The 72,089-nt window shown below is 31.9% G+C and overlaps 2 protein-coding genes across 3 annotated transcripts; one reads left to right on the top strand and one right to left on the bottom strand.

The window, feature by feature from the left end:
* Positions 1 to 28,726: 28,726 nt before the first annotated feature.
* LOC127710180 (integumentary mucin B.1-like) lies at positions 28,727 to 34,864 on the top strand. 2 transcript variants are annotated; one of them, XM_052215943.1, is made up of 4 exons: positions 28,727 to 28,872; positions 30,017 to 30,068; positions 32,198 to 32,760; positions 34,576 to 34,864. In XM_052215943.1, the coding sequence occupies exons 1-3, from the start codon at positions 28,870 to 28,872 to the stop codon at positions 32,737 to 32,739; spliced, it is 597 nt and encodes a 198-aa protein (XP_052071903.1). In that variant the 5' UTR covers positions 28,727 to 28,869; the 3' UTR covers positions 32,740 to 32,760; positions 34,576 to 34,864. The 2 variants fall into 2 exon arrangements, with proteins under 2 accessions (XP_052071903.1, XP_052071902.1); XM_052215942.1 differs by having other exon boundaries at positions 28,733 to 28,872; positions 32,198 to 32,650.
* Positions 34,865 to 57,457: 22,593 nt separating this feature from the next.
* On the bottom strand, positions 57,458 to 61,791 carry LOC127710183 (uncharacterized). Its single transcript, XM_052215947.1, has 4 exons — positions 61,737 to 61,791; positions 60,704 to 60,767; positions 59,103 to 59,294; positions 57,458 to 58,457 (listed from the first exon to the last, which is right to left on the bottom strand). Exons 1-4 carry the CDS (start codon positions 61,737 to 61,739, stop codon positions 58,357 to 58,359), a joined length of 360 nt encoding a protein of 119 aa, XP_052071907.1. The 5' UTR covers positions 61,740 to 61,791; the 3' UTR covers positions 57,458 to 58,356.
* Between the last annotated feature and the right edge of the window lie 10,298 nt (positions 61,792 to 72,089).

Raw genomic sequence — 72,089 nt, 5'->3', positions numbered from 1 at the left:
AACATTGTAAAACGTATTCTATTAATTATGGTATATTTCGAACTGAAGTTAACTACCTGGATAAGGAGTAGGGGCAGTAAGGCTTTTATTTGGCCCAAAAATTACTGCAAATTTAAAGTTATCATACACATTTTTAAATTTGTCCTAACTAGACTAAGCTCAGGTACAAGGTATTCAGAAAATAAAATTTTGTAAAATTTCTTGATTTTCTTTGTTTTACGTTAATTTTTAAGTATAACAAAAGAACTACGTCAATTGGACCTGCCTTGATACTATAACTGCCCTTGAATTTTTACTAGATAACATTCTTGTTCGCTAAGGAGATTCCGTATATCGTCAGGTTATCGTAATTCCCATGGGGACTAACTGCACCACGTATTGCGGACCTGTTTCTGTATTGTTATGAGTTACAATTTATGACTAAAATCAGCAAAGACCCATCGAAACAACATCTGATTCAAAAATTTAATAACGCTTTTAGATATTAAGATGCTATATTGGCTCTCAATAATGACGACTTCAGTATGTACACTAAAGAGATTTATCCTGCCGAACTGACTTTGAATAAAGCTAATACTAACAATGAACACTGCCCTTTCCTAAATCTTGATATCTATATCTTTAACAGGAATCTTAATACCAAAATTTATGATAAAAGAGATGATTTTTCATTTCCTATTGTTAATTATCCATTTTTAGATGGTGACGTTCCCTTATCACCATCTTATGGTGTTTATATATCTCAACTTGTTCGATTCGCTTGTGTATGTAACAACATATTTGATTTCAACGAAAGAAAACCCTGTATTACTGAAAAATTATTACACCAGGGTTTTCGATATCACAAACTAGTCAAAACATTAACTAAATTTTATCATCGGTACAAGGACATCATTCGTAAATATAAATCAACATGCAGACATCTTATACGTTCAGGTATTTCACATCCAATATTTTATGGTAATATTCTTTACAAAGCACAAAAATGTCAGTATTCACCTCAAAAGCTAACCAAACCTTTAAACAGACTTATTCGGAAGGGTTATAGTTACGATACTGTTGTCAAGTCATTAAGAATTGCATATTTTGGCATTAATATTGATTCACTCATTGGGTCTTTGCATCGGAAATAAACACATGTATTCTAAAACCAGTTGTTGACATGCTACGGGTTATGTTCTTCTCATATATTTTATGATGGTATGATAGTAAACCCCTAACGGGAGGGATTGTACTTGATTTTCATATGACGAAGACATAATCTTTCAATCAGTTTAATTGAGGTCTGAGCTGGCATGTCAGTAACTGCTAGTAGTCCTTTGTTCATTTATGTATCATTGTCATTTTGCTTAGTTTCTTTTGTTACCTATTCTGACATCGGACTCGGACTTCTTTTTAACTGAGTTTTACTGTGCGTATTGCTATGTGTTTCTTTATTCTACATTGGCTAGAGGTTTAGGGGGAGGGTTGAGATCTCACAAACATGTTTAACCCCGCCGCATTTTTGCGCCTGTCCCAAATCAGGAGACTCTGGCCTTTGTTAATCTTGTATGTTTTTTTTAATTTTAGTTCATTTATATGTTTTGGAGTTTAGTGTGACGTCCATTTTCACTGAACTAGTACACAATTTTATTTAGGGGCCAGCTGAGGACCACCTCCGGGTGCGGGATATTCTTGCTACGTTGAAGACCCATTGGTGGCCTTCGGCTGTTGTCTGCTCTTTGGTCGGGTTGTTGTCTCTTTGACATATTCCCCATTTCCATTCTCAATTTTATTTAGATTGGCAAAGTATGTGTGCACCGAAGAAACAACTCTATTTCTTGTGAGATTATGTCAATAGTTATAATAAAGCATCTATTAAATTATTTTGTTGTTTCTTGGCTGCGCCCGGTGTTTCCACAATGGAAATAACGATGGAAAACTGCATACATTCTGTATTTTTCATTGTTTTCATGAAAACGGTACATATTATGACGTAATTATGACGTCATCAGATAAAAAATCTGATGTTTTTCATTTACATTTCTTGATTTCCAAATATTATGTGCCAATTTGGAATAGTTGTCAAACATTTTATTTTCTTGAGGCAAAACCGGGCCTTAATGCCCCTACTCTTTTATATTTGATTTTATTGATACGGAGATAAATCGTTCGTAGAACTTGTGTATTGTGTCTTATTGTGTGTTTTATATGTTACAGGGTGTTTATTTGAGATGGCCTATTATAAACCATATAGAATCCTAATAAGAGTTATTTACGCCAAAAACTGATGAGTCTACATATTCAAATCATGTCGTTGTCGAAAGAAAAAGGAAGATATAACAGGAATTTTGATTGCCCAATTAAGAAATTAGAATTATGTATATTTTTATCTTATTCCCGTCTTTCCGGTGACGAGATAAATAGTCTTCGGACTGAATATTTTCCTACTACCCGATTTGAAGATATTACTGACATTAAAATAGATAAATTCGTTAACTGGGGGAGACATAAGAAAAATAGTAAGTGTCTTCAGGTTTGAATTATTTATTTTATTCAGATCTTTAAATAAAAAAAAGTCGCATTGGTTAAGAGATAGGAGACAAACTATGCATACACTCTGGTGTGAAATGAAATGCAAAAGTGAATCAGCTACGTCACGGTATTTTTCTTTAACTCCGATACATTCAATTTGATTACGATAAACATATATTTATCAAAACAGAGGCGGATAATACCACATGAATGAAGGGGACATTCAAAACTCATTATAAGTCAAAGAAAAACTGACGGTAACATGGGCGAAAAAACCCAAAACGACGAAAAGATAAACAAGTCAACAAAACGGTATATAGAAAACATAACCAAGCAACACGAACCCCATTCAAACTGGGGGTGAACTTTTGAACAGTTATGTTCTTTTGACCCACTCTTACGGTATTTTTATATATCAACTCGTTTATTATGCCTGTGTCTGACAGACGTTATATATTTTAATGAATGTACAGTAATACATGCAAATGTATCACTTGTAAATATTAAGTCAGGAAGTTACTAGAAACCTTTACTTATTTTTTCATATATACAAAGATTTGGTTAGGACGTTTGGCTGTACGTATTACAAACGACTCGGAGATAGCTTTCCTTCTTTCAATGTGATGTTGATTTTGAGCCCGTAATTTTAGATAATATCTGTGAAAACTAATGGATCATTTAAGAAATCTTAGTCGAACAAGTAATCAATTTAAGACTGTAAACAAATCTTTGATTATTGTTTTATCGGTACCAAAGTTCTTTTTTTATTCATGAATTGAAATATAACTAAAGATTATCGCGAAACAGCTATGCATATTAAGGGTCCGACATTCTGTCCATAATAATATTTTGGCATTGCACAATATCATGCTTTTCTCTGACTGCTAATGGCGTCTTTACACTAAATCTATTAGATGTGTATTGATTGATATATATATATTTTAGTGTAGAATTTTATTTTAGTTGTTATTTGGTTTGAACTAGCTTTCAGTACAATGTAAGTTCGAGTTCAATGATGAGAAAAGTCTTTTTCAACTGATATTTTGTCTCGCCTTGAGGAAGCCTACCTAATTCATTGTGATCGAATCAGAAAAGTTGGAAGGGCTAATCAAGTTGACGAGCATTAAAATCAGAAATTCCGAAAATTTGTACAAAATACGACTAAGGTTACCTATTCCTCAGTTTTATTGAATAATTCTACATTTGATAAACAGTAAATTGACTGAATATGGATACATCGGTGATATCTCATGTCAACACAAAAATGTTGACTGCTGGGCTGGTAAGACCCAGGAATGACACTTCCACCAGTAGTGGAATCGACCCAGTGGTTGTAAAAACTCACCAAAGACACCAAGTTTATAAATTTGTTCAGCGGACGTGTGTTTCGTCTACATAAAAGTGAAAGGAAGCAAGACATTTCTATCTATCGCTGAAAGAAAATCGAAATTTTCTTTTGATGAACTACAAATATAAAAAGAAGATGTGGTATGATTGCCAACGAGACAACTCTCCACAAGAGACTAAATAACAAAGAAATTAACAACTATAGGTCACCGTACGGCCTTCAACAATGAGCAAAACCCATACCGCAGAGTCAGCTATAAAAGGCCCCGAAATGACAAATGTAAAACAATTCAAACGAGATAACTCACGGCCTAATTTATGTACCAAATAATGAACGAAAAACAAATATGAGACACAGAAACACACGACAACCACTGAATAACCTGTTTTTACTGTAAATACTATTTGTACATTTTAATTATTAATAGGAACAAGTCGAAATTCATACGAAATCTTGAATAAAGTTGTTTTTTTTTGTCATTCCAAAAGTATGAAAGTATTACTTAGGATAGATGTAATATTAGTCAATGTTCGTTTCTGCTTGTTTGATGGAAACTTTATGTTTAGTGGCAATTATTTCATGTTAATTGAGGGTAAATATATGTTTATTTGTTATGATTTTACCGTTTTTGTACAAGACAGACTATGATAGTCTGTATGTCAGATTTGTAGCGATCTTGCATACACAATAAGTCCCTAAAAGTAGTTAGCACTACGATATATATTAAAAAATAGAAAAAAAAATATGATTACTTTTGTTCAATCATTAATGAAAGTGAAATAGTGAAATAATTATTCGCTTTTAGCAGCCAGTTTTGTTCAATTTTGTTAAAATAAGATGAGAAACATCAGTGATGAAGTATTCACTTGCAAGTGAATAATTCGACTTCATTGAATCCGTATTCATGTGACCTTCAATTTAATCCTTAGCTAGAGATGGATGACGCATGAATAAAGGGTGTTCAGTTATTAAAAGGAAAAGAATATCAACATTGAAAGCGAAACAAGGGTAAATCATTTGATTGACTGATTCGATCCTCAAAACTCATCTTTGACAGGTGAAAACATATATTTTTAACCTATAATATGAAATCAAACAGACCTAGAAAAATCCAATTGCACGAGTTCGCTATCTATTTATATCTATATTTATGTTTATATCGTGTTATATGACCATCGGCAGTCTTCGGAGGTCACCTCGAATGTTAATTAGATGGTGTCTAGACTTAAATACACACGAAATGCTGACACATATCATCGAGCCCATGCATTATAAATTGTTTATTTTAGACTTCTTACAATTTAGATATACGTTTTAGTATGTTATAAATCAAATATGAGAATTTGAGTCAAATCGGTGACAATGAATTTGACAGCTAATGCTCCTTTAATCGTAAATGTCGCGTGCTTTGCGTGGAAAACGCAAATACACATATGTAACTATATCCTTTTAGTTAAAACACATATTAGAAAAAATACACAGAACATCAGTAATAGCCGAATATCATACATTCGAACAATAAATTCTCAATTACTGAAAGCATATGATTACCGGAATGTGGTTAAATCTCATACAGTGGTTTGTTGATTTGTCTCGTACACTCACATGTACGGTGTAGCTCTCCATGTCCATGTAATTATTCATTTTTACCCCTCAAAAAACGGTTGGCCTAGCGTGTCAAGCGAAGAAACGTCGAAGTACTTAGCTTGATATAGATCAAATATCATCGACGTCGCATTTAGCAACGTTTCTTTAGTTTTGGTACATTTATAAATTTTTATCGTAGCTCAAGTCGCTTCTTGCACATGTTGTACAAGTGTACATGGAGAAAAATACCTGACCACAGTCATAACATACAACTTATATATCTGAACTTAAACCAAAGATTAAAAAAAAAACATTAGCAAAAGCTTTATCTTTTAATTTTCTGATATTTCAACAGACGCAAATTTGCATAAATAACACATACAAATGACCGCACATCTACCTCGGATTGCATCGAAATGATAAGAATAATGTAAAAACATATTGTAATAACATAATCGTATTGAATTTCGTCATTGGCAAATAAAAGCATGTGCATGTGCATTCAACAACTCATATTACAAACATTTATCATAGAATTTCAAATATTAAAAAAAAAAAAAAAACATTCTTGCAATTTTACAAAAAAATCATACAGTATTTCATATTTCCACACTCATGCATGTTGGTAACGTCTTGTTATCGGATCAGAATACCACCCGTAATAACACAGGCAACCAAACTAGCAACTGGTACAATTATACTGGTTGCGCCTGAAAAAAGGAAGAGATACAACAAGATAAATGGCAACATGAACAACACAGTTTATACAAATGATATATTTTACATATGCGTTGACAAGTTTCCTTTAAATGTAATAAAATCAAAGTGACGATTTTGCTTTTAAATATTTTGCATTGAAGACAGTATTTCTCATACTCGATAAGAACAAAACTTTATCATAAATGAGACACAAATATGATAAAATACTAGAAAATAACCTTCCTGTAACGCTTTTATTTCTGTTCTTCATCTTGTTTATTCGGACTACACATTTTCTTAAATAATTTAAAATAAAATTGAATATGCTTTCAATAATTGTTTTATTAAAAGGGCATAAGCTGTCAAATTCATCTTAACCGATTTGACTCAAATTCTTATATTTGATTTATAACATATAAAAACTGATATAAAAATTACAAAAAGTCTGAAATAAACAGTTAACAATGCATGGACTCGATAATATGTATCAACAATTCATGTGTTTTTTTGTCTATTCGTCATCTAATTAACCATCGAGATGACCTCCGAAAACTGCCGACGGTCATATATCCCGATATAAACATAAACTGATAGTGACCACGCGCGAATGGATTGTTCAAGGTCTGTTTGATTTCATATTGAAGGTTTAAATGTATGTTTATCATCGTTTTTACCTGTGTTAAAATGATTTTTTTTTAGGATCGAATCAGTCAACCAAAAAATTCACTTTCAAGGTTGACATTCGTTTCCTTTAAATAGCTGAATACATGCGTAACCCATCTCCAGCTACAGGGTTAAATTAAAGATCACATGAATACGGATTCCAAGAGGTCGAATTATTCAATTGCAAGTGAATAATTCATTAGCGACGTTATGTATCTTATTTTGACAAAATTGAACTAAATTGGCAGCTAAAAGCAAACAAGTATTCCACTATATCACTTTTATATTTTATGTTTTTGTATATCTCGTAGCTAATGCCCCTTTAAAACGTGAGGCTTTGTATGGCCGCTGCATATGTTGCAGTGAGGAAAACCATGTCCCCATCACATATTATAGCATTATAACAACAAGTTAGTCAAACAATCAATTGCAAGACTATATTTCCAGTTAAACTAAAATTAAAATGAATGGCATTAATAAACAGAAAAAGATCAAGAGTGCAACTGTTTTTAAAGAATTATAACATTAAAAGCAAGACAATTAAAAACGGTTACAAGTAAAGTACTTTAATATGAATTAAGAGAACAGAAAAAATAGTTTCTTCCATCATTTCGAACTACCTATATGTAATGACAGAGTTGTAAAGTACTTCCATTGTCTCTTGGAACAAATGAATTATGTTAATATACAGGTACCTATTAGTTTGGATCAATGGAAATTTAGGGTCATATATAATACGTATTTGTAAACAAAATATGCCAAAATGATAAAAAAAGACAAAATCATTGACCATTTTCTTTATGTAATTTTTAAGAAACAATGCTTGTTTTAAGTACTATTTTAATTTATCGTCTTTCCCTTCGTCCTGATCAGTGTCTCCGTAATTCTGGTATCTCGGTTTTAAGATCTGACCATGACTTAGCAGTGACGTCACAACATGCGAGGAGACATTACCAATTTTCGTCTCAGTAGAACTGTATAAGAGAGGAGGAAAAGACCATAAATTGCACAGATTGTCGTTAATTCTGCGTATATAGGTTGTAAAAAATAAACCGCCCGACACAATGTGAAGCTTTATAACTCATGCACTTGCAAAACGTCATGGATATTTAACCTATCTGCATCGTTCAACTTTAAGTAAGATATAATCAGATATGACTTTGTTCTCATCCAAGGAAATTGGAAGTTAGGCGATATCATTTCGCGGTTAGGCCATTGATATACTGCTCAACTGAATGTTTATACTTGTATTTACCATTGGTTGAGTTACTGGTGGTCGTAGTTCCTGGCACTGTTGTCTTCATGTCTGTTTTCATGCTAGATGTCGTTTCATCTTCCGAAGGAGCTGTAAAAATAGCCAAGTAGAATATATGATATGTACGTTGTATGTCATTCTTTATAAGTTGTTTTCAAATGTTGGAGTAGACCATTTAACATTTCAAATGTCATCCTGCTTCTTGTTGATGGCCTGTTGCCTTACTTTCAAATACCATCAGTTGATGTTGTTTTAAATGTACTATTTGATCATATGTTCGTTGTTTAAGCATGTTCGCTCCTCCTCTCTTTCAAAATAACAAGCTTTTTAAAAGACTGTTATAAAATGATAGTATATAAATAACGGAAGTCCGTGTCCTTACTCAGTAAGTAATTGAAAATTTGGCGGGAAATGATTCTCTCAAGATTTTACATTTGTTAAACATTGGAACATTTTTTCTTTCAAGAAATATGAAAACATAACAAGGGTTTTATAAGATTTTCGAGAATTACTTTTTAAACTATATGCAGTGAAATTACGAAAAGAAATGAAAGGGTTAAGGGGGCATTTTTTTAATGCACTAAATGTAGATAAAACCACAGGATTTCGAATATCTGATAAAAAGTACCAAAAAAAAACAAACAATACTAGCGAACATTCCTAATGCCGTACCGATGGTTATTTTTCATGTTTCACACCTCAAATTATTGATGATGGCCTTATTGCGTCTCTACAATCAACAGATGGCTTATTTCTAATCGAATTGTTTTTGTAGCATCTAATTATAGAAGAAGAGAACTAATTTTGAGCTTTCATTTCGAATGGAACTAAAATGTATGCTTTTTTAATGTTTCACAGTAAAAAAAAACAATTAAAAACAATTACATAACACTTCAGGGAGATAACTCTGTAAAATTCAGCTGAACGTTTTAATTACGTTCAATTGTTAAGAAAATATTAAGCTTCTCAATGATCAAAAATAGTGTTTGTCAAGCTGCTATATATCCATTGAAATTTTTCCGATAAAATGTGTGGTTCAAAATTTTTGAAATTTCTATATTTTTCTCAAAGGGTCAACATTAATATTTTGTCAAAATTTTATTAAAATTAAACGAGCAAAATTTGTTTTAGTCAAGGTGTTTGGTACCACCCTAATACTATAATAAAATTGAGCTAAAGTATCAAATAAATAGATAAAGAACTTACTCAATAATTGCATCCTTTTTTAGATGTTCTTCACAATGTTTCAATGCTAGCATGTGCTCGAAAACGTTAAGCAAAAGATGGAAACACGTACAGCAGGGTAACATTTTACATGTTTTATATGATCTTTGGGTTTATTTTTTTCTTTTCATTTTACTAATGTATAGGCCCATGCAGCTGTCATAGCCTTACAAAATGGTTTAAAGTCGGCTACCATCTTGTAGCATATATCAGCATGGCTGTATGCAATGGGTGCTACTATCTTAAATACGGTAAAAACACATTTGTTATCGTAATTGTTCCATTAATATATTTCATTTATAATTTTTTTAGCATAATTATAATTAAATGCATATTTTTTACAATTTTTTTACCGAAATGAATCTGCACATTTTTATGAACAAAAATATTAATACTGCAAATGTATAGACAATACGAAGTCTATCATCAACGAATTAATGAAGAAAAAAACACTACAGAATAGTGGATAGGTCTCTGTTTTATTCAATCTCTATTATTTAAAAAATCCTAAATAAATATACGAAAAAATCCTAAACAATACAACAGTTGTTTACCAGATATACACCAGAGAGAAATTGCAAATGATAAATATCACTAAGTGATTGTCCTTAGTGATGTCTTTTAAATTGACAGGTTAAAAAATGCATAACCTTCTAGATTATCCGCAGTCCAATAAAATGGAAACAAAATACTTACGACAAGTACTATCTGGAGATTGTACACAGGCTGAAATAAAATATCGGTGTTAAGAATCGTTCGGTGATAACACATAAGAGGTATAATTGATGACGGAATAATGTTTCATTTGTAAATAATCTTATTCATGCGTTCATCTAAAATTTTATTGTATCAAGAATAAGATACCAGATAGTATGCAGGTCTAACTGAATCCAATATTTTTTGCACTTGTTGTGCACAGCCTTTTTACATCTGTCTGTTTAACCTCAGGTTTATATAGTTTCATTTATGTTCTTTTATTTGTCCACATATTGGTGGAAAGTACGTTAAAGCAATTAAAAGGAAAATACTTATGTTTAATAATGATATGATGTACACATCATTTAGATATTTTTTGCTAACACACGACGTCACAAATTTATTGTTTATAACTATCTTCCAAAGAAATACACAAAGTAATGAAATTGTGTGCAATAGTCTTATCGATGGTCTTCGAAATCTAAGCACTTTGTTAAACGTTTTAACAAAATGTGTTTTTGTTCTTATTTTGATATATGGATGTTTCAAATCGGTGTTTGATAATGGTAGGACCTTTTGAAATTTTGGGTTATGTCTTGTGCTTGTTAGCTACAGTAAGAGCATATAAAACTTGAGAAACAGTAAAGGGCTGAAATTATTTCTTAACAGCAAATTGAAATCTAATAATATCTGTAGTTTAATGCCTGTACAGAAGTACTGGATACTGGGCTAATGGCACCCTCGGGGACTAACAGTCCACCAGCAGATGTGTCGACACAGTGGTAGTAATAACATAAACGCTACGAATTTTTATGGATCAGATGAGCATTTCAACAAAATAATGTCCGTGATGCTCAAGGAATATCTAAAACCTAATAAAAACGTTGGAAGAGCTGATCAAAACGAAAAGTACCTAAAGTATGGTCAAATGCTGACAAAGAATTAGAGCTTTGCATAAAGGAGATATATTCATTCGTTTGATGTATTTGAGCTGTTGAATTTTGCCATTTGATTAGGGGCTTTCCTTTCTGAATTTTCCTCGGAGTTCAGTATTTTTTTTATTTTACTTTTTTCCATAATTATCCACAGTCCAATGAGATGTAAGCAAAATACTTACGACAAGTGATATCTGGAGATGGTACACAGGGTGAAATAAGATATCGGTGTTAAGTATCGTTATTATGTTAAACGTTTTAAAAAACTGTGTTTTTATTCTTATTTGATATATTGATGTTTCAAATAGGTTTTTGATAATAATAGAACCTTTTGAACGTTTGGGTTATGACTTGTGTTTGTTAGCTACAGTAGAAGCATATAAAACTGGAGGAACAGTTAAGAGCTAATATTAAATAATTTCAAAACAGCAAGTTGAAATCTAACAATATCTATAGTTTAATGCCTGTACCGAAGTACTGGATACTGGGCTAATGGCACCCTCGGGGACTAACAGTCCACCAGCAGATGTGTCGACCCAGTGGTAGTAGTAACATAAACGCTACGAATTTTTATGGACCAGATGCGCATTTCAACAAAATAATGTCTCTGACGTGATGCTCAAGGAAAATCCAAAACCTAATAAAAACGTTGGAAGAACTGATCAAAACGAAAAGTACCTAAAGTATGGTCAAATGCGGACAAAGAATTAGACCTTTGCATGAGGGAGATATATTCCATAATTTAAAGTGATTTCAATAATTTTATAACAGCAAATTTAAATCTAACTATATCTGTATATTCATGACAGTACCGAAGTTCTGGTTACTTGGGACCCTAGCAGTCAACGATCAGAATCATCGACCTTAATTTATATTTATGAATATTGGTTGGCAATGAACTTACAACTTCTAACTGCAATAACGTAGATCACGCAGATCAAGATAATATTGAACAGTGTTGAGTTCTGAAATGAAAAAAAAAACACATTACTCCTTTGATTATTTAAAAAAAACACGTCATGAGGAACATGTGGAGCAGGATCTACTTACCCTTCCATAGCACCGGTTGTTCAGTCTGTAGTTTTCTGTGTTATGGTTTGTGTACTGTTGTTTTTCTTTTGGTCGTTTTCGGCCGTGACATTATCAATGTAATAATAAGATAAGGTATGATTGCTAATGAGAAAAATATTCAACAGAGTTCAAATAAGTGAATATATAAGCAATTATTTTGTTTGTTTTCGACTTATTAATATTTCTTTGGTATCTTTTGTCCGTCTTTAACCATTGTGTTTCTTTTGGCAAAAATTTTGGAAGATGACAAATAGAAAGGTCAAATCGCTACATTTGACCTCATTTCTAGTTTGAAGTTGCACATCATGAATTATTCAAATATGGTTATCATTTATTTCAATATCACAATATCATTTAAATAGTGTATGTATGTTTACACGATTTTGGTTGATAACAAATATAACCAAGTATGAGTTATAATATTATACGATAGAATTACCTTCATTTTAGTATTTTCCAAACTGTCCTTTTTTATATTTTAATTCAAAATATAAGAATTGTCTTTGAAATGATGATTGACCTGCAATAGAAAACATAAGTAGTTTTAGTATCAATTTAGTTACAAAAAAAAGTATTTCAATAAAACAATCGTTTCATTGACTGACCTTTTGCCATGAACATATTTTCTAACGAATTATACGTTTAGAAACATAACACCACCAAATCGACCACCTGATGTGTACTTGCCCATTGTAACTAGCCTGTGTCACTAGTGTAGCAGGAACTGCCCGCCCTTCCGGTACCTGAGGTCATCCTATCTTTGGTTTTTTTGTGGAGAGCACATGCTCAATATTATGTTTTATGTGTAGTGTTATGTGAGACTGTTGTTGAATTGTTCATTTATTCTTATGGCCACCATTGCCACCATGCCCTTGGTGTTGTGTTAAATTTATACAATAAAAGAAGTTTGATTGCCCCATTGATAAATTTCACTCCCTCCGTTTAAGAATAAATGAAGAAAACAAAACGTGTTAAAAACGTCAATGAAATACCAACCAAAATGAGAAACCCTAAGTTAAATGTCAAGTTTCTGTCTGTAAAATATGTTTAAATTGTCTAATATTTAATTGCTGCGAACCTCCAAAAATTGTAATGGAAACTCTAGTTGGCATGGAAAAACTGCAAAATTCAAAAATTAAACAAGTACAATTTGAGACAGCCAATGCACCTCTTTTGGATAAGTTACAACTCGGAATAAGAAGATGTTGTATGATTATAATGAGACCAAAATGACGTCGAAGTTAGCAATTGTTAGTCACTGTACGGCCTTGAAGAATGAGCAAAACCAATAAGCATATACATGCTGTAGTGTTAAATGTGTCTTTTGAGACCCATCAATTCTATCCAAATGAACGTCTATACTAAAAGCACAGACACAATTCATATTGACTATAAATCCTGTGAAAGTGTTTTAGTTGATAAGATATGTCAACACACGATTTATATGTGAAAATTTAGCAAATTGAGCTGTCCTATTAATTTAAAATATACTGCAACAAGTGCATTTGAAGCACAGTTACACGCTTTATTGTCACAATCATGGAATACTTGCTCAGTACTGCATTGTCAACTATCTACAGACATTCTTTAAATATAATGTGTCAAAGACTGTAATGTTCAATTTTGGAAATTTTTGTTGTTTACCTGTTCTGATATTTGATTTAGGATATATCTGATCATTTACGTGTCGATATATATCTGATTCAACTGAAGTTAGAAATTAAAGTGTTGACAATGTTTTTTAAACGTATATTTGTCTTTTTATACCCAAACTATGTATATTTTTTTAATCTTGACCTGAATGCAATAGTGTTTGATTGGGCTTTGGTCTTATACTTTTTTATTGGATTTTGGGTTTTCAAATGGTTTGGAATCGAGCAACATTGAAGAGACATTCGTAGTTGAAATGCGAATATGATGGTTAACGCTTGTTATTTGTAGATTCTGTAATAGGTATAAGGCTAATTTCCCCCATCTTTTGTTCAGATGCAATTATTCCATGTATCAAATATTCTTTAAATCGTTAGTTCAATTCATAGTATCACAGTTCCATGTGTATACTTCGAGGGTCATGTTTGATAATCTTAAGTATTAATTCAAACATGTATAAGAAGAACTCCTGATTTATATAAGCTTTTCAATATTTTTTACCAGAATAAATCTATGGATATCTCGACTACCGCTACAAAACTGGTATGTTTTACTTTGTTCTATAAAAGAACAAAAATATAATAGCAATAGTACCGATCTCAAAGAAAAATTCAACAAAGGGAAGTTAATAAATCCTGATAAAACTAAACGCTCGACTAAATCAACAAACGGGGAACGACTGGGAAAAACTGTCATATTTCTAAATTAGCACAGGCATTTTCCGAAGCAAAATGGTGGTTTAAACCTGGTTTTATAACTAGCTAATATCCCCATTTGTTTGTCAGTTTTTTATAGTTCGTTGTGTTGACAAAATTGGAAATGAACAATTCAAATTTCCTAAATGTCTCTAAGAATACTTTAAACGCGTAAAAAATGACAGAAGAAACAAAAGAGGCAATAGTGATTTGAGGCGACAGTAATTAACCGGTTTTCGAATCCCGTAAATCGACAAGGAAGAGACAAGACAACATTTTAGCCGAATAGAAATACAACGACATGACAGTAAATAAATCGATAGACAAACAATCTTTAATTAGCAACAAGAACTCCACTCGCTCAAAAGGAAAATAATTCATTTACTCCAGGTTGGTAATGAAGAATTCTATGTCGGTCATTTTACGAAGACAAGCTGGTGATAAGTAGCGTTTGTTGATGGTATAATCTTGGAAAAGAAGACGAGAAAGAATGCGTCACTGTACTGTGACGATGATATACAATAAAATCAACGTTATAATAAAATTATAAGAAAAGTACCGATCTTCAAGGTAAATTAAAAAAAGGGAAGTCCATAAAAACTGAAAAATAAAACGTAATCAACCAACGGATTGAGTGGAAAAAACTGTCATATTCCTGACTTGGTACAGGCATTTTCCGAAGATATTCCGTTATACTGAACAAATTGGATGAGCAACCCAAACAGAGATACAATGTACTAGGTTAATTTTACAATAATTGGGATGCAGACATACAACACAACTGACTAAAAAATTCAAACTCACATAAAAATAAATCTTACAAAGACGCCAACAAAAAAGTTTAAGTTGATAGTTAATTTGATAATGACTTCCACAAAACAGTTTTTGTAGTTGATAGTAAATTGACAATCAAGATATCATACATATAACTTTCATGTGACATTTTCTTCTTCAAAATATCAACACTAAAGGCATTTTGTTATAGTTAAACTTCCCTTTTCTTGTAATTCAATTAAATATATGTTTTAAATATCATGCTTGAATAATAGTTGCATACAAAATGAAAATAAACATGTCCGTATTTAGTGAAAATTCGACACAAATCTTAAACAAGTGTTAAAAACATCCTTATTCATATAAATTCTTTTTGTTAATGTCTGTTTATGATACGTATGGTTTACTACTTTGAGATCAATTTCACATAAAAATCTTAAAAGAAAACATACTCGTAAGTCATAAACATTTCAATATAACTTAAGATCAGTTTTATCGTAAAAATTTTTGTGAAAAGAGTCCAGGTTTTAAAAAAATTGAAACGTACATTTTCTGAATATTTAACAAGGCACAAGTAATCGATCTTAAAATGTCATTCAAAGATGTACAATAATATATCGTTTAATCTTGTCTACCTTGGTACCAAGTACCAAAATGTAAAACCAACCGAATACACTTATCTACAAAAATCAGAATTTGTAATGAAATTTTTAAACGCGATGTAGCATTCATTTCACAAAATTTATTCATAATTTAGTAGGTATAAATTAATACAAAAAAAAGTTTTTTTCTTCCATTTTCTATTTTTTAAATCAGTATTCCTAAAATGTGTCCACTCAACTCTATGAATATATATTTTATTTTGAACAAAGTTTCTGTTACGGTCCATTGCGAGGTGTTAATCCTATATTTCTTTTAGTCGGAGGTTTTCAATTAAGTTTGTGAAAAAGTTACGAATACCGATAGTTCATATTCATAATACATGTACACAAGTGAAGAAGTGAGTTTAAGGATGTTCGCTGCTCTTGTTCAAAATAACAAGCTCTTTATAAGACTGTTATAAATTGGTAGTGTATAAAATGAATAAGTAACGGCACGTATAAACCAGAAAAAACCGAAAGGTGCCTGTCCTCGTTTTTTAGATATAAACTATAATATTGTAAATTTGGCAGTAAATGGTTTTCCCAGGTTTTTCATACATTCAACAATGATACCGTTTTTCTTTCAAAAACTATGAAAAATAACAAGGATTTTATGAGATTTTGTAAAATAGCTTTTTAATCTATATGTTATAAAATTATCAAAAGAATAGGATGAGTTGCGAGCAAAAGACCAGCGATAATTCTTCAGTAATTAGCATGAATTACCAAACAATATTGAACGTATATAGAAGAGGGGTAGATGAGGGACGACAGTCTAGATGCCGTGTGCAAAACTTTTTATGTCACGTGGTACAATTTCATTTTAAATATTGTAAAAGATCGATTTGTTCATGTTTCAATATCAACTGTACTCTATTGCATCCATGAAAAATATAGCAAGTTTTCACATAGAAAGATTAATTATTAATCGATAATAATAAAAAAGTTTTTTTTTTTAAATTTTTTTGGTAAATTTTATCATTAAAGAGTTTGTTTTTCTCGTAATGGCGGGAATTTTTATTCGATCACTATAAAATTACATATTTGTTATTATTTCGTTAATTCGCAAGTTTTTTTGTCTTAATTGTGTTGAAATCATATAGAAAAAATAGACACATTGTTAAAGTTATTATAGTGAAAATTGAGACGGACGGTGTTATCTCAATCTGACTCCGAGACGACCAGTTTGTGCCTCTCATTATACATGTTATTGCTGTTTGCTAAGCAGAGAAAGAGCATTCTAATAATTTTGTAATTTTTGGTTTGACTTTGACATTTATCGAACTCGAAGCAAACATCCTATAACCAATTCACCGAGAAGGCGAACTTTATAAATAAATTTAGTAGTTCTTATAGTGAATAAGTGAAAGACGTTTAGTTGAAAATTAGTTGCTGATATACATGTATGAAAAAAAGAAAATTCCTTACCTATCGTAATATTTATTTACCGCATACAAAAGTTTTTGTCAGTTTTCCTATTTCTCGTTAATTCTCAGCTTTTTAGTTGGATATAATGAAAACGAGCACAATCTACAATCTGACCACAAAGGGAAGAATGACACGTTTCATGTGTGTTAAACAATATAATACAAATATTTAAAATGAAACAAAAATTTCCTTGTTGTATGGTAAAAGGAAGTGGTTTTTCTGATTTTTTTTTATATTTAAGACTAAATATTATATAATTATTTGAGTGTACAGTAAAGAACGGTTCTGACAATATTATGCATTTTATAATTTTTTACTCAAATTAAATATACATTTTCAAAATAATGGAATATTTTGCAAGTAGATTATTTGGTAAATTTATTAAATTTTGCAAAAGAAACAAAATTTGGTAAACTTAAGCATAATCCTTTATGAAAGTGAACCAAATATGATTTGGATAGACAACAAACAGACGCTTAACAACAAAATAACACCTTAATTTCATCATTAGTGTCTACATATTATGTCAAACTTTGAATAGTTTTCGAAACTAAAAAAGGTTGTGGATAAATTTGTCAGAGACTTCCTAAATGAAGCTAACTGCAACTTCATTTTAACTGTGGATAGTTGTTTCATTGGCAATCCTACCTTATCTCCTCACTTACTTTTGTACTAACATTTTATAATTTTATATTTCCGAAGCGTTTTTCTGGATTTAACTTCCAGGAACGTCCAAACCAAAACATTGGAAAGCCATGGATGTGTAAATGCTTTGAAACATTTGGAGATATAAGTCAACAGATATAAAATATTCCATTTACCATAATGCCTTAATAATAAATCAAGCAGAAACAATAGATGAAAAAATAAGACGAAAAGGGGGAGGGGACTACACGTCGAACAGACAGTACCATGAACACAAGAAAAGTCTACATGCATGTAAGTGCCGACCTTTTAATCCCACGTTGTGTCAGTGAATAAAGACTTATAGGTTGCAATTCTGTAAATACAGACAATGCAATTTCCCATAGGAACTCCCTTTGCGGCTAAAACTGTGACACTTTTACTATGAAGTTTCGTGAAAAATAATATCCCAGAACGGAAAGTTTATATGCACTACTATTTCATTCAAAGGTCAAAATATAGGGCTGTGCGGCATATTTTCAACATTTATATGCCCTGAACTTCTAAGAGTTTAAACTTATACTAAAATTCTATACTACCCTTACCTCCATTTTTGGACCTCCTAAGAATTAAAATTTAGCCGCTACCATGTTTTTCTATACTGGTTACATTCCCAAGTGATGTCTCCATGAGATGAAACACAGAGATCATCAATGGGAACCAGTACGTTAACAAATTAACATACCTATGAATATTAAATATCTCCCCAAAAGAGGCGTGGTTTGAGAAACAGCTGTATTTACAAAGTGCAACCTATACAAACATTTATTCAAATAGAAAACTCTCTAAAAACACTTTTTCTCACAACAATACTTATTTATCACAATTATAGCCTTAAAGAAATCACTGCATATACTCTAAGTCTCCTTTTACAGTACATTTTATACCCCTACCCCTGTTTCAATTTTTTAAAGATTTTGAAAACAAGACTCTAATTATTGCCAGCTTACCCTATGTGCATGTTTTCTGACATGAACTGTCTAAAACCTGTTTGAAACTATTTTGATAACAAATTGAAAGCATTTTAGAATACTATAAATGTATTGTTTAGTAGTTAAGCATTCCAACATTCAAGATTATACAAAGTATCCAATCCTGCCTGTGTCTCCAGTCCACATCTTACTGTATGCCTATTTGTCAATGAAAGTTCACAATTTCTGCCTCAAATGGTCAGTTTAGAATTCTTGTCACAACAGTATCATCCCTAACCATATATCTAACATAAGTTAGTTAATATATGTCCTAGAAGTGTTTAAACAAAGCCATATTTGCAAAAGTTGTATTTATGAAGATATCAGTCTGGTGCATAAATTCACTAAAAGTTTGATTGAAATGACTGCTTACATCTGATTTTTGCATAACTTCCTAGCACAGTTATTGTTTACTTTATAAAAGACCTTTAAAATAAAAAAATCATAGCATTTACAAGTTAAATTATCTGTTTCATGACTCAGGGGTAGGCATTTTTCTCTGTGTTTTGCCCCTGGGGCCTCACATTTCCTAATTTTTTTCCCTGTTTCTAGCAATGTGGAATATTTACTACATATTTAGGATAGAACACACTATTGTAAGTTTTACTGAGGTCTTTTTGTAATTCTAGCTTGTACTTTTTTATGCCGCAGTCACAAAAAAGCACATTTAGGCGTTACGGCTTACTTTTGGGTTATCGACAGGACAAAAATACCCCACCACAAATATTTAGGAAGGATCAATGAGTTGCAATTACTGCGAAGAGTAAATATAAGCACTTCTAAACAATTTAAATTACAATTAGGCATATATTATGAATTTATTTTGAATTCAGGGCTTTAAGTAAACCATGCATACTGTAAACTGTGAATTTATGCTGAGTCATCATAGTTAAGGCCCAGGATTTTCTCAATCTTCATGAAATATTTATTAAACTTCATATTTGAGTTAAATTCTTTAAAATCTCTGAGATAAACCAGATTTTGTGAAATTCTGTATGTTCTATTTTTTAACCCTATATAGGTTGCAATTCTGTAAATACAGACAATGCAATTTCCCATAGGAACTCCCTTTGCGGCTAAAACTGTGACACTTTTACTATGAAGTTTCGTGAAAAATAATATCCCAGAACGGAAAGTTTATATGCACTACTATTTCATTCAAAGGTCAAAATATAGGGCTGTGCGGCATATTTTCAACATTTATATGCCCTGAACTTCTAAGAGTTTAAACTTATACTAAAATTCTATACTACCCTTACCTCCATTTTTGGACCTCCTAAGAATTAAAATTTAGCCGCTACCATGTTTTTCTATACTGGTTACATTCCCAAGTGATGTCTCCATGAGATGAAACACAGAGATCATCAATGGGAACCAGTACGTTAACAAATTAACATACCTATGAATATTAAATATCTCCCCAAAAGAGGCGTGGTTTGAGAAACAGCTGTATTTACAAAGTGCAACCTATAGCCAATGTCGTTGCAGATATATAAAACCTGGCTATTTTATCCTAGCTTCATGTTTGTGTTAAGCTTATGAACACAAATGCATATGCGAAATAAAATAAAAATGTAAAGTTGGAGCTTAAAATGTCAACATGGAACTGTGATCACAGTTTTATTCTAAAAGGTTTATATTTTATCATGCATGTTCTCTAATGAATCGATTTCACGTGTTTAAATAATATGACAATTATATTATCATGCCAAAAACAAATATTGGAACTGAGAAATGTCAAGTTGAAACTGAGAAATTGGAACTTGAAACTAAGCAATGGGAACTCAAAGTGAGAGGTATAAAGTTGGAAGTGATAAATTTCAACTTAGATTTGAGCATTTTCAACTTGGAACTGACACAATTCAAGTTCAAGTTGGAAGTAAGAAATGTAAAAAAAAGAGGCGAGAAATAATAAAAAAAAAACAAAGTAGAATATCCTTACTGGTCTTTCGTACTTTCCTAATAAGACTTCTTTGTCAATAAATAGTTCATTCTATAGCTAACTTCCGCCGACTGTTCAACTACTATGTAGATTTTATAATACTTAGGTATACGATATTTCTTTATTATATGTTTTTTTTTATTGTTATCTATATTTAGAATAGTTACCAAATATTTTAGACCTTGAATTGCACAGCGTTTTTTCCAACGTTATTTACGAAGACGTCAAATAGAATATATAGGTAGATTTACAATAGAGATTTACAATAACTGTCAGACTCGGAGTCCGAGTACGAGTACGACTACAAATCACACAGGTAAAAGAGGGACGAAAGATACCAGAGGGACAGTCAAACTCATAGATCGAAAACAAACTGACAACGCCATGGCCAAAAATAAAAAGACAAACAGACAAATAATAGTACAGATGACACAACATAGAAAACTAAAGACTAAGCAACACGAACCCAACCAAAAACTGGGGGTGATCTCAGGTGTTTCGGAAGGGTAAGCAGATTCTGATCCACATGTGGCACTCGTCGTGTTGCTTATGTTATTACAAATCCGGTAAATAGTCTAATTCGGTAGGTCACATTCGTGAAAAGGGAAGGGTATTGTAGTTACGACATAAGGAACATATCCGATATCATCTGTGAAACGGTTATTCCCTAACGGTCAACCAACTCGTGATGGCGTCCGTAAAATTTACGAAGGGATGACTTCAACTTCACCATTTGGAACTCTTGGTTTAATAGCTTCCTTGTGTGCAGCAATCCTCTAAGGTAAGCTATAGGAGTTATCTAAAAATAATGTTTACGCTAATTTGTTTTACCGTGTTCAATCTTAGTGTGGTGATAGGAAGGGTAGAACGTGCGCTTTTTCGTATAAGCTTGCTAACAGATATGTTCAGAATTTAAAACAATTCTCTACAAATATTTATTGCTCCAGTTATATGATACTTTTTACCGATTACATTAAAATAACAACCCCTTTTCAAGTTTAAAATAATGTCCTTTCATAACTTACAAACTATCTAAAAGGGAATTGGATAATACTATAGTTCAGTTTTTTTCTTATTTTTGTTTGTTTTAGGGCTAGTTGTTTCCACTGTGTAAAGTCTTGGAGAATAGTACGGTGCCCCTTAAGTGCTATGTAAATATAAATATTTTCGTTTGCCAGAGAGTTAATCTGGTGTGCACCAAATTGAAAAATTGTACGCATGACTTTAATAAATGGTGTTTACGGCTTTGAATCTCGTGCGTTCGACTTTGAAACTCGTGCGCACGACTTTTACAATGGTGCGCACAACTTTTAAAATGGTGCGCATGATTTTCAAACTCGTGCTCAACTTCGTATAGAGTTAATCAAACTTTGTTTGAAAGTTATGCTCATGAGTTTGAAAGTCGTGCGAACAAGTTTTAAAATGTCGTTCACACGATTTAAAAAAATCGTGCGCACAAGTTTTAAAGTCGTGCTGACGAGTTTAGAAATCGTGCGCACCTGTTTTAAAGTAGTACCCACGAGTTTCATAGTCAAGCGCACGAGTTTTAAAGATCAAATATAGGTCAAACGAAAATATTTATATGTACATGGCACTTAAGGGGCTACGTAGTAATGCATACTTCTGTTCCCATTGATTTTGATGAGAATAAAAGAACAGAGTCCAATGTCCCCCACGTTTCACATATTTTATCTGTCCAAAGGCAATACCAAATTTTATAAATACCTGACAAGAATTGTACAACTGAGAGCATTTACAATGCAATTTTCTATATAATATGCTTTTCCATGAGACATATTTCTTTAAAAAATAATGGATCAACACTGATTTTCGAACTGTTCGAGACACTCCTGATATACACCTTTGATATAAATTTTATAAAAACCTGGCAAGAAGTGTACATTCAGGCTAATACAATGTTAATTGTTTTTGGAATAGACATTAAGTTTTGTGTATGACTGTTTTACGGGTGCCATATTAATCTAAATCAACTCTGAGGCTTTAAATAATTTTAGAACCTTTTTTTCTAATAAATGTTTCATATCTTTCATTATTACTGCGAACAAATTGCATTAAAGATTTTTTGTTACTTTTTTTCTTTGAAGGAGGGTTCTTGTAGCTTCAAGATTTACAAGAGCATTCTACATATCATCTGTAGTTCTAACTGCAGTATTATCTGTGACAATTACTTCAGCTTTTGCTGTAACATGGCCTGCATCTATATCTCCATTGTTATGCCCATTCATCATTTTTTGAAGTTTAGGTTCCTCTACTGATCATACAGGAGTGGGTGGATCCAGATCCTTGCCGAGAAAAAGAGGTTGAATTATTTCATCAACCTTACACGACATACACCAGATAGCAGAGAACAGGAAAGCCGGAACACAAAAAAGATAAAGTGTAGGAGGCATAACAGACTCATTGTAGAAAACCGAGTCACCGTTGAACATTTTATTGCCGAATTGAAATGTTATAAAATCATTGGAACTCGTTGGAAGCTTCCTCGTCACACACTTTAAGTTATAGTTAAATTTGCGGTAGTCATTGTTTAATCAACTTTTCAATTAATACTATAATGATTAAAGTACAATGTTTTACAATGATATTATTATTTTGAGATTGGAGTCCTACATCTATTGTAAATCTCTATTATGAGATGGTCAGACGACATTATTTCAATATATTGACAGAGTATTTTAATCGTAATTGGAGCAATTAAACTTCATTCCGAATCTACGCGCACCTTTTGATGAGGTAATGATTGCATTAGATACAAATTTTATATAGTTTTTGCATCCCTAGCCTGTTGGTTGATTTTTTTATGAATGGAAATTATATGTATCCCGGAATGTTGAGAAACGCTCGATTAAGGGATAACTGCGTCGTAATATTTAGAGCAACTTAACACTACAAAGTTGATTCAGCCCGTAATTCATCGGTTTTACCATGGAATTGAAGTTATTAGAATTGAATAGATTCTTTTTGTAGTCTTATATAGGGTTGAACAAACATTATACACATGTTTTGCACCCCATATAACTACAAAAAGACGAACCCGATTCTCAAATGTTTAATATTTGTTTTTATTAAAAGGAACTATTGTTTTTAAGATGCCGATACAATTAAATTAAGTACCTTTTATGACTTCTCTTTATTCTGCATACTTATTTTTATCATTTATTCAACAGATCAGTGCATCAGTTCATCGAACTGCTCAACTGAACTAGTTAAGGTAGTTTGGGGATATGAAAAAAAATGACAAAGGTATCTCATAATTTGCTATTTTAAAGTTCCTGTCACTGATCATATTTTAAGCTACAATATCTCGTTTTACCAGGATTAAATTATAAAACAATCAATTATGCGAATTGAAAGATAAGTAGACTCCGCGAATTTCTGTACGTACTTGACCCATGTCAGGAGTCTGTTATTCAAGGGTTGTAGTTGGTTGCTGTTTGTCAAATTTGTTTTTCGTTTATTATTTGTACGATAAACATGCCGTTGATTTTCTCATTTGGATTTACAATTAATGATAATAAAAATTATATGTTCGGCATGAATGTTTTGACATTATTTTTATTCGTGAACAGATGTTCCAGGACGAATAGCATTTTATAGTTTCAGAACCAAAATCAAGGTTGTGTTAATAGTATTGAAGTGTATTGTAAAGAGAGCTAAATGTATGTTTGAATAGAACAAAATATTGCGCATTCCCTTTTGTATCATCTGATTCTTTTTTTTAAAGTTTTTCGTAAAGAAGGATTAATATATTGTTTTCATTATAAAGTTTTTATAATAAAGTTCTTTAGGAAATATCATTAAGTATTTTGCACGGGATTGTTTGTATCATAATACATTGTCATAAAAATATCTTTTTTCTATCAGTTAAACATCTATTCATCTCTATATATACTACTACTAGTAGCTAGGTGAAGAATATAAAACTATCTATTTATAGATGACCGAAAATTGTATTATATTTTCTGATGTTAAAGTTTGCTTTATGAATTTAAGTTTATGTTGACGCATCTCTTTTTTCTTTCATCAACTTGTTATCGGATAATTCGATATGAGGATATACAATGTAGTCACACTTATTTCTCAACGGTCCATATAAAACTGAGGATTCATGCTACACGGGTCGTTTTCTTATAGATAAAGTATCGTTTTATCGGTTTATAGTGCATAATAAACTTATCATACGTTCCATCTTTCTAAAAAAAAAGGAACTCTCCCTTTAAACATAAAAGGCACAACATAAGAAGAAACTATGAAAAATAATTTCAAATGACTTTACTAATCAGCTAGGCACGAGTACAACTAACGAAAAGACAAAAGACACATAGTACCGATTTTAGAGTACTCTCGGTAACTGCAAGCTATTTAAACTCAATTACAACAATTAAGTATTTCAAGGCTTAAACGTTAATCTGTTAACATTCCACGGATTTATTGTAAATACGCCACACGTGGACTGATTAAAGCATGATCTTCTGCAACGGAAAAACATACGTATCAAGATGATGTCGGACTGTAAGCGTTCATTTCTGTACAGCAATACATATTTAGTTATGTTTTAATTAATTTTAACACTATCAATATTAATACTAATAATGACAATATTTAAAGATCTTCTTTAATTACAATGTTACACAAGTTGAATTGATAACCTTAAAGAATAAGTTAACATAAGTCGTAACTAGGATAACGGACTTTATTGCCAGCAATCTAGTTCAACCCCGCCACATTATGTATGTTCCTGTCCAAAGTCAGGAGCCTGTAATTCAGTGGTTGTCGTTTGATGCTGTATGTCATATTTGTTTTTCGTTCATTGTTCTGTACATAAATGAGAACGTTAATTTTCTCGTTTGAATTGTAATATATTATTTTGTAATTTCGGGGCCTTTTATAGCTGACTATGCGGTATGAGTTTTGCTCATTGTTGTAGGAAGTACGGTGACCAATAGTTGTTAACTTGAATTATAGTCATTTCGTACCCTAACCATTTCGTACCCTTATAAAAACCATTCCGTACCTCATGGAATATTTATCTGTATGCCATTTCGTACCTCATGGAATATTTATATATGTATGCCATTTCGTACCTCATGGAATATTTATATGTATGCCATTTTGTACCTCATGAAATATATTTATTTATATGTATGCCATTTTGTACCTCATGGAATATTTATATGTATGCCATTTTGTACCTCATGAAATACATTTATTTATATGTATGCCATTTCGTACCTCATGGAATATTTATATATGTGTGCCATTTCGTACCTCATGGAATATTTATTTGAAGGCAATTTCGTACTAATGGAATATTTATACGTATATCATTTCGTACCTCACGGAAGATATGTATGTGTGCCATTTCGTACCTCACCAAAGATTTACATGTATATGTATACCATTTCGTGCAATATTTCTCAAATTGAAAAAAGCTATAGCAAGTTTTTCGATTGGTCACATAAGGTGCAAATTCTTATGCAAACATTTTTATTCATGGCTTTCTTCTTGAGTGAATATCCCATTTCACTGAATTTCACGTCAAAATAACTGTTTATAACTATAAAAACAGTTAAGACACAGTATGCATTGAATATTAAATATTTTAAAAACTTATAATAGGGCAGTATGAATGATCTTTCCTTTTTTGAATTATACATTTTTGTTTTTCAAAATCAAATACCGATGTTGGGACATAATTTCAATGATTTACAAATATGTATGATATGAAATAGTAAACATGTGTTAAGTCTATGAGGTACTAAATGGTTAATGCAGTTGGCTCATAGGGTACGAAATGGTTTTGCTCATGGGTACGAAATGGTAAATGTTGGGAAAGAAATGGTCAATGTTGGGTACGAAATGGTAATTGTAGGTACGACATGGCAGCGTTACGAAATGTTCAAGGTACGAAATAACTTGCTACCGTTAACTTTTATGTAATTTGGTCTCTGGTAGAGAGTTGTTTCATTGGCAATCATACCACATCCTCTAATTCTTATATCTATTAAAAATATCAATAATTAGTATCGTTATATGATGTTACATGTATTTTGTAATTGTTAGGAGTCAAGCTAAGCGGTCATTCTTTTCTCATGGTTCTAAATTTAAATCATGCTGTTTGAAATATTTTTTTAAAACATCGTACAAATAGATTTATATATGCAACAATGTATATATATTGTATTTATCTTCATTAAATTCCTGACCACCAACCGCAAAAAAAATGTTATCCACTTCCCAGTTAAGTGCAAAGTACGCGTGACCAATCAGATGTCATGATCTGTCAAAGTTACACAATAAAAAAAGATATTTAGAAAAAGCATATTGTGATAATCTTATCTGGAAATCGCTGTAATCTATACGTTCAGAAAAAAACAGATATATCCCTTTAATTAATGAGGTATTTAAAAAGATTTCATAAAAAGTATAGAGATATCTCAAATTCCTCAATGACCTCAGTATAACATGACATATCAGTGTTTAAAAATACAGTTATATTATCTATTTCATTTGAACGCATTTGTAATATGAATGGAGGTAAATTTAAGTCAACAGTAATTCACCAATGTCAAAACCTCGTAAAATCATTTATACTATACAAATCAAAGTGAGATAAACAGAATTCTCATGAACTCGAGACTGAGCGAGACCGGTAGCGTCGACAGGGTAATCCTATCCTGATAAGTATACATCACCTTTATGTGAATCCACAATCAGTAATAACATCGAAATATGAATTAGACACAATCGGTTTTTTTTTGCAGATCAGACAACTACTCTTGTATATAACGATCTATAACTGTGAAAACATTCCAGTTAAAAGACTGGGGAAAATTCATTTATATTAACAAGAGTAGTGAGCCACAACGTATAGGCGATAATGCTTTTGAATATAGGATAAATTAAGATTGTGTATATAGTTTACTTACAAAAACGCCAAACAACTTTGTATATAATTAATATGTGTCTAGTTTTGTAAATTTTATTTAAATTTTTGGGTGTGTGAAGGCGTTGACCAACATCACAATTTTTCTGACCACTGTCCAGCCTTGCTAAAAGTATTATTTTTGTCAATAAGTCTTTCTTCATATTGTGAAAATAAATTAATGGTAAATATGAAATCGTATATACATGGTCAACTATTAATGCAAACTAACAAGATGATCAAACCAGTTCTATCAAGTACGAAAATTGCCGGACCTATGCTCTCAAAGGAGCAGCATTCACATAGTTCTGATACTACAAAAGGACGAAATGGTAAAAGCACATTTTGAGTAAATTGATTGAGGAGTAAATATTTTAATGACATCATTACATTTTTGTTTGTTACAATAGGCCAACAATGGTCAAAGTCCAATAGCTCCTTAAAAGGTCAAAAGCAAAAAGGAGTATAGAACGGTCAACTAAGATTATATTAATATATAACAGAGGTTTTGTTTGTCAATAGATATCAATAAACCAGTGTGGCACAGACGTACGGAAAGAAAAAAAAACTCACAAAACAGACTGGACAAACATTCACTATGTCACGTTGGGTTGGGAGACAAACAACAATAAAATAAAAAAGATTGAATATTTAGAAGTGTGCAAGTATTTGAACACTCGACTTTGGTATGTCGGTCAACATATTCAAGTACAAACAAGATTCTTGATTATAAAATATAAAAATTGTATCGTCATGAATATGAATACAATATTTACCGCATTCATTTGGAAATCAGACCATCTTCTACATGTTCTATCGTTTTAGTATAATGACGATGTTGCAGGATAACAATGTATTACCCCCCGAGGAAGTTGCTGATCAATTTAAGATACAATTCTCAAATTTCAGCGACAATGTTTCTTTTAAACTATGTTAATGAATTCTTTAAATGATTATTGACTATCCTATTACTTGAAACGTTAGATCCCGATCAGAATCTTATAGAATGACACAATCGTTATTTGATAGTTAAACGGATGCAATGCTATAAAATTACGTGAAATGAAACATGACAAAATAAACAACAACATGTTATATATATGTTTAAACGTGCTCCGCGTCACGTCAGTCTGATCTGGAGGCGAAATGGTGAGTTTCTTGTGTGATAAAACTAACAAATACTAAGCATTATAATGACTTAATATATTTCGACCATTATGAACCTTAACTTCATATTTTCCAGTTGGTATCTCATCTTTATGTTTTAGGAACGATAGTCAGGAAACACTTATATCTTACATTGATTGTTTTGATCCATCATTATTTTCAATAAATTCAGTGAAAAGTCATACTACCATGAAGCTGCATATCGTGTTTAATGACAAGATCAAATGGTGTGACACTATGTTTTCTACCCCAGGAATAGATCACCTCAGCTGTATTTGGCAAAAACCTTTCGGAATTTTGGATCCTTAATGCACTTCAACTTCGTACTTTATTTGGTCTTTTTACTTTTTTGATTCGAGCGTGACTGACGAGTCTTTGTAGACGAAACGCGCGTATGACGTACACACTTTTAATCATGGTATCTATAGTGAGTTTATTTTTTGTTTGGGATCTGCTTGTTTGTAGGCATTCACGACCTGGAGATAAAACAAAAACAAATACAAAACAACAATCATTATAAAAGGATTTTGTTAGAACAAAATTTTAACTTAAGAAGTTAATCTATTATTTAAATCATTTTAATTGTTCAGTCCAAAGTAAGATCAGTATATGTTCTTACACTACATATCTCTTTGGTGACGGTATTAAACCCATTTATATTGATGTAATCAAGATATAGAATACACCAGATACATTTAAGTCTGACTCATATATTAACTTGCATCTAGAAATTTACAGTGAGGGTTGATTAAGAACAAACAATTGTGACAGTAAGCATAATTTCAGCTTTCCAATTGTGAACTTTCCTTTTCTATGAAGCAACATCTAGGCAGCATCATCATCTGGAGTATTTAAATATGTATCTCCTGGTTAATACCGAGCACGATGTCCTTGTCAGAAGGTTGCTCCTCACAAGGAAGCTATTGGACCAAAGGTTTTTTTTTATATTAATCCCTTGAAATTCTTTACGGACGTCATCATGAGATGGTTAGTCATAATTGAATCATTGTGTAAAAGATTACCATTGTTTTATTCCAATTGTCGTTTTAAAAATCCCTTATCGCCAGTTATATCCTTTTTTTTTGCAATAAAAGGTAATTTATCATTATCTTTCTTGTCATTTCAGATTTCAATCAAGCTGAAAGCCTATGGTGTCCTCGTTTTCCTAATTACTTGTTGTGAGTAAAACATTAGACATTATGTGTGGCGTTTTTTACTCTTTTTTGTTTTTTTTTCAGATTACGATATCGTTTGTTAGAAATTGTTATAAAAGTATTTGCAAATTGTTGATTTCAATCCCAAGCTAGAACTAAGAAGAAGCAAGCAATTTTAGAAAGAAATTCAAAAGTACTTCCTGCAATTTACGTCGATTAGAATATCGCGTAACATTTTGTTTACCACGACTTTCAGTGTTATTTATTACTCTGCACAGTATTTATATATCTCCACAGTTGCTACATGACTTTTTATGTAAAGTCGTTTAAAAATCGATATTTGACTCAGCTATGCTGTCAGCAATTGACATTAGAAGTAAATCCTTTGCACAGTTCATGATCATTTTAAAGGACTTTTAAAACATATCTGTTGCAAAAATCAAGATGAAAGATTAAACGAATAATCCTTTTCCGACTTTTTCGTGTGTGTGTGTATCAACTGTACAATACCATGCAGTACATACAATAATGAATGCTGTCAACATATAATTTAGGAAAATGTTTTCTGCACGGTTGATGATGTATCAATCTAAACTACTTAAACTTATATCCGTTTTAATATTTAGGATGACAGAGTAAAAACATAAACTTTTTAAACCATTATCAAAAAACATAAACATAATTATTTGATAAAATATTGGTGAGTTTAATTAAAATCTACAAATTGCTGCAATTTTTGGAAGGATATTGCGAATTTGACATAATTTATACTAATTGTCTATCAAAATGACGCTAAAAAGCCACATGAAGTAATATCAATTCGTGACAATACATACATACAATTCTGAAGATGTTGGCATTTATAAAAATGTCATTTATATTTCATCCTCGTTAACACTAACCTTTTACCAAATTTTTCTGAACTTTCGTTTTAATCCATCCATATAAATTGGAAAGATGTACGCTATAATTTCTGTATAATTATCATGCCGAGAATAAATCCGCTCTTGATTGAATTATAACACAGTATTACAATAGTGTTTCTTTCTATTTGAAATTTTATTAAAAAAAAAATTACGATAGTAATTAGTCTGTGGTAGAAAATTATTTGTCGTATTACTCTGTAAATAAATAGGTTTCCGACAAAGTACTGGTAATATATTTATTTTTACGCAATTTCTAAATGATAACTTGCTCGTTTGACCTCTACTCTTTATGTTGTTGTGTTTGATTTTCAATTACATCGACACTGCTCAAACGCGCGTGGAAAGAAAGGCAAAAAAAAAAAAAAAAGAAAAAAAAAAAGAAGAAAGGCATCTTGCCAGTCACACTACAATTTTTTAAAATTTTTTTTCGTTATTTGAAGAAGTGAGTTTTTGTTATTTTACTTTTTCATAGCAGATCGTTGATTGTTTTTATATTAATTCTGGACGATTTAAAGCTTTACATATTAGCACGTTGAATAAATACTAATGTATTGTTGAATTAAAAAAAATATGAAAATATGGAATGATTGACAATAAGATAATTATCAACCAGAGACATAATTATGTAGATTTAAGCAACTAAAAGTGACTGAACGGAAACCTGTATGCTGCCTTTTAATGTCTTTTTGGTTTTTTTTGCAAAGGGTTACTCACTACCTGGCGTGTTTCCCCTTATATTACCTTTTATGTATATAAAGAAGAAACGCCTTGGAATGACAAATGAATAAATAATTCTGTTATCTGACAAGTGTGACATGTTGCAAGTAGCCGATATTTGTTCGTTATTAAATACAGTACGTCTTGCGAGCAACCTTTGTTTGCAAAATGAATTGATTAATTTAAGGAAAAATAATATATATATTTTTTTTTTAGATTTATAGACACATATGAAATGAGATATGGGTCAAATTGACAAATTACTGCAACATTATGACACTTACATTCACATGACGCTAAAAAATAAACACATAATTTCCACCTTAGACAAGGGTCTGTACAACACAATAATTTCTCGAACAAGTTCCGTAGTCTTCAAAAAGTAATGATTACAAGTTTAGGTTATCAAAGATCTACATATATCAACTTATATAAGTAACAAATATTACGATATTACAAATGAAAAACAATCTGATAGATTCCTAAATAGGTGTATTCCTGTTTCTTTAGTCGGAACTGATACAACTGAATTCTCCACATCAAGCGAAGTTCAAACAACAACAATGACTGGCGAAACATCAGCAACAACTGGCGAAGCAACAAAAACAACTGGCGAAACAACAACAATGACTGGCGAAGCAATAATAACAACTGGCGAAACAACAACAACTGGCGAAACAACAACAACTGGCGAAACAACAACAACTGGCAAAACAACAACAATGACTGGCGAAACAACAACAGCGATTGGTGAAACAACAATGACTGACAGAACAACAACGATGACTGCTGAAACTACAGCAATGGTAAAAGAAACAACAACGACTAAAGTAACAACAACATTATCATTGACGGCATCCGAGTCTCCGATAAATACTGTACTAATAGACATTGGAACAACAATGGAGCAAACACCAATAACGTTGGAAGATGCTGCAACTCAAATTAACCAAATTAATATAGGTATACATATTATACTGTTTATGATGATGTTGTTGTCCAACAGACAAAGCCCCAAACAAGATGGGTTTTTTGGAAGTCACATTACATAAACTGTTTGAAAAAGATATGAGGTATTGACATTTTACTTGGAAACTCAACATAATTTATCATGACACCTACCAAATAGTTTGTTCTCTGTTCTTTGCAATGCCAAACAATGAAACAGAATTGGATCTTACTTCACAGTATTTGATACCTTAGTCAAATAAGTCTCCTTACAAACAACTGCATGAAACTTTTTTCCTATCTATTAATTTCAATTATTTAAGCAATCAAATTAAAACCAAGCTTCAGAGTTCTTGTGCAATTACGTACTCTACATCTTTTGGGGTGATATGGACATTGAATTTAAAAGAAATGCTAGAGTAAAAACAACCTTAGTCTCTCATCTTTCAATAGATTTTGACTTTTCTACACTTTAACAAGTATTCTTCATTCCAAACGCAAAGACAGATTTAGCTTATTGGTCTTGACTAACCTTTTCTGAAAAAAGAAGGGCAAACGTAAATACAAATATAGCAAGGGTTCCAAATAGTTAAATTAAAGTCATCAGCGCGAAAATTGTACGAAAGCCGTCAAGAGTTGGTTAACCGTTATCATGATAATTGAATATCTGTCTAATGGTATTTTTCAAAATACGGTCCTCTTTTTCTTAAATATGGCATCACCGAATAATAATCATCTCGATTTATGGGTTTGAATATCTCTTTGGTATCTTCAGCCTTTCCTTGAACAGTGTCATTACAAAGACATTTTTTCATAATTTATGTAAAGGTTATTATTTGAATACTTTTAGATATAATGGTAAATCTTTTAAATCACATATGAATAAAAGAATATTTCGTAAATTATATGTCTATAATAACGTATGAATGAGCATCTCAAAAACGAGAAAAGCAATTTGTTTATGCTGTGAATAAAAAAGGTTACATAGTGCGATGTGCAAATATAATGAACAAGCAAACTATGATTAGTAAAAAGTATAAGGGATATAGAAATACATACAAAGATTCAAAATGTCTATCAGAACGGTAAGACAAGTGTTTCAAATGAGTACTGTATTTTGAAAAATAATGCACTAAAACGCGTATTAAAATGTATCAAACCGTTCGTCACATCTCTATCGTACGAAATCACTACAGACATCTTTTATCTGTAGATAAAAGAAAACCATTTTAAAAACTCATATCACAATAACTGTCGCAGTCTATATATATTTTGATATAACTGTAAGGGTAATAATCTATGACTTTGGATAAAAGAGAGGCGAAAAATACCAAAGGAACATTCAAACTCATAAGTCGAAAATAAACTGACAACGACATTGCTAAAAAAGAAAAAGACCAACAGACACACAAAAGTACACAAAACACAACATAGAAAACGAAAGACTGAGCAACAACACCAAAAACTGGGGTGATCTCAGGTGCTTCGGAAGGGTAGAAGTTAATCATGAGAACTGTTCTCAGTAGTTAATATCCCTTATTGGAACTTTTGTCATTCTTTGATACAAAAGGAAAGGATACCAAAGGGCAACCAAAACTGTAAATGGTGGAACTAAAAGGTAACACAACGAAAAGACAGCAACAATACACAAAACACGAACCCCGTCAGACTATTAATATTAAAGGAACTTGGACAAAACTTTGATAAATTGCACAAATTGATACATTAATAGAAATGCCAATTAGGTTGCCTCATAATGAAAATATTACATTATTTCAAAGTTTATACATCCTGGGTTTTTGTGGGTTTCGAGCGTTCCTGAATATGTTCCGAAAAGCGCCTCGGACATGTTGGATTAAAAAAAAACTATATAAAGTGTTATTGTCATTGTTCATTTTCATGTTATTCAAAATCACATGACTTTTTTAAAATTTTTTCAGGATTATCACTTGGAAGTGGTAGTGAGGAATCCACCATTAGTTTTTATTATCCGTTTGTAAGCGTTGTAATGAGTGGAATTTCGACTAGGTTCTGACTTTGTCATTTTCTGATAATGTAGACTTATTTCATCATGTTCATAGATTTTAGAATAAATTGTATATATGAGGTTCATATGAGAAAAAAAGTTATTTTAAATTTACCCATAAGGCAATGTTAAAAATATGTTATGCTTGAATTGCAATGATGAGGTGTATTGTAAGCTATACAATAAACATTTTATAATCGTTATTTGGCTATTTGCCAATTTTGTAAACTGCATAGAAAGGATTTGACTTGAAAGGCATTACTAGTAATTCTATTGGATTTATTCTAAAGCTAGTAAAAAAATATCCCTATTGTGTCTTTGTAATGTGAATGTGCAACTCCATCAGATAAAATTGACCTGTCCAACTAGTCCAACAATTCGACCGCAACTGATGAGGCCAATGTAGACGAAACGCGCGTGTAACGTACAATGTTTTTTGCCTGGTATCTTTGATCCGTTTCGACCAATATTAAGACTGTTCAAGTTAACCCGTTATTGTTTTGATGTGTTAGATCATTCTATATGTGTACCTGATTAAGGTAAATCAATAAACAGTTTTTGGTGGGCGTAGGGTTATCATATCAAATGTAAACTTCGGGCAGAAGTAGCGATACAAAATTGAATGAAAATCTTCACAAAGGGTAGAAAAAATTTGGACAAAAGAGAACAAAGCCAATTTACAGTGAAGAACATATTTCTGAGAAAACTATAAATTTTAAAACACAATTTTTTAGAAACTTATAATAATTCAGCAGTTTCAGCAGCTCCAATAGTATCAATATATATGTTCACAATATTTTTCTATTTGAATTTGCATACATTTGTTCTAGTATTTCTAATGTTTCAATAGGGAAAATTTTCTACACAAAGGAGAGAATTTTACCAACACAAAATTACAAATAAAAAACATTATTACAAACATAACTTATCATTGAAGGGACATGATCTAGAAGTGAAACTAGTAGGTAGCTGAGACTAGCTGAACATTTAGACGATCAAACAGCGAAAAAGTATGTCAACACGTTACATCAACTGTAATGGTAGTTGGTACTATTTACAATTTTCACTATAGTGGTCAAAATTAGTGCATGTTTTGGGAATGTTTTTGTGATATAAAAAATAAGATGTGGTAAGATTGCCAATGACACAACGCTCCATTAGAGACCAAGTGACGTTGAAGGTTAGCAAGTTAAGGTCACCGTACGGACTTTAACAATGAAAAAACCCATATCGCATAGCAAGCTATTAAAGGCACCGAAATGACAAATGTAAAACAATTCATATAAGAAAACTACGACCTTATGTATGTACAAACCAAAAAAACGAAACACAAATATGATAAACAGCAACAAACGACAACCACTCAATAGCAGGTTCCTGACTTATAAGATAAGGCCGGTTAAATATCATTTCAGGCGCGCCAACCATCCCCTAACCTTGGACAGTGATGTAACAGCACAACATAAGAACACACTATATAAATCAGTCGAAAAGGGCTATACGCATTAGATTGATACAAAGCGCAAAACAACTAACAGATTTTAGAGTATGAGCAGTTACTGAAAGCTAGTTCAAAGCCAAAAACAGCTAATAAAAAAATCATATATCTAAGAATCAAAAATCAATCAGCACAGCTTCCAATGGATTTAGTGTATAGACGTCATTAACAGTCAGAGAAAAAAAATATGACCTTGTGCAACGCCAGAATGAAAGTATTGACATATTATAGGACGAATGTTCATAAGTGTATAACAATAATATTTAGTTGAGTTTTAATTTATTAATAAAAAAAATCAATATTTATACCAATAAAAACAAAAATCAAAGGGCACATGCTGGTTAAGTTTATTTAAAAGATCAATTAGTTTACCCGTATTGTATCTAAATTCAAGGGCTCGGTAAACAACATCACCGTAAAAATTAAGATTTGCCCTTCCGTTTGTTATCAACAGGTACAGCCAAATTTTCAAAACAAACCTTTGTATCAAGATAACTGTAAGGTTGTTGAATTTATCAATTAAATAGAATAAAAAAGTGAAAAAAAAGTATAGTTTTAATCATCTCATTACACTTCTAGTAAGTATATCCATCATTCATTGCAGAAGAAGGCTCATCTGGATTGCAGCAAAGAAATTTGCAATCAAATTTTTCTGACAAAGGGCATCTGTCTCTTGGCTTAGTACTTGAGCAGGTGTTTTCCATCAAAATATGTTGTGCACTAGAAATCATACTATATGTTTTTAATCCAACACTTATTCAGAAAAAAAAGTTCCGAAACATTGATGTATAAAAATTTAGTATTATCAATCGGAAAAGATATTACTATAAGAATAAAAACATTACATAAAATATATAAAAAAAACTAATGAATGCCCAAAATAAACATATTTAAAACTGAGATACTGCATAAGATTTCGTACTTTCGTAAGTTCATCAGGGTTTTAGATCTATGTATTTATATTTATTTAACCTATTCCCAACAATGAAGGGAACACATGTACAGGTACACTACAATAGAAATGAGAAGATGTGGTATGAGTGCCAATGAGACATCTCTCCATCAAAGTCACAATGTGTAAAAAGTAAACAATTATAGGTCAAAGTACGGTCTTCAACACGGAGCCTTGGATCACACCGAACAGCAAGCTATAAAGGGCCCAAAAATGATTGGACTAAGTGTAAAACAATTCAAACAGGAAAACCAACGGATTAATCTATATAAAAACGAGAAACACTTAAGAACCACATTAACAAACGACAACCACTGAAACAGGCTCCCGACTTAGGACAAGCGCAAACAAACTCAGCGGACCTAAACGTTTCAACTGGCACCAACCCTTACCCTAACCTGAAATAGTAGTGTGACATGACAACATATAAAGACACACTATAAAATATTAATTGAAATGGCTTAACTCAATCAAAAAGACTTATTAACAAATAAAAGTAAACATACACTGACCGAATAAATTTGATCTATGACACAATGTCAAAAAGACAACTATAACCTTTGACAAAATGGCGTTATGTAAAATAGCGTACACAGGTAAATTTAAATGTAACAATTTTGTTGTAAGGAGTATGGAGACATTTTGTACAAAATGAATAATTTGTTGTTCATAGTACACGTAGTGCGAGAACAGCAGTAAATATTTATCGTCATACTTAATACTTATATACTTTTTAAAGGTGGTACATATTAAAAATAGTGAGATATAACACAAAATCAGTAAACTTTGAATAACAAAAATGCAGTACAAATTGTGTAACAGGTCAAATTAACACGAAAGTACGATTTATAATAAAAAATCATGCATCAGAGACTAAAATCAGCTAAAACACATCCCAGGGATTTAGTGTTTTAACGCCATGGAAGATATGACTTGTGCAATGCCAAAATAAAAGTATCGACAGGCAGTAGGATATAGATATAAGAAGATGTGGTATGAGTGCCAATGAGACAACTCTCCATCCAAGTAAAAATTTATAAAAGTAAACCATTATAGGTCACAGTACGGTCTTCAACACGGAGCCTTGGCTCACACCGAACAGTAAGCTATAAAAGGCCCCAAAAAATTACTAGTGTAAAACCATTCAAACGGGAAAACCAACGGTCTAATCTATATAAAAAACGAGAAACGAGAAACACTTATGAACCACATCAACAAACGACAACTACTGAACATCAGATTCCTGACACATGACAGGTGCAAACAAATGCAGCGGGTTTAAACGTTTTAATGGTACCAAACCAAAGTAGGATAGTTTGGATTTAACCTTATAATAAATATGTATAATGTTACATATAGATAAAGCAATCCCTATATAGAAATTGAACGTGGATGTTTATTTATACACCCAAAAGACCATTCGAAAAGGATACAAATTTAGTTATGTTTTAATTTGTTACTGACAAAATCGATATTTGTGCATTACAAAAATGTATTTCAACACCAGAAGCATTTTGACATAGTATATCTATTGGCCGATACCATTACCTTTTATATAAGATGGAGGAAATATGTGCCATACATATTTTTCAGAAGTTTTTAAATCTTTCACTGATCTTTATCCATTGTACTTCGTTTTATTTTAAAGCTGCAGTACTGGTCTGAAGATTCGTCGATCTTTACTTAAAACGTGGACCACTTGGAAAAAATTCCAACAGTCAATACCATGATCAAAATAAAAACGCCACACACTAGGGGTGAACTCATGATACGGTATTCTGGCAGGGTACGTAGTAACAACAAAAAAGACTGTTGAAAACATTAATAGTCAACGATGTACCAAGTAATAAAAACAGCTCACAAATGTCCTATGGATCAGTAAAAAAACCTATAAAATGTGCTAATGAAATACCACTGAACGCAAAACTGATAAAACATCCGTCGAAATGTTTAAAAATGTATAGATTACAAATTACAGTTTAATATGTTATATATTCAGTGACACTGTTGTGTCAGCTTTCTATATAGAATTAGATTTAGTAACCTCTAACAACAGAACTTACGCAGTACCTATATTCTTTTTTATTGAATGCCTAACTGTTAAATAAAAATGACATTTTTTATTTAAATCTTATGCTTGGACCGGAATAGCTTCACAGTGTGTTGCAATGTGTTACATTTAAAAAGATAAAACTGACGGTCTGAACACAGTCAACGCCCATTTGGTCATACAGCGCTTAAATCTTCTATGTATTTATGCATCTCATTTTTTTCATTGATTTGGTTTGGGCGTTATTAATCAAAGGGAACTCAAAATAATCAACGAGTCAGCAACTTTACGGTCTTCTTCAACAATTGACCGATATCTAGACAATAAGTAGAGCTATATAGTTGCCTCTACTCTGACCCCGACTTTGGATAAAGTCGAAAAACTGACGAGTGTCCTGCCTCGAGACATTCACATGTGCCTTCATGAGCAAAATCTTAATATCAAACCAATTGACTGCAGACCAAATCAGGTATAGCAATATTTTGTTTTCATGACTGACAATTACTCATGCAGAAGTTGCGGATTTATATTTCCACAGTTTCGGCTGCCGGATTCCAATTACTGTCATTAATTATGTCTGTTTTGGTTGCTCACCTAGTTTTGTTAATTTAACGGAACTATACACACTTCCATATAAGTGGGAGGTTAACCTTGCTATAAAAAGCAGGTTGAATCCATCTGTCTGTTAGTAGGTTTCACTCTAATAGACTATTTATTCATTCATTCACCCATTCATCAAAATCTTCATATAGTTGAGTGTTTGATTTTGATTAATTATAAATGACTATTAACAAACGAATTTTTGTCACGCTAAGTTTATGTTCCAAATCAGAAATCTAGTTAACAATTTACTTTAGCTAAAAAGTCATTGTTAATTTGTGTAGGATCAAGGACTGGTCGGTCTACGACCAACCATTTGTAAACACGTACCTAGGTATGTCTATCAAGTACCACCAACGTTCTTGATCTTACCGTGTAAAAATAATATTTTCGGCATTTTATTTAACTCATAAAATTTTCGATTGTTTTTAGAAACAGTCTTCTGGGAATTACTTTACTAACGCTGCACGTTAGTTGCTTAGTACATAATTTTTATAGTTTTCTGAATAGTAAACAGTCTATTGGGTAAACATTATTTCACTTTGTAAGTAACCTTACTGAAAAAATCGGTCTCCTGCAAATAGTTGCTGCAGGTCTGCAGCGAACTTGCTGCAGACTTGCAGCGAACACAGAGTCTGTATTTGCGGCATGTTTGCTTCAAATACGCTGCAGGTCTGCTGCAAACATTTTACCATGCAAATGAGTGTTTGCTGCAGACCTGCTACAAACATTTTTATGCAAATTAATCTTTCACCTGCATGTTTGCAGCAGACCTGCTGCGTGTTTGCTGCAGACCTGCGGCAAACATTTATTTTCAAATAAATCTTTCTCCTGCGTGTTTGCTTCAAACTTACAGGAACTACATACATTATACAATTTACCAATATCATGTTGTGTACACATCACATTATATATATTACACAGCAAATTCTGAAAAATTAGTTTACTTATATAGTTGCTAAGTAAATAAAATGAAGATAGTTTTGCTTCGATGATAATGGTTATTTTTAAATATGCTATTTGATAATATAACAATAACTGGCTATCACATTGCATAAAGACCCGATCTGCATCTTATGTCATTATCTCTTGTTTTGGTTCATTAACGGAAAAGATAATTACACAACTATGTAATTTAAAACAGGACAAAATAAGCAACAATATCTATATAAAAACGTTCAAGGTAACTCTGCGTTGGTCTGATCAGAAAACGGTGAGTGACAGGAATGATCAGATTAACTATAACAAGTGTAATAATAATTATATATCTTAAAACTTTCTCAATCTTTAGGAATACGCGCAGGATTTGTTGCTCGTGCTGTGTGGATGCTGTAGAATGTGTCCCGTGCTTGTAGTGCATGCCCTTATGTTTTACAGTTATGTGTTTTTCGCTTTTGAGAGAGTTGTACACTAATAGTTTTTATTATTACATTTTTTCTATTTCTCGAACTTTGGTGAATAGTTGTCTCATTGGCAATCATACCACATCTCCTTATTTTTACATTGAATATAATTATTCCATCCTTATCTAATATTTAAACACTTTGGAGAACAATCATGCCAAGGTATATGTAAGTGGTGTTATATATTTCTTGAATACCTATGTTGAAAGTTTAAATTAATTTTGTGGTTTCCGTGCTTGGTGAATTTAAAATTATGTATCAAGAGTTTTTATTATATTTTGTTTTTTTTCATCGTTCTTCTTTTCGTTATTGTGATGTCTATTTTCAACGACTTATAATTTGTTTTGACTTGATCTACGTCGCATCTTCTTACTATCTAGTGTCATAACATTTCTAATATACATTGGTACGATAAGTGACCATTATGAAAATTTTAATGTTTCCGAAAACAGTTTCTGCCTAAAGACAAGAGTATTACCCTTTTGTTTAGTTATTCTTAAGTTATGTCATGTGATACATTATCGATGTGGTTTAAACAGATGTCAAACACTGGTAACATACATACTTTATTATTTCGCGTTGATCTCATTGGTTGGATATTTTGCTGTCTAAATATGACCAGGAAGTGAGCTATTAGATACGCAGAGATGCTATCGCACATTATTTGACTGCATATGGATATCGCATGACATCGAGCTTTAAACTCTATATCTCTGTTGATCTCATATGGTATATCAACAATACATCTACACTCTTATGAATTATTAGGTAGCTAACCCTGCATACAGGTATAAACATGACATTAAAGAAACGAAAATGTAATTTTTTGTCATCGAAGCTCTTTAGACACAAACAAATACGCATATGACATCTCGTTCAGCAAATACAAATAATAGTCAATTTAAAAATTTTCTTTTAAATCAAAGTTAATGGGAGTTCTAGCCTTCACCTAGACAATGTAAAGCTGTTATGTATATGTGTATATGTTTTATGTTCTTTAATGGATAAAACATAACGGAAAAAAAAAAAGACTTAAGGATGTTTGCTCCTCTTGTTTTTGAATTTTTGCCAGATTTTCGGAATCCTCTGGTTTTATCCATGTATTGCCATTACATATTTTTGCCCACTAACCCCTACTTTTCTTTTCATAATTTTATTTCATATAGTTTAGAAAGTCATATTTGAAAATCTTATAAAATCCTTGTTATTTTATCATAGTTTTTGAAACAAAAAAGCGGTTAATGTTAAAAGTATGAAAAATCTAGACAGAATCATTTCCCGCCAAATTTTCAATGGCTTATATCTCGAAAACAAGCACACAGACCCTTCATTTTTTTCTGCTTTTTTAGTTCCTTTATTTATATACTATCATTTTGAAACAGTCTTTTACAAAGATTGTTATTTTGAAACAGAGAAGCGAACATCCGTAATAAATGAGTAGGTTGTACGCATAATCCCTGGATGGTAAGTTCTAATTGCTAATAAGCAATTTGTTTTATGAACTTCTAAGTTATATTATGGAACTTTATGGAAAGAACCGTTAGTAAATCATGTTCTCAAAAATATTCTACAGTCACGAAGCAGAAAGCGTCATAACCATTAGGACAAAACTACCCACTTTGTCCATAATGACATTCTGTAACATGTGTTATATTGCCCTGTTTAATTTATGAGCATGACTCTTGTTATTCAATTCAAGGTTATTGCTTATGCTGTGTTCTTTTACCTTAATACGACCGAGAATGATTACGGTGAGTTCAACATTAAACATGTTAAAAAAAATCGTGGCATTGGTTACCGCTCTTATCCTTTTTCTATCTGGCTTCTGTTTTTAATTGGACTCATGTAGATTTTAGCGGAATTGGTACATATTCGGTCTATTTATCTATTTTTTTGGCGATATACTTTTCAGAGGCTATTGTTAAAGTATACGCAAACTGTTTTACCAAAATTCATACAGATAAAAAACCAAGTCGTCTCGGTTGCACATGTATAACACTTATCTCGTTATATGTCGTACATACTGCTTTAATCTATCATTTAAAAATTGAAAACATTTAAATTGTCTGCAATACTTTACATTACAAAATTTTGTAATTTGAAACTCAATGGCAAAAAAAAAACTAATCAAAGATATCAGGCATAACACTCATACTAATGACGATTTTAGCAGAATATAGCTTAAAAAGAGATATGTTTTTCTTTAAGAATATTTGTGGTGTATTGATGAAAAAAGTTACAAGGAAAAGCTAAAATTAATGATTGCCTATTTATATTCACATTTACAAAATGTCTCTGCAGAACTGGTTATTTTTTTAAGGTGATCGTTGGTAGGAAACACAACTTTAGAATTGTATGATCATTTGAAATTAAAGGAACATCGATCAATGATGTTTATCTTTTATATCATTTTGACCGGTTGATAAAACATCCATTTAAACTACTTTTGTTAATGTTTTCACACTTCAGATAAAAGATTAAAAAAATAATCTGTTGAAATTTCTTTTCAACTATAAAGGAAACATAAAAAAAAGATCTGTTTATAGGTAAAGTATGAACCTGTCGATTGTTATTCAGCTAAAACTGCTGTGAAACTAATGTTGTGAGAAAGCTGCAAATTTTGAATTTTGTTCTAAATTGACGATCTAACGATTGATATTGTTTGGTAACGAACTCCAAGATGGAAAGTCCTTCATAAAATGGCAAAATCAAAAGCTCAAACACATCTAACGAATGGAAAGCAATTGTCATATTCCTGACATGGTACAGGCATTTCCTTATGTAGAATATGGTCGATTAAACCTGGTTTTATAGCTAGCTAAACCTCTCACTTGTAAGACAGAATTCCATTATATTGACAGCAATGTGTGAGCAAAACAAACAGACATGATAGGTCAAAACGTCAAAACTTTGGGTGCAGCAGTCAACATTGTTATATAATCTTAATCATTATAAAAACAAATAACTGTTTCAACAAAGAAACACAAAATGGCATATAGACAAAGAACATAAGCAAAAATGAAAGACAAGAACTCACAATTGACCATAGCACAATAACACAATGGCGGGATATATAAGTACCGATCTACGTCATAAGTATATATTAAAAAACTGATAAACAGTTAAGGTTAAAAATATATACAAGGAAAAAAAACGGGGGATATTTAACACGTTATTAAGATGATAAACAACGTCAGTACCTAGAATCTACACTTCAAGACCATCATGTATTATTTGTGAAGTTGATACGGAATATTTATCAGCAAGGTCTTGGTATCGTCCAATGAACTTTTTTAGAATAGGACGAGACGTTCTTTGACATAACCTTGGCTCATCAACTTTCTGCTCAGACACTGGTGACGTTTTATAAAGTCTGAGTAGCAGCTGCAAGCTCTTGAATACCGAATGAGTTAAGAAATTTTTATTCCATATGCAGGAGAAGTTGGTATATTACTGCTTATGTGGGGAAAATTTATAATTTCAAAATTAAAATCGTCTCGCTTGTTATAAATTCTGGTATTGAGATGACCACTTTGCCAAATTCGAGGTATTAGTCTAAAAATGAGGCGGAATAAGCCGTGTCAGTTGTTTCTTTAATTTCTAGTTCTGGGGGATATATTAATGAAACCCAATCAGAAAAGTTTGGATTTTTAATGGAAAGAACATCATCAATATATCTGAATTTGAAATTAAATGATCGGGCTTCTTTGCTTTTCTTGTTTTTGACAAGTGTCTGAAGGAACTCCGACTCATATGAAAATAAGATAAGATCGGCAAGGAGAGGCGCACAGTTCGTTCCCATAGGAATGCCGACAACTTGATGAAAAAGTCTACCTCCAAATTCAACAAATATGTTGTCAATGAGAAACTCCAGCATACTGATCACTTGTTCCTCTGTGTAGCATGTTTTTACTTTTTGTTCAATTTTAACAAAATATGCCGTATGCATGGTTTCCCAAAGCAATACATTTATAGAGTATGCTGTCAATCAAGAAATCAAGCATCTTGATAATGTCAGTTTCAGAGAATTTGTTTGTTTGAATCAGAGTGATTCTTTACAAAGTAGGATTTATCCCTCGCCAAGACAAGATACTTGTATCTACGTTCGCCATTCTTTTTAATGAAACAAAGTAATACCAACTCTTTCAATTTGTCCTTTAGTTTGGAATGGGGAATACTTGTGTAAAGTGTAAAAGTCAAATGTTTTAATACTATTGCAAGATGAGAGAGTCTTAGATTGTATGTACTCTAAAAGATCTTTGGAACTTTTTGATATCCACATCTGATTCACGCCACCTCTAGAATAGGCAGTTTCATAATAACTTTGGAGCCCGGCTTTGATTGCTGATAAAATAGATGTTAACAATTTAGAAAGAGGTTTCGTGGAGCATTTGGAAGACCCAGCAATATACCATCGTTTGTAAGGACACGTATGTAGTTTAGGTATCCAAAAGAGTGATGGCAGATCCAGTTCTTCATCTTTGGTTGAAATTCCAAAAGAACATAGAACAGACCTAGGATTATCCAGGATTTCCTCTTTGGTAAGTGTCGTGAGAGTATATGTTGAGTTTCCAAATGAATTGTCAATACCTAATTCATTTATCAAGCAGTTAATGTAATGATATTTACACACAAAAACGATGTTGTTTGGGGCTTTATCTGCGGGGATAACAACATATTTGTCATGGAGGTAGGACAAGTGCTTTGCAACATCTGGGTCTTTAAAAATTGACGTAGCGTGGGTATTAATAGACCCGTTTAGTTTCTTAATTCGGATTTGTATCAACGACCTCACAGCCTTAACCCATTAGGAAAGAGTATCTACGTCTTCTTTCTCGCGTAAAACCCATTGCCTGGCATAATCCTCGAAGGAATCCATCAGTTTTTTTAAGTTGTATTTCCAATTGATGGATTAAGGCTCACGATATTTCGGACCTTTGGATAATAAATTTCGCAGGGAAGTGTTATTGACAATGTTGAGGTCTCCGGTAATAACGTGGCCAGCAGGATTATATGTGAATTGGGAACTAGCACAGGTGCAATCAGGAGGTTTAGACTTGAAGTCGTCAATGTTGAGATCCTGCAAAACGTGTTTGTAATTGAAAATTTTAGTTGCAATTGGTTTGGTATAGGTATAAGAAATGATTGGTACAGACTGTAAATGTCCAGTGTCCGAAGCGCGTTTGTGGATTTAACTTAATCAGAAACGCCCAAACCCAAACATTGGAAAGCCCGTGATGTATACATACGAAGAAATGTTGCCTGAGAGATTTGGAACACTATACATGAGAAAAAGTTGCGAAAATAATTAACTAAAAAATATGAACGTATGGCAATCACCACAAAGTTTTAGAAATTACAAAACAAAACGATACAAACAAATACCCATAAGTACCAACATACCACTCCCCCGAAAAAAAATTAAAAAAACAAAACAAATACAAATACAAATACAAACATACACAAAACAGAACAAAACAAAAGCAAACCAAAACAAAAACCAAAACTCTACAAATAATATAGATACAATAAAAAACAAACAAACAAACAAACAAACAAAACAAAATCAAATCAAATATGGCAAAAGTTAATTAATGACTACTATCCTGTTTTTGACTTATTAAAGTATGATATTTAATATAAAATAAGTAGTAGCTACGGTTTTCACCAAAAAATATTGTATGACAACTTTTTTTTCATTGTTGATAACTTTTTTCAAGAATGTTGTACATTTTGTATATAAAATAAATAGAAATCCTTTTCGATTTGCAAAAAAAATAAAAAAGTGTTTCGTGTCAGTTTCAGGACTCTAATGAATGTAGCTAAGAGTAAAACCACTGAATACATTTTTTTGCCTAATGCATTCTTTTTCTTAAGAATTTTAACTAATGCAAATGAATGAGTAGTGATAAGAATAAATTATCACAGTTTAAAAGTGTCAAATGCAAACGGTCAGGTTTCTTTATTATTTTATTGATGTTTGTTAAGTTTTAGTTACGGTCATGATTTACTTAGTAAGTTTCATCAACCAACATTCTTTATCAGGATCATCAATATTCTTCTTTTAACGCAATATAGATATGTCTGTCATGTTTGAAATCTGTTTATATATGATCAGTTCAAACAAGACAAAAAACAGAGAAAAAAAGATGAGTTTTAGATAATAATTCTGAGTCAGTTATTATTGCAATTAGCTATAGCATTTTAGGTCAAAGGGTTAAGTTTTAGAGAACATAGTCCATGTTATAATTCACATACTAATTTTCAGTAAATACGAATATTGTTATGTCTGTACTTTGTGTAACTGATCATTTTATTAGTTGTAATTTGTGGTTAGAACATATTCCCCTTTTTACTGATTCTTTAAGTTTCATCACTGACAATTCTTTTAGAAGGGTTAAATTCACAAAATGATTTTAATTCCCGCTAAGTTCCTAATATGCAATATTATAGTCAGGAGCCGATCATCTAGTAGCTAGATATAGAAAGTAGACGATGTGGTATGATGTAGGAAATCATACAATTATCCATTAGAGACCAAATTGTGTAGAAGTTAACAACTATAAATTAAGATGTTTTCTGTCTGCCAAACTGGTTTTTCGCTCATAAATTTATCATAGGCCGTTGGTGTTCTCTTTTGAATTATTTCACATTTTGTCAATTCGCGTGTTTACCTTACTAAACGTTAAGGGTTGTGTTCATTGTTGAAGGCCATACTACATGTAAAATCTATTTCTATTCCAATCCTTGCCTGTTGGTCTTTTGTGGATAAATGTATCATTTACAATCATACAACATCTGTTTTTTTTTACATATAAAAAAAAAATGTAGTATGATATCTAATCAGACTAACCACCAGAGACCAAATGACATAGAAGTTAACAACTATAGGCCACCTTACGGCCTTCACCAATAAGCAAAACCTAGACCGCATAATCAGCAATATAAAAGGGCCCGAAACGACAAATGTTAACCAATTCAAACGATAAACGAGAAACTAATGTTTTGTTTTTATATTACTAGCTCGAGTGATTGTTCTCTATATTAGGTTAAAACTCATTAAAGACACCGGGCTTCTAAAATATGATTAAACAATAAACGTTAAATGCCCCTGTCAATGATATTACATTTCAAAAGAGGCGTGCTGATTACTGGGCTGTTGATACTCTCGGTTATAACGTAAAACTAAGTTGGCTTTTTACTGTCAAATAATAAGTATCAATTACAATCATCATTTAACATCTATTATATATTTAACGACATAATATATCAGACAGATGAAATTTCCTCCTTACAAATTTGATATTCAACACTTTTGTGCTTTTGCATTTGATGAACAGTTGTAAAAAAAAAAGAATAAAAGAATTTCAATTCTCACATTATATATTTTAAATTCTAACCGGATGATATTATAACACTCCGGATTAATCGCTGGTTCTTCAAACTCTCTTTGTCAAACATGCAGATATCTATCAACTATTGTATTTTCTATTTTTACCGATAGGAATTTTATTGAAGCTAGCATTGACATATTTTTACATTATTTGTACTTCAGACTGTATTTCCTACATTCATGTCCTATGGCCTTCAACAACGGACCCTTGGTTCACACCGAACAGCAAGCTATGAAGGACCCCACAAATGACTAGTGTAAAACCATTCAAACAGGTAAACCAACGGTCTAATCTATATAAAAAACGAGAAACATTTATGAACCACATCAACAAACGACAACCACTGAACATCAGGTTCCTGACTTAGGACAGGTGGAAACAAATGCAGCGGGTTTGAACGTTTTATCTGGTGCCAACCTTCACCCTAACCTGAGACAGTGGTATAACAATACGACATAAAAGGACACACTATAAAACATTAATTGAAAACAGTCTCAACTGTATACTTGCAAAAGAACATTTTGAAAATGGATTCATGCGATTAACATATCTATCTTCAAAAACAAACCTGATAATATGTCAAGAGCTTTCAAAATGATTGCAAATCGAAAATCGATTTTTTAGTACATTTGTTAGTGTCATTGAATACTTGTCATAGTATCAGATACCTTGCCACTGGATACTTAGTATGCATCTTCATTATAAATGTTATTTGGATATGCAGCATGGTTTGAACTGCAACATTATCTCATGTACGCATATCTCTCTATTGATATGGGCATAATCATAAATTTACTGTTTTCAAAACTTTGAGTCTTTCGACTTACTAAGGATTTTTCTCCCCTAGGAATAGTTTACTTTAGATGTTTTCTTCAAATACTGTTGGAAACTTGGGTCCTCAATAATCTTCAACTTCGTACTTTATCTGGATTTTTTAAATCTTTTGTTTCGAGCGTCACTGCCGAGTCTTTTGTATACGAAACTCGCGTATGACGCACATAATTTTAATCCTGGTATCTATCATGTCTATGATGAGTTAATTCATAACATTCTTAGTAACTTGTTGACTTATAGATCACGGAATTTGCAACTTCAATTTTACAATCGTCTGTGGTTTTTATATATTGCGACAACAATGATATTTATTTAAGTCGAAAATTATCAGAAGATTGATATCATCCTGTAATAAAAATGTGTAATGATCAACTAAGAGTGCTTGATCTCAGGTAAATAAGAAACTTAGATTGCTTGATCTCAGGTAAATCTTACCAAAGTATATTCTCCGTCGAAAGAACACTAGTAACCACGCCAATTACAAAATCTATACACTAATGGTTGATTTAACACTTTCACTGCCTAGTGGAACTCCTTTTTATTTCATACTGATCCCAGAGTAATACATGTAATAAATACAGGTAAATTTTATGTGTAATACATCTAATGGCAATCGTTCTGCATCAGTTATTTGTGACATATGATACAGATATCAGTCACAAATGCTCATATGTAATCAAACCCTACAAACAATCAATCCCCAAGAACTAGAAATTAAAGAAACAACAGACACGGCTTCCTCCGCCTCATTTTTAGACTTATATCTCGAATTTGACATACACAGTCATCTCAGGACCAGAATCTATGACAAACGAGACGATTTTTATTTTGAAATTATCAATTTCCCCAATCTTAGTAGCAATATACCAACTTCACCTGCATATGGAATATACATTTCCCAACTTATGCGGTATTCAAGGGCTTGCAGCTCCTACTCAGACTTTGTAAAACGTCACCAGTGTCTGATCAGAAAGTTGACGAACCAGGGTTATGTTGTGAACGTCTCGTCCTTTTTCGAAAAATGTTCATCGGAAGGTACGAAGACCTTGTTGATAAATATTCCGTATCAACTTCACAAATAATACACGATGGTCTTGAAGTATAGATTATGCGTACTGACGTTGTTTATCATCTTAATAAGGTGTTATAGTATTCTTTTATTTGTCTTTATTAATATTACTTTTACTGTTAAGTCTGTTGTTTGTAATATCCATTTGACGTGACTCTGTACTTATTTTTCCCGTCATATTTTGAACAACAAAAATATTTTATTTTATTAATATTACTTTAACTGTTAAGTCTGTTTTTTGTGATATCCATTTGACGTGACTCTGTACTTATGTATCCTGTCATACTTTGAACGACACAATTATTTTATATCTACCTGTGTGACGTCACACGCGCGATTCTACGCCAGTACGTAAAACCCATCCTTCATGGGTGGATTTTACATAGATAGATAAAATCGTATAATAGAGAAGCAAAATGAGGATGTTAATTTTGATGTATGCCTTTTTGTACTTCTTTGTAATATTTGTTTGTTTTTTTTCAGTGATTAAGATGATAACACAATGTTGACTGTTGTACCCCTATTTTTGACATTTTTACCTATCATATCTGTTTGTTTTGTTCACGCCTCGTTGTCAATATAATGGAATTTGATGCGACTGTCATACAAGTGAGAGGTTTAGCTAGCTATAAAACCAGGTTCAATCCACCATTTTCTACACGAGAAAATGCCTGTACCAAGTCAGGAATATGACAGTTGTAATTCTTTCGTTTGATGTGTTTGAGCTTTTGATTTTGCCATTTGATTAGGGACTTTCCTTTTGAATTTGCCTCGGAGTTCAGTATTTTTGTGATTTTACTTTTCACACCTATGTTTATTAAACATAAAGCTACCATTTTAATTCCACAGGCGCATTTCGACAATTAATGTCTTTTCATTGATGCTCGAGGCCGAAATAATAAAAAAATACAAGCGTTGAAAAGCTGATCAAACCAAAAAGGACCTTAAAGTATAGCCAAATTCGGACAAGGAATCAGAGGGAGTTATATTCCTTTACATAAAATGATTTCCAAAATTTTATATCAGTAAATTTTAATGAAGCACTATCCGTAATTGCATGCCAGTACCGAAATGAAATAAGAAAGTGAACATGACATTTTAGCATTGCACAAGGTCATGACTGTAAATGACGTCTTTACAATAAATCCATTAGATGTTGGATATGTACTGATTGATATTTTTTTTATTAGTTGTTATTGGCTTTGAACTAGCTGTCAGTAACTGCGAGTAGTCTCAGATCTGTACTAGGTGTATTTGTTGTTGTTAGGGAATAAGGGATGGATATATACCTTGCCACGTCCTGTCTGTGTTTTTGTTTGATGTTTTTCTTTGTGTTGATCTGATGAGTTAAACATTTTCAAATGATTTTTATAGTTTGTTCTGATGTTGTGCAGTTACATCACTGTCGATGATGAGCGCTCACAAACATGTTTAACCCCGCCACATTCTTAATGTGTCTGTACCAAGTCAGGAGCCTGTAATTCAGTGGTTGTCGTTGGTTCGTGTGTGTCATATTTGTTTGTAAATTTATTTGTTATAAATTAGGCCATTAGTTTTCTCAATTGACATGGTTCATATTTGTCATGTCGGGGCCATTTATAGCCAACTATAGGTCTAAGTTTATCTCATTGTTGAAGGCCGAACGGTTGAGTATAAGTGCTTACATCCACTTCATTTGAACTTTGCTGGATAGTTGTCTCATTGACAATCACATCACATCTCCTTATTTTTATATGGTACGGCTTTTTAAATATCACGCACCATATCAACTAGAGCTCTTGTGCTAATATTGGTATGTCCGGTTGATACGAGTATTGTATTGAAAAATGCCAGATAAAAGTTATTTAGACTATGGATTCATTTATTTCATAGATGGATCAAGTAAAAATGCATTTAAAAATACAAAGTCTGCATACCAGCCTATAGAATATATGTACTTCAATCATCATTTGAAATTGTTGTGTACCTATTTCCGCCAAATATAGGAAAATTGATTTCGAATGAATAATAATCAATCTTTAATATATCATATTAATTTTCCAGCTGACAAGACGTGTTTACTTAAAGTATGTTTTAGCCCAAACTACAATCAAAAGTCATACAAGTAGGAAGCTAGCTAAACAAATGTTTTTCTTCAGAAAATGCCTGTACAAAGTGAGGATTATGACAATGTTTTGTCCATTTGTTTCGTTGATTGATATAGTCGAGCGTTTAATTCTGTCAGGTTTGAAGGAATTCCACCTTTTTTAATTTACCTTGGAGGTGGGTATTTTGTTAATTCTTTTTGGATAAGAAAATATATTAAACATATGAACACATAAAATCAAACGGACAAAACAGATCAACAAAATCATCAAAAATGCCTTAGAAAGTTGCAAACTGAGAAACATAACGCAAACTTTTACAAATTTATAATTAAATGTAAATCTTCCTCATTTCCTATCCAATCCCCTTTATTTAAAATTATATACATGTTTGTAAATATCCAAATCACAATTATAAAATATTTACACAAACATTTTAGTTGTAATGCAATCAATGGTAACCGTTCTGTATCAGCCATCCCTGATGATATTGATACCAAATTCGAACAGAAAAAAAAACGCAATCGGCATTAAGTATATATCATAAATTGTATATGTATTAATTTTTCAATATCACAAATCTTATCAGCACTTGATCAGTATAATCTCTCGAGCACATATCTCGGGATAGAGTATAAATCTTCGGTTAATATGCGTGTGAGTAAGAAAAAAATGTATAATATTCTCGTTATCGTATATCTTACACTTAACCCTTTAAATTTAACATGATGCATTATTAACGTATAAAGCCATGTGTGGTTTCAAATATACCGCCCACGTTGATACATAAACATAAGAAAAAATCAGTTAATTAAAAACTGTAATAAAAGAACTTTGTCCTGCTTATGTGTATATATCGTCAAAATAGCACTCGTGACAAGTTGAACTCAAATCAATGATTTATTACTATTATTCCCTCAGTTTCCATATATATTCTTATATATTATAGAATATCTAGTTCACAACAAGTATTTATGGAATCATTTAAATAATCAAAATCAAAAGCCATGATATTTCTTCTTAACTTCAGGAAATTTTTACTAATGCGAATTTATCTATTTTAAGGGATAACATATATATCTAAATAAAGGCAACAGTAGTATACAAACGTCAACATACATAGAAAGGGACTTTTTGATAACATCTGCCATTTTCCTGATTTGGTACACGACATTTTAAGCAAAATGGTGGGTTGAACCTGGTTGTATGGCTAGCAAAACCTCCTGCTTATAAGGAAATGTTAAAAATACCGCTAAAATGACAACATTACGTGACAGGTATATAGTACAAATCAACACAAGAACACTCAGGACAGAAAAATACATAAATGATTAATATAATAGTACATTACAACATGTAAACCACAAAATAACAACGGACAACCCATTAATTTACGACAATACACCAGTACACCACAAACAAAGAGTAAATGCATTTTTACTTCATACCGTTCTATGTATTCAAAATAGTCTTCTACATGTAATGCCTGTCCCAATTTCTTCTTTAATCGTGGGACGATATGGTGCTTAACATTTTGTATAGATAGTTGTTTATTGATGAAAACCATAAAAAAATACATGTACGATGAAACTGGAATGTCTTGATGTTGTGTTTTTAGGATACACATTTTCATTTATTCAAACAATACTTTGAGTATTTAAAAAACAACACTGTAGTATCAATGTTTCGATATTGTGTTTATTGAAGTATCAAAAGACATATAAAGAAGATATAAAATGCAAATACACAAATACATGTAGGTGCTTGATATCAGATAAATTTGCAGATTTATTTCGTTTGTTCACAACACTGAATTCAGTTGATATGAAAGAAGACGGGAAAATGACAAACAACCCAAGTCAAAATTAAAAACAAATTAAATCATTCTTAAAAATTAAAATTAAAATTAAAAATTCTTCTATTTTACAATTACACACTAACGACACAATCTCTGAAACGTCAATATAAAATCACAAAAGAATTATAATTTTAGGTTTTTTAGGAAGATGACTATATATTTATCTGACATACTTGTGTCATTGAATATATCTATATTACTAAATGAATAGAGTTGAAATTGGGTTTCGCGTTTTCTTCTTTCACATAAAATCCACGAATATTATTTTATTCCAAAAAGGGGTAATAACCAGTGTAGTTTATTATGTGTTCATTTCAAGATCTTTTGGGAGGTATTTGAGAGTTAAAATCGGGAAAAAGCCAGATCGGATCGACCGTCCTTCACGAAGTCCAAAAAATATTCTTCTGCGGAACGGAGCATGTTTCGAATTTTTTTTGGGTAAATTAGCAAAAAATTACGTGCGGTCGTCATTTCCGCTTTGTCTGCAAGTATTATGGTCTGCTCAGCAAAAAGTATACCCTAAAGGGTGGGGTGATTATTTCGGTTTTTGGTTAAAAATAGGTACAGAAGTGCGGCTGGAATGTGACCCCCATTCATAATTTTTTATATTAATGCATAAAATTTTCAGCCCACTCATATATGTGGGTGGTTCTGAGCACGAAAACACCTGAAATCAGATGCGGATTGACCTTACACTGAAAATCTTTGTGATACACATGTCCGTGACGCAATTTAACAACAGAGTTTTACACGTCAAGAGCTTTTCCTGCCGGGGAACCGCAGCAATTCAACATGAAAAGGGTGGAGGGATTACTTCGGTTTTCAGTTAAAAATGGGTACAGAAGTGCGGCTGGAAAGTGACCCCCCCCCCCCCTTTCATATTAATGCATAAATTTTCAGCCCGCTCATAAATAGGGGTGGTTCTGAGCACGGAAACACTTGAAATCAGGTGCGGATCAAAACTATATATCTTCAAATTATGAACCAAAGTATATTTCGCGATTATTTTCTAGTATTACAGATTTAACACGGAAATTTTAGTGCATACATATTATTTGATACGTAAAAGCATAATAAACAGATGTGTTTAAATATGACATGGCTATAATCGTTCGGGGAAAATCTACTGTATGTGAAAATTTTACCTTTAAATCAAATATTCATCAAGCTATCTGGTATTTTTACAATTGAACATTGAAATTATATTCTTAAACAATGCTGTTTTGTAAAATTTACCCTTTTCATGAATTATTCAGCCATAAAATAACAGTAAATTTAGCAAAATATCGAAATTATTCCAAATTTTGACTTTTTGGCTAGTACAAGCTGAGACTAAACTTAGAGCAACACTATCGCATATGAAGATATTTAAGCAGAAAATGCAGTTTTGTTGCTATAGTGACTGGCAAACAAATAGATTGGACGACGCTTGTCCTCTATATCAATCCAGTCAAAATATATTTATAAGTATTTTTATTTTGCTATCTGACAAATCTTGATTATGAAACACGTAACATTCAAATTGCGCCATCTAGGCATGACTAATGTATTTGTATATTTACTCTTTGTGAAAAGTGATTTTTGCTTATATCTGAAGCATGTGGTAAATTTTACATCAAGTTATGCTTTTAGTTTTCGAGAGTAGGACGCTTAGACTCACCCCCCCCCCCTTTCCCTAACATGATTTGTTCATACAAGTGAGCGGTTTAGCTAGCTATATTTTGTATTTGCATTGTATCATAGATCAAATTTATTTGTTCAGTGTATGTTCACTGGTGTTAATATGTCTTTTGATTGAGTTAAGCCATTTCAATTGATATTTTATAGTGTGTTTCTCTATGTTGTGATGTTACACTATTGTTTCAGATAAGGGTGAAAGTTTGGTACCATTAAAACGTTGAAACCCGCTGCAATTGTTTGCACCTGTCCTAAGTCAGGAATCTGATGTTCAGTAGTTGTCGTTTGTTGATGTGGTTCATAAGTGTTTCTCGTTTCTCGTTTTTTATATTGATTAGACCGTTGGTTTTCCCGTTTGAATGGTTTTACACTAGTAATTTTATAGCTTGCTGTTCGGTGTGAGCTAAGGCTCTGTGTTGAAGACCGTAATTTGACCTATAATGGTTTACTTTTATAAATTTTGACTTAGATGGAGAGTTGTCTCATTGGCACTCATACCACATCTTCTTATATCTAATTAATCCATTATTTTTTACACAAGGAAATGTCTGTGCCAATTCAGGAATATGACAGCTGTTTTCCATTCATTAATGTGCTTGAGCTTTTGATTTTGCCATTTTATAAAGGACTTTCCGTTTTGAATTTCCTTTGGAGTTCGGTATTTTTGTTATTTTACTCTTTATTTGGACTTTAAAACTGTTTTGATTCAAGTTTCGAACACTACTGCTACAGCCGAAACGCGTGTCTCGCTTATTAAACTATATGCCTGGTATCTGTGATTATGTTTACAGGAACTGACTGGATGCCACCGCGCCTGGTAGTTTCGTTGCAAACGGTATCAACAGCCCGAAAACCAGTACTTATGTGTACACATGGATTATATTTGAAACAGTCATTGTATGAAAAAAAAATTATAAAATGATGAATTATCAACAAACTATAGTTTATCGTAAGGCCATCAATAATAAGCGAAACCGTAAAGAAAAGAAAATGTTATTCAATTTTATAGAAAATATAACAACCTGATTTATACTACTTTCATAATTGTTGTAAACAACAAATGAAAAACAATTACTAGATAACATGTTCCTGACTATAGACATGTATATAATAACCATGACGGTGCATGCTGAAAAGCAAGGTATTATAAAACAATAATTCAGTGGAGGCCGGACAAATGATATTCAATAGGCTTGATTGTGCTGTAGAGTTGCTATGTTGACATTTCGCATACACTAAGGTGTGCCATACATGTGTTAAAGATTTTCAAGTCTTTCTGTCTTTCCTTTTCCCTTTTTCTTTCATTTATTTAATGTTCTCGTTTAGTTATGTTCTTCATTATACTTATGTGTAATCTAGAGGATGAAAGAACGAATGTAAAAACAAAATGTTTTATTGCATTTCACAAACATTTAATCAAATACAATACTCGGAAGATAAGTCATGGTCAACGAAAGTCAAACATAAAAGAATTTATTTTATTATGTTTGATTTGAGTTGTCCATCTTTATATAACATTTTATATCAGATCCATGTCAGTTTGTTTTTGATATTTTTAAAACTTGACTCATACAGAAGAGGTGATATAAAACCCATGTATACAGCACATATATAACCGAAGAAACTATGATTAAAAAAAGGCTTGTACATAACCATATCAACCTATATGACAGTTAGACAATTCCAACTTTCATGCAGATGCTACATGTGCTATCATGTGTTGACTGGTATTTCATATTTTTGTTTTATTGGTACATGGTTGTCAAAAAGTCTTTAAAGCCAAAAACGTCAAATATTCGAATGCGTAAAACCCAAAAGGATATAAATAGAAGATTCTAAATTGTTATAGTTCAAATTTACTTATGGGAATTCCTACTTTTAGTAATTGTGCAATTGAATACAAGTTGTATCTATCTAAGATACAACTTGTATATTGTGTAAAAGCTTTAAAGAAATCAAATAAGATACATGTTACATTTTTATACAAAAACATTTCTTTACAATCTACATATTTTGACAAAAACACAAATTCCAATTATAAAATGTTTATTATAAAGTATAAACAATATATCTATTTACTGAAATTCAAGCATAAAATATTTGTGTGTGTACAAAGTCTTCAAGGTACAGGTATACCTACGTTTAAGATGCAGAAGGTCGTGTGTGGTATCATACAAACTATAAAAGAAGGGCGAAAGATACCAGAGGGACATCCTATGAAATAAATCAACTTAATTCAGAAAAATACAAACTAAAACATTGACGATAGAGTTAAGTTAAAGTAAATAACTAGTCAAAATAACACTCGTGACACCGCAAATGAAAGGATTATAAAAACTGATGGCTAATTCTTCACAACCACTTTCCATTGATGATTCTGGAATAAAAATAGACATGATTATAAAAAAAAGTATGAATAATGAACAAATATTACAATAGAAACTGAATTGATTTTCATATCTGTTATTAAATGATGCAATTTACCATAATTTCACTCAATAATAATTTCTAAATCAGTAGACAACTATTGTGACGTCAAAATTATATTAAAAGAAAGAAAGGCTCGACCAATTGTTTTTGCGGTATAAGCATTCAAAAGTGCTGTGTTATTTTCTCTTTCTAGGCAAACATATGTGCAGAATTTACATACGATACGCATATGAAGAGATTAATGTCAAAACGGTTCCATATTTTTTATATGCTTTTTTATTGCAAAGTTTTTTTTTCCGAAATACAGTATGTCTGCATACATGATATATGTCTTTGTATGAATTTGAAAAATTCATTATGAGTTTAACTGATATTTGTTAATGTTTGTTTTTTTAATTTTTTAAACACAATAAATAATTTGTGTTATTCAGAAATTGACATATTGTTTTTGTTTGTGTTTCCGTTAATAGACATAGACCCCATAAATTTTTTTGTCATGTTTTATCAAAACAACATTCACCCTAAAACTGATAATTATTCAGATAAAACTTTGACATAAATTTCAAAACATGACACCATTCAATCCCTTTACCTGAACTATTACTGTTATCTGCAGTTACGGCATCTACCACAGTGACTGTCGATTGTTCCGTTGTTGTCTCTGCGTCAGTTTTTGCAGTACTTGTTAGAGATTCGGTCATTGCTAACGATTTAGTTGTTGTTTCTACAGTCATAGTTGTAGTTTGAATTTCGGTTGATGTGTAAACTTCAGTTGTAGTAGTTCCTGTTAATAAAAACACTTTAGACTAATTTAAGAACTTGTATCTTTTGTCTTGCCACTAAGATCATTTATATTTGACAGATATTTGGTATTCTCTATAATTTATCTTTAATATTTAAGAAATTTGCCAAAATGACAGCTTGACATATTGAATAGATGCTTGACTATGTCGACGATCACATGTTGTTTTAAAGATGTCACGGGATTTTAGCACATTTGCCCAGCGTCACATTTCATTTGAACTTATTGATCTTACATCTTAAAAATCTGTCCTTCTATCATTTTTTTTATTTTACAAATTAAGGTCTCTAGTAAGACTTTCTGTATTTTATAACAAACGTATAATATATACTACACTGTTTATCTGTGGACGTTACAACATGTATTTCGTCGTGCTTTAGTTCTTCTTTGTATAAATAATATGAGACATGGTGTAAACGTGAATAAGAAGACATTAAAACGCCAAAAAAAATCAAGAGACATTAGAGGGCAACATATTTTCTTCATCAATAGACAGGTCGTGGTACAAAATGTCTAACTCTAAATCGAAAAACTGCATCAGGTGTAAATGAATTTAACGTAAACAAGCAAGGAACTGACCTTAAATCTCAATGTTCGACTCGCAAAAAACTATTAGGATATGACATTAGAGAATAACTGACGAGATACTATCATTTAGTTTTTCTTCTTTTCTCATTATGGTGCTTTTTCGCTGTATAGTTCATACTAAATGTGTCATTTTTTTTCATTTAATGTAACATGACAATACGCTCGGTAACCTAGCATTTCTATTATATTTTTGAACGTGTTTACTTTTGTACTACATTTTGACATAGCATTTTAGTTTGTACTTCCATGAAAACTTAAGGGAAATTGAAAATTTGGAGAAATAGTATTGAATATATATTGAAACAAACTGCGATTACTATTTTATAGCATCTCCTGTATTTTTGCATGTGCAGTACCGATTTAAAAAAACAAAAAAAAAACAAAAAAAAAACAACTCATATTATTCATTTAAAACTCGCAGTATAACTCTGTCATTGCACTTTAAGATTTTGACATAATTATAAAACATCTGTTGACAATTTATCAATTTATAAATGTTCATTGATTTAATACTGAATATATTAATGGAAATCTTGATGAATTTAGAAAAAAAATATTTTCGACAGTGTATCTATGTATCGTTGTAAATACTAAATGATGTGATTTCTCGCGTATATGCGTCATCCGAAGATTTGGTTTTAAAATTGCAAATTGGAAAAATTCTTTCACTATTTGCACCTCCAGCCATATATGTGTTTGTCAGGCTAAATATCAACGAATAGGTATATTATTGAACACTGAGAATTTCGCTTTTTAAAAGTATAGTAGGAAGGTTTTAATACAACAAAAAAGATTTAACTCACCATATATATTCTCAATCGTAATCATGTAAACCAAGATACCATAGGCTATGATGTAAGTTATAATCTGAAATGCAAAGACCATACTAATACATTATTACAAATTACTTTTGGGTAATATGAAAATGATAACTTGGACAGAACAGGCGATTATGATTCGGATCCATGGTTAGGACTTTGATATTTTACAATGAAAGGAAGTTGTAAATGTATAGAACAATGAAAATTCAATTTGGTTCGTTTTAGAGTAGGAAAATGCTGCTGTCAACAAAGCAAATAGATTTCTTTCCACATTAGTACTTTTCGAAGATACCAAAGGGATATTCAAACATAAAACTGTCAACGACAGACTGACAACCCATGGCAAGAAACCGAAAAAAAACCACTTAAAGATACACAACAGTATTCAAAATAAAATATGGAAAACTAAGTACTTAGCAACACGAATCTCACCAAAATCGGCTGGATCTCAAATGCTCAGGAAGGGAAAGCAGATCCTTATCCACATGTGACACCCGTCAAGTTGTTCAGACATAGTTGTTTCGAATTTGTAACATAAAATCATGTCTAGCAAACAGTAGATAATATTTGCAAGCAAACAATGAAATAATTAAGGAATTACATCATGTACATCTGACTAAAATTAAATCTCGTATTGAAAAAAAAAAATGTCTTTTATCAAACGATTTTCTGAAATGTTTTTTTCATTGGTTTTTTTTCGGGACATCACAAATCTATAAATAAAGCGAGCGTGTGGATGGAAGACATAGATAATCACATAACTGATATTCATTATGACATCATTTGCATTTACATAAAAAGGAGCTTTTTCACTGAATTAGTTAAAAACAAAGAAAAAACAAAACATGAAATAAACATGTAGTTTATCTCTAATTTATTGACAATCTTTTTTTTTAAAATAATGTAGATTTTAAAGGGAACATCAAATATTAACAATTACGATGAAAAATATTTGAAATATATTTTATTATTGTCACTCTTATCGTTGGTTAGTTTGATAACACGACTGACTCACCATATTGCCTCCAGATCAGACTGACGTCGAGTAAGTATAAACGTACATATGAATATTGTTTACTTTGTCATGTTATTATTCACGTAATCATTTATCAAAATATCAGTTAATGAACCGAATTATGATAATATCATGGCATAAGATTCTGACACGTACTAGAGTAAATCGATACTGATTATTTAATGAATTAAAAGATTCCGACACAGAAGTAATGTGATAGCCAGGAATTATTAAATTAATTCATTAGCAACGTTTAAAAAGGATAATATCACCAAAAGTATGTTTTTTTTATAATCAATATCATGAGATGTTAAATAATTGGTATTCTAATTTTAATTATGTTATAATATAAGATGACTTGATTTCCATATGACTGCGGTAAATGTAGCAGTCATACTCAGCACTATACAATGCAAAGCACATGTTTCTACTTGAGGTTTTAAGGTTCTTTTAGCCAAAGTAAATAATCCTCCTTGCTTTTTGTTTACTCTCGAGTTGTCGTGATAGTGATATCTCTATGAATATTTTTGGTCTGATACAATTTCGCAGAAAGATTTAATTTATGGAAGGGTTGTGTACGAAATGTTTCTCCTATTGTAGCGTAAACGCTCAAAGAGAAAGCTCATCCCTATTTAATATATGATCAAACCTTTCATACTTGAAGTATTAATAGTGCAAGCAGGGAGATACTTCACTACAGCAATATTATACTTTGCTCCTTGTTATCTTAAAAAAAGAAATGAAAACTCACATTTGTATTTGATATATTGTTTGTTTCAAAGGGTAAACATGACAGATATAAATTGATGCATTTCCTTTTAAAAAATTCTAGTATAGAGAATAATTATAAAACTATTCAAATTGAGGTAAGTATACATTTTTCTAGTCAAATCTATTAATAAATAATAATATGCCATTCTTCTTTAGTTTTGGAAACAAAGCCATGTTCTAATTCGAATAAAACATGGGCTGCACGTGATTGACGTCACAATCAAAATTGAAGCGTCAGTTGTTCTTTAAACAACGCCGACGGAGATCAGAATGGACATTTGTGCAGGTGCTGCTCTTTTATTTTAAATAAACTCATTCTTAAAGTAAGTTTACATGTATCATTTTCAATCGCGAAAAGGACATTTTTTTTTAATTTCGTTTTGGCTTCATCAAATCAAAATGACAGCCTTTCGAACGTGTATTATAGATCCGGTTCAGAGGATAAAAGCTCTAAATTTTCCTATTAGAATCGAAATAATTCTATCATGCCATGTTCTATGCTTATTTTAACATAGGTAGGCATTATATTTGTCAACATTTTACACACGCTAATGCTCGGTATAAAGATATTGACAAACATAATGCTTACCCATGTTTAAATGAGCATAGAGCATGGCATGACAGAGTTTGTTTCTTAAACTTCTAATTGTCATTTTATGGAAAATATAAATTGTCGTATAATAATTCTAACATACTTACATAGTATAGTTGCTTGGAAAGGATTCGAGAAAAAATGAAGTTGATGATTTATTTTCAAACGCAAAGCTCTTTCCAATAAAATTGAGAATGGAAATGGGGAATGTGTCAAAGAGACAACAACCCGACCATAGAACAGACAACAGCAGAATGTCACCAACAGGTCTTCAATGCAGCGAGAAATTCCCGCACCCGGAGGCGTCCTTCAGCTGGCCCCTAAACAAATATATATATACTAGTTCAGTGATAATGAACGCCATACTAAACTCCAAATTGTACACAAGAAACTAAAATTAAAAATGATACAAGACTAACAAAGGCTAGAGGCTCCTGACTTGGGACAGGCGCAAAAATGCGGCGGGGTTAAACATGTTTATGAGATCTCAACCCTCCCCCTATACCTCTAGCCAATGTAGAAAAGTAAACGCATAACAATACGCACATTAAAATTCAGTTCAAGAGAAGTCCGAGTCTGATGTCAGAAGATGTAACCAAAGAAAATAAACAAAATGACAATAATACATAATTAACAACAGACTACTAGCAGTTAACTGACATGCCAGCTCCAGACTTCAATTAAACTGATTGAAAGATTATGTCTTCATCATATGAATATCAGGCACAATCCTTCCCGTTAGGGGTTTAGTATCATACCATCATAACATATATGAGAAGAACATAACCCGTGTCATGCCAACAACTGGTTTTTAAATAAATGTGTTTAGTGCCGATGCAAAGACCCTATAAGTGAATCAATATTTACGCCAAAATATGCAATCTTTAATGACCTGACAACAGTATCGTAACTATATCCCTTCTTAATAAGTATATTTAAAGGTTTTGTTAGCTTCAGAGGTGAATACTGACATTTTTGTGCTTTATAAAGAATATTTCCATAAACAATTGGATGTGAAATACCTGAACGTATAAGAAGTCTGCAAGTTGAGCTATATTTACGAATGATGTCCTTATACCGATGATAAAATTTAGTAAATGTTTTGACTAGTTTGTGATATCGAAAACCCTGGTGTAATAATTTTTCAGTAATACATAAATTTCTCTCGTTAAAATCTAAAACATTGTTACATACACGAGCGAATCGTACAAGTTGAGATATATAAACACCGTAAGATGGTGACAAGGGAACGTCACCATCTAAAAATGGATAATTAACGATAGGAAATGAAAAATCATCTCTTTTATCATATATTTTAGTATTAAGCTTTCCGTTAATGATATAGATATCAAGATCGAGGAAAGGGCAGTGGTCATTGTTAGTATTAGCTTTATTTAAAGTAAGTTCAACAAGATAAATTTCTTTAGTATACATACTGAAGTCGTCATTATTGAGAGCCAAAATATCATCCAAATATCTAAAAGTATTATTAAATTTGTGTATCAGATGTTGTTTCGATGGGTCTTTGCTGATTTTTGTCATAAATTGTAACCAAGACTGCACAAGAATCTGTCGGCAAAACAAAATTCCAAATCTAACAAAAATAGTGTAAATAGAGACCGAACTCTAGGGTAATTTCTTTGGTTCTTTAAATAAATACCAAACGATCGAATTTATCTACCAACAGAACGACAGGAAAACAACTGTCATATATCTGTTTTGGTACAGGCATATTACGAAATAAAAAAAGTTGGGTTATGTTGGTATTATAATAGCTGAATCTCCCACTTGTATGAAAGTTGTTTTTAGTTCTGCCATATTGACAAACTAGCGTGAGCCATCCAAACAAACATAATTTGTTCACCTGACAATAATTGGGATCCAGCACCTAAAATTGTGTAAACATACATCATAAATATACAACACAACTGAAGTCTGAAATGTTTATATACCAGTATAGCTGTTTAATCTGCAAATTGACAGATTGTGTACTAATTCACATTCCAATATATCTACTGAGTGCGGATTTGCATGACGGGTGATGTATTCATAGCTGGAGTTATCTTATCCGCCGATTTTTCGATATCGCTTATCAAGATTTCAAGCGAATCCCCCAGGTTATATTATCACGATTTATGTCTTCTAACTGACTGTACGAGGTTTGAACCTCGGTAACCTTATATTGACTGAGATTTACACCCATACATATGACAAATACGTTCAAACAACAATTAAATACTTGAACATTATTTTTGACACTGAATTTATAGTACGTTCTATTGTAATTATTGATAAATAAGAGATATATGTACTGTTTATAAAATACGTTTTATGAACTCAATAATTAGATTGATTTATATTTTGATGTAGTGGAGATATGTATTGAAACGATTTCCTGATAGGCATTTACATAATACAATTTTATATTTTTTATTGGTTTGCTATTTTGATAGATATTGACATTTGATTGGTCACACAAACTATGCCTTTAACTAGGAAGTAGACAACCAATGTTGCAGGTGGTAGTAAGTACTCAACGAAAAATACATATGATATACATGCCTTGTATCAATATCTTTGTCGTCCTATTTGTATATGTATTATATTAATTTTATAATTCCTTGGCTATAGATACAGACTGGTTCGGTCGTTCAAAACATAACAATAGTCCACTTGTCCCTGACATTTTGACTGCTTTCCAAGTAATCCGAAGACATTTTGAGGAGATCAGCAAGTTGATTTATTCTGTGGTAGACAAGACATGCATGCGGTCTGATTCTTTGGGACTACGTCAGTCCAGTTAACACATTTGTTCCAGACTAGACTTTAATAAAGGGCTTCTATATGTCAGTGCTGAGGACAGACATATCTGCTTAAACAGACCAGACATGTGAATACTTCTGCTATTGGTCGGTCCTGAGGAAAGGTCAGCTACTGCATGAATATGTAGGCTGGTCTGCTTTTGACAGATCATTGTAATTGGTACTTTTCATACCAGACCTTTAATAACTATTATATGAAAGATAATCATATTATTATATTTTCCATCACAGCCAAATACTGTACGCTCTCTATACACATATCCAAATTTCTTTGTTCATTCATTTTAAAAGACTGTTCAATATTTTAAGTAAAATGAGTAAATGTTGACACTCTAAATTGAAGCTGACAAAAGTTTACCGGCATTATGTGCTATTACTTCTGTTATTTATCTATACAATCAATCCTGAGTAAGTGATTTACGATACCAGAATATAATTGTCTTTATAAAGAACAAGAATGATCAGAGATGATTAATGTGGGCACACATTATAGTTATACAATTTCTAAAATGAAAATAGGAAATTGTGGCACTATAAATAAGCCATAATAGTGTTACACGCACATACAAGAAATGAATTAGTTGACAACAAATGACAATTCATATATTGATCGAAGTGAGACAGAAATCTAGATAACTATTGGGTTGTCATTGGAACACCTTTGAAGAGATAAATGCGTATTTTTATATTTGTCATTATTAAGGATGTTTATAACTCTGTTTCAAACAACCGGCTTTTTAAAAGACTGTTATTGATAGTATACATATAACGGGACTAAAAAATTTGAAAAAAACGCAAGATCCGTGTCCTTGTTTTTGAGATAAAAGGCATTGAAAATTGTGCGGGAAATGATTTTCTTTCGGTTTTTTTTTATACATCTAACATTGGCACCTTTTTCTTTCGAAAATTATAAAGAAAAATATCAAGGATTTTAAAATAAACTACAGGTTATAAAATAATGAAATGAAAAGTTTGGGGTTACCACGGTCAAAAACTTTTAATTGCACAATATGAATAAAATCAGAGATTTCCCAATATCTGTCTTAAAGGTAAAACAAGATAGGCGAACATCCTTTAATAAGGTTTAAAGGTCTTAATGTGTAGATTAAACAGAGTGTTATGTCTTCCATATAATGATTATGACATGATAATTTCAATTTTGTTTTTAGCATTAAATTTTTATTGAAATTACACCAAGTGGCTCCAACTAATAGCATAATTAATGCAAGTAAACTTTTAAGTAATAAAAATATCCTCCCAATCCAGGCATCCTGGGATTTTTACCATTATTATTTATTCATAAGTTTGTGAAATGATACAAAGAAACAACTATATGTATTCATCTTGATTTTGCCGATGTACAAAAATGTAATATGCACTAATTACCGTAATTATAACTTATAATATTGATACATGTATCTTTGCCAATAAAAACATTACAAAAAAAAATACTGACTACATACCAGCAGCTTGATTCTGAATAGCATGACTGGCTATGCATAAAAACTACATTTTTTTCACTCATGGACGTACAATTGAGGCGACAGCATTTTCTCGATGTTCAAATCTCTGAAATCGGTTAAGGAGGAACAAATAAAGGTAACAAACAAAAGGATGTTATGGTGCGTCGACAGGGTACCCGTCTCCTGGTATGCATGTATCACCCGCCATGCGAAATAACGCTCAGTCAAAATGTCAAAATCGGGAATAGGATACATTCAGAAAAATTACGGATCAAACGACTATACTGGTATCTAAAGAACTAATATAACACAAAACATGTCGCTAGTGAATTGAGACACCGCGTAAATTAAAATATTGTGCTTCTGGTAATATTTTGATGTTTTTTGCATTTAAGACGAAAGTGTCAAATTTCAACACCTGAAAATAAAACATTATCAAAAATAGAAAATAAAAGATTTTGAATAAACACAAATTAAACAATATGAGTAATTATATTAATTAAACTGTCAAATTTGATCATGTATTAACTAGTTTTATGGTTAAAAGCAAAACCACGAATTATATGATTAATAGGGTATGTTCATGAAGTCATAAACATTTTTAATTATCTTTCCTGGTGAAATTATCAAGTATTGCTACAAAACATCAATCAAAATGCAAACTTCGGTTGATCTTCCTTCGATTTTAATGTAAACTTATTACAATTATTACAATGTTGCTCCTAACTATTCTTATTTTATTTGCCTTTGATGTTTTGTATTTGGTCCCATTATAGCTGTTAAAAACGTATTTTGCATATCATTTAGTCATCCAAAACACTAATTGAATGATGAATTCTCTTTGCCAGAAAATAAATCTTCTTTGACACAAAGAGCCAAATTTTGAAACCGCAAATTACCTTTTTTGGTAAAAACCGAAAAATATCTTTACACCAAAATATCGTTATTTACGATACCTAATTTTCTCACGACAATGTTAAGGAGGAACACCACTAATTCATCGCCCCATTGTTTGCTATGCTAAATTCTTAATTTAAAGTAGTCACAGCTCTTTTGTCTTAAGTTCAAATAAAAAGACGGTCATTGCATGTCCGAGCAACACATTATGGCCTTATGGTGTCTTGTACTGAAGATACCAACATACCTTTAATTGCATATAAGAATGTACTGGTTCCTGAACCTTGGAAGTACCAAAACAGGTACTTCAGATCTGAGAAAAAAGGGAAAATATACCCTCCTTTTTTAAATTTCATACATTATTTTTGTTATCAAAATTATAACAAGGGTTCTACAACAATCACCAGTCATTCTGCTTTCATTTGATAATAAAATTACCAAAATATTCTATATTTTGAAAGTTTCGCCCATTCGTAGGAAATATTTTGTTTTAAATATGTACTACTTTCTGGTATGTTTTGTTCAGAACGGGCCCTAATTAGTGATGTTACACCTTATCAGATTTAAGGAGTCAAGATCCACTAGACAGCAAAAGGTCCAGCTTATCCTAAACGTGACACATTTTCGTACATTATTAGCCAGTATTTTTATCTTAATAAAGTCATTCTAGGTAGAAATTTTTTATAGGCATAAATAGCTGGTTTCATAATAAACAGATTTCATTTCATTCATTTTCTACTTACCACCTGATACTTTACATATAGGATTTATCTCCCTTTGACTGTTCAGACTCGCAAAAAAAAATTAAAGCGTCTTGATGACCCTCATCTCAATCATATAATCATAGTCACCAAGACGCATGCGTCACCCTACCAAATCAGTTTTATTTTCTGCGCGAAAGAGTTCAGACGTTCTTGAACAACTTCTGTTGTTTCAAGATTTGATTTAAAGCGTGGCAGAATGAGAAGTGAAGGCTCTGATATTGTAGCAGACGAAGAAAGCGCTTCTGTTATGTCAGAAACTTCCAACATGGCGGACGAAAAGAAACAAAACCGTAGCGGTAAGAAAAGGTCTTCAAAGAAAAAAGACGATGTGCATGACTTAGAAGGTCGTATGAATGCTAAGTTTGCTGAGCAAGAGCAACAGTATTCATCTTTGAATGAAAAGTTAGGTCAACTAGTGAACATTTTGGCAGTTGAAAGGCATACAGAACCCGAAGCGGGGGTTACTAGGTCAAAAACTGTAACGGTCACAGACGAGGCATGTAGTGCAGCTCGCAGACCAATATTACCCCTGATATCTGCTGATGAGCAGCCAAATCACGGGAATTTAGATACTTTGTCAATTTGTGTGTCAGACAATGAAAGACAAAATAGTGGTTTTATGTTCAGTGAAAATGCATCTGAACATTCAGAATATGCATCTAGTATAGACAATAGATCATTACTGGATCTTGAAGGTGTAAAATCTTCTGAAAGGTTTCAAAGGTATTTGGGTAACAAACCTGAGAATACAAGTACAGCTACTAGTACAACAGACTCTAATCAGAAAACTAGATGTAATGTTCTAGGAGAAAAGTTTGGAGAAGATGCTTATGCATATCGCTCCAAAGACAAGACTGGTATCATATTAGAACAGAATCAAATTGATATTTTGAAAGGGGCATGGAGGTCAGATACTCCTCAGAAGGTAACTTGTTTTCGAGACAGTTATAGACAAAGTTTTCCAGTAGACCCTAGCTGTGAAAATTATTTCAATGTGCCTACTTTTGACAATACCGTAGAGAGTTTGTTAGTCAAGAGATTTGGACCTAAAGCAGCTTTCGGTAGAGTTCCTTGTTTATTCAGTAAAAAGAGTTAAAGTCTTTAGAGAAAATGCATATCAGGGACAATTAGCGGCAAGAATGGGTTTGATAACATCTTGCTATACACAACAGGCACTTGGTATTTTATTGGACAATTTACAGTCTGATACACCTAATTTAGATAGTGCTGTGCAAAATGGGAGAGACATTTTTGCGTTATCTACAAAAACATTCGATCAAATGTCTAGGACTGATTCTTTTCACCATATGGTTAGGCGAAGAGCAACAATGTATGACACAGGACTTAGTGATTTAAAAGATTATGCTAATACTGTGATGTCTTAACCTCTTACTTCTGAGGGAATATTTGGTTCTCAATTTGACGAGAAACTTAAGGAAAAGACAGAGAGAAATAAACAACTTGCTGAGTGTTTACCGAATTTAAAAAGGGTACCTAGCTCTCTTCCTATGAAGAGGAAAGTAACCAGTACCAATGAAACAAATGACAGTGGTTTTAAGAAAGGGAAATTTGACAATGGGTTCAAAATACTAAAGAAACCGGCAGCTGATTTCAAGTCAGGAACTACATATACAGCAAAGCAGAACTCAACAAATAAACCTTGGGTACGTTTTTCTTCTAATGCCAAAAATAAGTATTGTTCCTGACGCCAAGATTTTAGCGCTGCTTCCCCAGATACCGGTGGGAGGACGGTTGAGGTTTTTTGTAAGAGAATGGCAAAAAATACCAGACGACAAATGGATTTTAAAAATTCTAAAAGAAGGTCACAAATTGGAATTTCAGACAGAACCTCATTGGACAGGTATAAAGCAGACACAAGGCAATGCACAGAGTCTTCCTATTATTTTATCAGAGGTAGACGCATTGTTAGAAAAGGGTGCAATAGAGACAGTACCTCAATCCGAAATAGGTCAAGGTTTTTGCAGTACTCTTTTTCGAGTTCCCCATAAAATGAGACCAGTAATCAACCTGAAACCCCTCAACCAGTATCTAGTGAAGCAGCACTTCAAAATGGACACTTTGACAAAAGTCCTAAATTTAGTAAAACCTCAAGATTGGGCTTTGTCTCTCGATCTGAAGGATGCATATTTACATGTACCCATTCACAAATCACATCGAAAATACCTACGCTTCTGTATACAGGGCAAAATGTATCAGTTTGTAGCACTATGTTTCGGCCCATTTCAAGCTCCAAGGGTGTTTACAAAGATTGTAACAGTAATAGCCGCTCATTTAAGAATTCAGAATGTAAGGCTAGCGACATATCTAGACGACTGGTGACTAGTAAATATGCAGAAATACAGTCTTGTATTAGATCGAGAGAAAACACTCAATCTTTTAACAAGGTTGGGGTTTATTGTCAATCTAGAAAAATCATCATTGATCCCAGCTCAGTCAATAACATACATAGGAGCACTTTTCAATTTCAAAAAGAAAATTGTGTCACCAACTTCAGAGAGACTGACCAAATTAGAAATGTCAATTCAAAATGTAATGACGGGGCACAACACAGCAAGGGATTATTTGGTTCTATTGGGTTTAATAGCATCATGCATAGAAATGATCCCAAGTGTTCGACTTTTTATGAGGCCTATCCAGTTACATTTACTACATTAGTGGAAACCCTCGTCAAAGGACCTACTATGTCAAATACCATTTACACTACACCTAAAAAGTCATTTGATATGATGGTTAGACAGAGCCAACACAGCCAAGGGCAGATCACTTCACCAGTGGTCAGCCAATATAACAATAACCACAGATGCTTCCAAAACAGGTTTTGGGGGTCACATGAAGGGTCAGATTTTTCAGGGCAAATGGGGTATTCAATTCAAGACCACCAAAAGTGAAATTAGTACCTGGATGGGATTTGCATAAAATTCTAGACATATTACAAAAATCACCTTTTGAACCTTTACGTGAAGCTGAGATTAAATTTGTAACTTATAAAGTTATTTTTCTTACAGCAGTCACGACGTTCATGA

Source organism: Mytilus californianus, unplaced genomic scaffold, assembly GCF_021869535.1.
Source record: "Mytilus californianus isolate M0D057914Y unplaced genomic scaffold, xbMytCali1.0.p SCAF_7, whole genome shotgun sequence".
In the NCBI taxonomy this organism is placed as follows: domain Eukaryota; kingdom Metazoa; phylum Mollusca; class Bivalvia; order Mytilida; family Mytilidae; genus Mytilus; species Mytilus californianus.
Note: the sequence above shows the minus strand (reverse complement) of the source record. Positions and strands in the feature narration are given on the sequence as shown.

What these genes read in the sequence shown, in the direction of transcription:
- LOC127710183 (XM_052215947.1), bottom strand. An exon ending in TACGATTGAGAATATATATG is followed by an intron (nt 59,295 to 60,703) that starts GTGAGTTAAATC and finishes TTTTATTAACAG; the next exon opens with GAACTACTACAACTGAAGTT. An exon ending in AGATAACAGTAATAGTTCAG is followed by an intron (nt 58,458 to 59,102) that starts GTAAAGGGATTG and finishes TTTTTATTCCAG; the next exon opens with AATCATCAATGGAAAGTGGT.
- LOC127710180 (XM_052215942.1), top strand. An exon ending in CGTTTTCCTAATTACTTGTT is followed by an intron (nt 30,069 to 32,197) that starts GTGAGTAAAACA and finishes CTGTTTCTTTAG; the next exon opens with TCGGAACTGATACAACTGAA. An exon ending in AATTAACCAAATTAATATAG is followed by an intron (nt 32,651 to 34,575) that starts GTATACATATTA and finishes AAATTTTTTCAG; the next exon opens with GATTATCACTTGGAAGTGGT.